Genomic DNA, 67,618 nt, shown 5'->3' with positions numbered 1-67,618 from the left:
AGGGAACGTTTTCAGCCTCCGTTAAATAGTGAAATCAAACACAGTCGTGCGCCTTAATGACCACATGCCGATTGCAGTGCACTTTACATCTGCCGTGTCCTGACGGGTCCCCTGGTGCTCTCTGTCACAGGTCCTATGAGTATTGTGTGAAGTGGAAAAGATCCATGTATCGCCGACGCTCCTCCAGACTGCCGAAGGCCTCCAAGCAGAGCCCCCAGAGGAGTGTCCTGCCAAATGAAGAGGTCACCCGGCGTAAAGGGAAAGGTCAGAGGCCGACGGCATCGCTGAGGAGGGCCGAACCCGGTGACGCGGATCAGGGGGAGCAGCGCGACATCCTCGACATCATCAACAGCGCTCATGAAGCTGAGCGTGGCGCCCAGAAGGACCACGGGGAGTCTGTGCGGGTGCCTGATAGCGCACTGGACGAGTCGGACGACGACGGCGGCGGCTCACTCTGCAGCGGCCGAGCTTCTGATTGTGTCCTCCCGCATGATGTCACCCCCCAGAAACAGAGGCCTGCCCAGGACCTGTGCCCGTCCTGTCGGAGGCTCTATCAGAGGGCAAAGAGGATAAAAGCACCAATCAAAAACAGACTGCTGGACAATGGTGAGTGAACTCCTTCTTTGTACGAGCAGCACGAATAATAATGTTTTGTCTGGCAGGAGAAATGGGGTCACTGCTGCAGCGAGAAAAGATGAATGTTTTCATTGTAATTCTTCAGTTATTCTCCTTTAATGAGCGCTGCTCTGATTGTTTCAGCACTGAGAGTCATGAATAACACACATTCCTGAAGTTATCCTCATTTTGTGTGAACCATCCTATCAAGCAGCTGCATCCAAATAAAATGGGAAAATCTGTCAACATGTTTTTTTGGACATCCTAAATCTACTGTAGAAAATTATATTTTCAGCTGGTTTTTGCTGGCAGGATTATATTTCATGGTATGAACAAGAACCAATCTTCTAACTTCTAGGTTTCACACCACTGTATGTCTACTCAGCAATAGGCGGATCCACGTTGTTGTTGTTGTTTTTGCTGTTATTGACATGACGTCACCATAAAACTCTGATTAGCGTCATAACCTTATTGAGTGGATGCAGCCCCCAAAAAAATATAAGACCGGATCTGTTGTTGTCACAATCTTATTTTCAAGATAGAATATATAAAATAAAACAAGGACAGAATCATAAAAAGATTGTTTGCAGTGATCATATCTACAGAGGAAGTGTTCAGATATTTGTGCATAACACTAATGTGTGTGTTTGTTTTTTCACAACTTTTACAAGAAATAAGACGTGAGACAGTAGAAACGTTCCCAAGTTGAAGTATAGCCACGTGAAAAGCACTACATTCACTCCAACTCCCTGTAACAACTTGTGTTCCTCAGATCCCAAGTCCCTGACATGTGACCAGTGGGCCCTCGTCAAGAAGTGGACACCGGGACGGCGGCCCAAAGCAAGCAGGTGCGAATCGCGTTTGTGGCTTCAACACTGTTATTCCAGTCCACTTGCTCTCTCAGCTGACTACAGCTGCGCATGCTCTTGTTTCGTCAGGAAGATGTTGAGCCGCGTACGGTTCGAGCCGTGTGCAGCGGCGGGGGGATCGTCAGCCTGCGCGAGGCCGCACGCTTTCCTCCAGAGGTAAATGCGATTGCGCGCGCGACGCGCAGTTCGGATCGGTGCGCCCGTTTTTCATGTAAAATGACTCGTGCTCGTTTTTGCGTCAGGAACCTGCGGCGACGCGTCGGAGCGCCGGCGAAAACGGAGAGGAAGAAGAACAGGAGGAAGAGAACGGGAGGAGATTCTCGGGGCTCCCGTGTTGCCAAGCAACAGCATCTCCACACCGACAGCCACCACATCAGCTGCACGGACGATGACACGCTCAGCTTTCACAGCGGCCAGCACAGCTTCGAGGCCGGCGGTGATCAAGACGGCGAAGATCAAGCGGACACGGATCTGAAAACTGAGTTGGTTCCCTCCTCGGTAACCCTGGAAACCACCAAGCAAAGAGAGGCCCCGCCCCGGCCGAGGGCGTCGAGGAAGACGATGGGATTCAGAGACTTGCTCGCCCAGCTGAGGGGCAACAGCAGCGTGGTCGTCAGAGAAACACGTTAGCAGGGTGACTCTTAAATTCTCTTTAAACTAACCGCTCCAGCTTGAGGCTTCAGTCAGTGAAGCAGCTTTTACTCGTGATGTTTCGTTGGTCTTCAGTGTTGTTCGGCCCGGCTGCTCTTCTGTTATTTCCTCGAGTTTAGTCACCGGGTTCAGTTGCTGTCGCACGCTGTCATTTTTTTGTTGTTATTAAATTTTAAAATAGTGTTTAAAGTTTCACACAACAGGAAAACTGAATAAATGTGTTTTGTTATTTACATTGAATTTACTCTTTGCCTTTTGATAATTGCAGCACAATCAGATTATCACTCTGTAGCTGCGCCCCAGCTCCATAACACACCTCAGTCGAAGCAGCTTATGAGTATAAAATATCTTCACACTCAAATAAAGAACACTAAAAATGTAGACTGTTGTCCCACAATGCAGTGCAACCAGGAAATGGAGAGCGTTCTCCCAGCAGAAAACAAACACCCTTTCTGTGTCCAAAATCACTCCCTATTTACTCAAATTTGTAGTTTTCTATTTTAGTGCCCGAGTGTATAAATGTAACCAATGTGTAGTCTACCGTGACACTAAAGCAGCGTGTACTCTACTGTGCTGCCATTCAGAAATGCAACGGTGTCGGTCGCATGTCTCGGCAGCTTTCGATGAGGACTCATGATGTAGGGTCTGAAATCTCAGTTTACTGCTCACGACAGAGCGAAGTGTCCGTTGTGTCGGGAGGAGTGAATGAGGAGGGATTTCAGACAACCTCCGTGTTTGAGTGGGCCGTCGATGAACACCTTTTTTTTTTTTTTTTAATTTTAAAGTGCACAGAGAAAGGATGCTCATAAATAGATCTGGGAAAGTTTCAGAAAACGACTGGATGTCTATGTCTTCCACATGATCTACAAAAAGGCAAAAACAGAATACTATATACTATCAGTATAAAAACAGTTTACTCTATACTATATACTATCAGTATAAAAACAGTATACTATATACTATCAGTATAAAAACAGTTTACTCTATACTATATACTATCAGTATAAAAACAGTATACTATATACTATCAGTATAAAAACAGTTTACTCTATACTATATACTATCAGTATAAAAACAGTATACTATATACTATCAGTATAAAAACGGTTTACTCTATACTATATACTATCAGTATAAAAACAGTATACTATATACTATCAGTATAAAAACAGTTTACTCTATACTATATACTATCAGTATAAAAACAGTATACTATATACTATCAGTATAAAAACGGTTTACTCTATACTATATACTATCAGTATAAAAACAGTATACTATATACTATCAGTATAAAAACAGTTTACTATATACTATCAGTATAAAAACAGTATACTCTATACTATATACTATCAGTATAAAAACAGTTTACTATATACTATCAGTATAAAAACAGTTTACTATATACTATCAGTATAAAAACAGTATACTCTATACTATATACTATCAGTATAAAAACAGTATACTCTATACTATATACTATCAGTATAAAAACAGCTTACTCTGTACTATATACTATCAGTATAAAAACAGTATACTCTGTACTATATACTATCAGTATAAAAACAGTATACTATATACTATCAGTATAAAAACAGTTTACTATATACTATATACTATCAGTATAAAAACAGTACAATCTATACTATATACTATCAGTATAAAAACAGTTTACTCTATACTATATACTATCAGTATAAAAACAGTATACTCTATACTATATACTATCAGTATAAAAACAGTATACTATATATGGTGTGTGTCTGCTGATGGCAGGTCCTGGCCAGGAGCCACTCTCTGAAAACATGGTAGAGATATTAGCTTATTTTTTTAACTCTTCCTGAAAGTTGTAGTACTGCTTACAGGTTGTGGGCTGTGTTTTTCTAAAAGCCCACATGGTGGTGCTACTTGTTTTCATAATGGGAGCATACAAAAATACTCTGTAGCTCAGAGCGGTGTTACAATGTGAAGACCTCGGGTACAAAGAGCACACATATATATATATATATATATATATAGTTCATAGGGAGTGCTCATGTAAGGGTTGTATGGGTAATGCAGTGACATACATAGATACATATAGGTCATGCACGCAAGCAATTATATTTCCTACAGCATATTTCGTACACATGGGCAGTTCAGTGTGCTTCACAGAGGTTAAAGCAAAATAAGTAATATATAAAGATAAGCTACAATGAGGCCCTGTGATGGACTTGGGACCTGTCCAGGGTGAACCCTGCCTTCAACCAGTGAGCTGGGATAGGCTCAACTCTGTTCAGGATAAAGCGGGTATAGATAATGGATGGATGGATGGAAGATACAATGACTATGATTAAGACAACAAAGCACAGTAGATAAAATAGGAATTAAGAAGGAAGTCATTAAGAGATAGGAATACAAAGTGCATACAACGGATTAAAAAGATAATTTTAAGCCTGAGACGTCAGCACCCCACCAGCAGAGACAGGAGGTCTACTTAACTGTAAAGTGCAATGGGGTTAAAAATTGAGAGGGAGCTCAATCACAGGCACATGCAAAGAGTCATGTTTTTAATCTGGATTTAAAAAAAACATGAAGGAGTGAGCTGAGTGATGCAAGCCTGCGTTGTTGTCACTGCAGGTGTAACGATGATGACATGACCAGAGTCCTGCACTTGGTACAGCTGCATGTAAGGCAGGTTTTAATTGATGTAATTACTTACACCTGTGTGGCTCCTAAATGTCTTAAAGCTGCACAGTCTGTGAAAACATTCAGTGCAGGATTACCAAGTGATCAGGAACATGGTGTTGAGCAAAAAGCAGACATGAGTCTTTTCTAAAAACAGCAGTTTTCCACAGCAGTGTTGTTTTTTGGAGATTTTTACGTTGATAGTGCTGAATGCTGAGGAAGGGTGGGGAGAGTGAGACGCAGATAAGCAGGCCGGGGATTCAGTCATGATACTTTTAACTGTTTTTTTTTTTTTCTGAGTTTGTTTGTTTTGGAGTTTGGTTACTGTTTACTTCTTGGATTAGTGTATTGGAGGAGGATGGGGATTTACAGTTTGAGCTGCCACATCAGGAAATGTGTCTGCTGACAGAGTCTGTATCACACAAGGATGAGAGACATGGAGGGAGTTTATTGATTAATTGATCAGTTTACAACTTAATTAGATTTATATCAAACATGTGAAATTCAGGGGGGGGGGAACAAGGCCATTAAACACTTTATTTTTTATTTTTCAGTCTTTAGATGATGAAATATATTTTTAATACTCAGGAAATTATTGACATTTTACTGTCATTTTTTTCAGTTCGTAATGCATTACTGATATTTAACTTTAAATTAATTAACTTTTTTTCAAACTAGTCAATCAATTAACTGAACGTAAAAGTTACTATTAACTCCGCTGGCACACTCCAGGCTCCAGGCTGCGTTCCTGCTCACATCAAGTGTTGTAACAACCCTTTTATTTTTCTCTCAGAAAGGTGACGCACTGATGTTGCAGCCTCGCGCTTCAGCGACAGTGAAAGCTCTTCCAGTAGTGTGTTGAACAGAAGTGATCAGAGGAGGGCTGATAACCATCATCTCACATTCATTTGCAGAATCTCTCCCTCCTGTTCTCCAATACGTCTCTGTGTCTCCTTCTCACGCGGGTATGCATCACATAAGACAGTGACGTAAATCAGACGAGTGTGTTCACACTGCGGTGGCAGCTGTTACTCCTGCTGTTGTCCTGATTTAACTGAGCATGGAGTTTGGAGACACACACACACACATTATTTATTGTCTGATTGTCATCTTTCCTATTGCCAATAGGTCCTGATTATCACAAACCAGAGGTCTCAGGGCTAAAACAATTCAAACACACACACAGAGCACCACAGCATCCTGTGATAGATCCACTATCAGCACCTGACACCTCGAAAACAGGAAAAACGTTTCAGCACAGATGTGTCGGAGTGTTTTCGGGGAGGAGCATGAACACAACTATAAAACCCCTGCAGACAGAAATCTCCGCTCCACTCTGCTGAGAAAGGAGAGCGTCTGTCTCCGTCATGTCGTACTATGAGGTAAGAACTGTCTGGAACTTTTATCTGACTTCATAAAGCTGTCAAATCCTTTTCCTTCATCATCCTGTCATCTGTCTCCAGCACATCTTCTTGGACTACGACGTCAATTACACAGGATCCGGGTCTGGTTCTGGAGAACTGGGAGTGGACCTGGAGGAGCCGTGCAATGTGGAGCACGTGATGACGGCTGAGCTGCAGCAGGTCTTCTTGCCTGTGGTGTACGCCTTCATCTTCACCCTGGGCATCACCGGAAACGGCCTGGTCGTGGTGGTGCTGGGCTGCCAGCGCAGGTGAGCGGACGCGAGGAGGTGGAGGAGTTAAAGCTTGAATTGAAAGGAAGGGTGAGAAAAGGAATTGAAATTGGATGTTCACTTTGTCTACAGGTCCAAATGCAGCCTCACAGACCGGTACCGCCTCCATCTCTCGGCTGCTGACCTCCTCTTCGTCCTGGCGCTGCCCTTCTGGGCCGTGGACGCAGCTCTGACCGACTGGCGCTTCGGAGCAGCCACCTGCATCGGCGTGCACGTCATCTACACGGTCAACCTGTACGGCAGCGTGCTCATCCTGGCATTCATCAGCCTGGACCGCTACCTGGCGGTGGTCCGAGCCACAGACACCAACACCGGCGGGCTGAGGCAGCTGCTGGCTCACAGACTGGTGTATATAGGTGAGTATCGAAGATTGCTCGGGCCTCTGCTGATGTTTCTGTCTCCTATTCCAGTCCCTCACTTATTTATATCTTCTTTTCTCTGCAGGTGCCTGGTTGCCCGCTGGCCTCCTGGCAGTCCCAGACTTGATCTTCGCCCGAACTCAGGAGGGAGGAGAAGGCTCCACTCTGTGCCAGCGGTTCTACCCAGCAGACAGTGCTCCTCTCTGGGTCGCAGTCTTCCACCTCCAGCTGGTCCTGGTGGGTCTGCTTATCCCCGGCCTGGTTCTCCTGGTGTGCTACTGCATCATTGTCACCCGGCTGACCCGAGGTCCACTGGGCGGCCAGAGGCAGAAGCGGCGGGCGGTGCGGACCACCATCGCCTTGGTGCTCTGCTTCTTCGTGTGCTGGCTCCCCTACGGAGTGGGCATCTCTGTGGACACTTTGCTGCGCCTGGAGGTCCTGCCCCGCAGCTGCAGGCTGGAGGCTGCATTAGGTGTCTGGCTGTCCGTGGCCGAGCCCATGGCGTTCGCTCACTGCTGCCTGAACCCGCTGCTGTACGCCTTCCTGGGGGCCGGGTTCAAGAGTTCGGCCCGCAGAGCCCTCAATCTGAGCCGGGCCTCCAGTTTGAAGATTTTACCTCGAAGACGCCCGGGGGCCTCCACGACCACCGAGTCCGAGTCCTCCAGTTTACATTCCAGCTAGTGTTTGCTTGTGCTGGGGGTGTGTGTATACTGTATATAATGGATATATATGCATATATATATATATATATATATATATATGCATATATATGTGTGTGGGGGTGTGTGAGGAAGTTCAAACAAAGTGTCTGATAAAGTAAGGAGCAGTCTGCTGGCCCATGACTGGTCTTCTTGTAAATAAGGTTGTTCTGTTGCTGTGTTGATGTTTTGTTGGCCTACATGTTTGTAATAAAATATGCAAAATACTCCTATTTGTGAACGTGGCTTTTTTTTAAATTTATTTAAAAAAAAAAATTTGTTTCCTGACTGAAACAGTCCCTCAACCACATCTAACGCCTCACTAAACAGCTCTCATTCTCAGGTAGATATTAAAATCCCCAACTACACAAATACAAAGATAAATAATGACATGGGAGATGAAGGTATTTGTTTATCATAAAAGACACCTTAAAAAGAGACAGGAACGATTGAATAGAGAGAACAACAAGCCTGAAATGTATTTGGTCTTAATTGTTGGTCAATAGTTGAATTCCTGATTGGAAATACTCTACGTTAAGTTTGGTGTTTTGGGAGCAGAGCTGCTGATTCCCAGTATGTGACGGGATGTGTGCTTCTAATCGCATTAATCATCAGCTCGTCTCGCTTCATTCTGATTCCTTATCATTCATCTGTGTGACAGCTGAACTCACTGATCCACGGTATGAACACGGTACAGTTCCTTTCCAATAGCCAGGTGTATCAGAGTCCGTGTGTGTGTGTGTGTGTGTGTGTGTGTGTGTGTGTGTGTGTGTGTGTGTGTGTGTGTGTGTGTGTGTGTGTGTGTGTGTGTGTGTTTGTTTGTTTTGGGGTTGCAGGTTAGATTTATGGTGATGATATAAACAGTTTGACTCTTCTACGTGAGAAACAAGGAAGCATGTAGGAGTCAGGAGGTCCACTTTTTTCCAGTACTTTAATGCACACACACACACACACACACACACACACATACACAGATATAAGTGCTTCCCACGTGCTTTACTTCCACTTGGAAGTGAGAGAAACAGAAGCTGGAAGTTTACTGTGTCCTGTTTCCTGGAGTGAGGATGAGAAGGATGAAAAGGATGAGGAAGAGAGGTTATGAGAGAGACACAGAAGAAAAATACAGTACAGTAAGTCAGCCAGCACCACAGTGAAGGTTTGACTCTGTGACAGTGAGTCACTCAAGTCGAACAGCACTTCCTGATGTGGCTCGTACAGGCCGATGTATAGAAATGTTTGTAGAGAAATATACAGAAAACACTTACCTGGTACCTTTTCATACAAGTCACACACACACACACACACACACACACACACACACACACACACACACACACACACACACACACACACCATCCAACACATATACACACACACACAAACATACACACACATACACACACACACACACACACACACACACACACACACACACACACACACACACACACACACACACACACACACACACACACACATCTCCATCCAACACATATACACACCAACGCACACAAACATACTCACACATACACAACATGCACTTCTATTCATAGTGTATTCAAAACAGGAAGGACTTCCTGCAGCTCATTTTAGGAAAAACAAGGAGTTAAAACAATCAAAGAGGCGAGCAGCTCTGCACTCGGCGACTCAGAGAGCTGTTACAAAGAGAATCAGTCACACTGAAGGTTTCAGAGAGCTGATCCTCATTCACAAATAAACAGAGGCATGTTGTTAGCTCTTATGAAGGAAACAAATGACTTCAGTATAGATTTGTTTAACTTTTGAGTCTCAGTCATCTGTTTTAGCACATCTACAGTCCTTAGTCTTGTTCTTACTAATAAAAGTACTAAAACAAAGAATAAAAATGGTTTGAAAAGATGCAGGAAAAACAGACCAAATATAGTATTATTCATAAAATTGCTTTAATTTTTGTGGCATGTCTTTAGCATTACAACATGTTTGGGTTTATCCATCATTGTTGTACAGACTGAAATACTGCAGCTGTGAATTGCTATGAAATTTTGACATTCATGACCTCTGAATCCTGGATGAATGACATGATCTCACACCGTGTCCCCTGGTGTTTCGGTCCAAGTACAATAACTTCCGTTTTGTCTGAATTTAGAAGCAAGAAGTTTTTGGTCATCCAGGCCTTTATGTCTTTTAGACAGGCTTCAAGTTTTACTAACTGATTTAGTTTCATTTGGTTTTATAGAAAGATATAGCTGAGTGTCATCTGCATAACAATGGAAGTTGATGCAGTGCTTCCTGATGACATCTCCTAATGGAAGCATGTACAAAGTAAAAAAGTATTGGGCCTAACACTGAGCCTTGTGGAACTCCATAACTAACTCTTGTTTGTCTGGAAGACTCATTGTTGACATGGACAAACTGGAATCTATCTGATAAGTAGGATTTGAACCAGTCTAATGCAATTCCTTTAATCCTCGTAACATCTTCTAATCTCTGTAATAAGATTGTATGATCAATCGTATCAAAAGCAGCACTGAGGTCCAGAAGAACAAGTACAGAGACGAGTCCATTATCTGAGGCTAATAAAAGGTCGTTAGTAACTTTCACCAGAGCTGTTTCTGTGCTAGGATGAACTCTAAAGCCTGACTGAAAATCTTCAAACAGATCATTCCTTTGTAAATGATCAAAAAGTTGATTTGAAACAACTTTTTCAAGGATTTTAGAAATAAACATCAGGTTGTAAATTGGTCTGTAGTTTCCTAAAACAGCTGGATCAAGAGTCAGCTTTTTAAGTAAAGGTTTAATTACAGCCACTTTAAAAGCGTACATAGCCGGTTACAATAGATAGGTTGATCTGATCTAATATGGACGTATTAATTAAAGGGAAGACTTCCTTAAAAAGTTTAGTTGGGATGGGTTCTATCAGACAGCTCAGGATCCAGATGAAGAAATAACTCTAGTTAACTCAGAGAGCTCAACAGGAGAGACATTTTCCAAGTATACATCTGGTCCTACAGTTGCTTTCATGGCTGCTGTGCTTAACGTGATGTCAGTGACAGTGGCAGGAAAGGTCGGCCCGATTCTCTCCCTAATAGTAAGAATTTTATTGATAAAGAAGTTGATGAAGTCATTACTGCTGAGAGCTGAAGGAATAGAGGGCTCAACAGAACTGTGACTCTTTGTCAGCCTGCTACAGTGCTGAAAAGAAACCTGGGGTTGTTCTTGCAGTCCTCTATTAATGATGAATAATATCAAGTCCTGGCCTTACGAAGAGCTTTCTTATATAATATTAGACTATCCTTTCAGGCCAGGTGAAATTCTTCTAAATTAGTGGAACGCCATTTCCTTTCCAGCTTTCTAAATTCAAGGTATTTGTACTTTACTTGACCATTTTCACTTGATGCAACTTTATACTTCCACTTCACATTTCAGGGGCAAATATTGTACTTTCTACTTTCTACATTTTTCTGCCAGCTTTATTACTTTTCACATCTTTTTCTGTCCAGCGAAAACCATGTATCTCCACATTTGGTGATTTTGAATTTGAAATCTTTAGATGAGCTGATGGATGAAATGGTCCTTTACTGTTTAAAATCCAACCTGGATTTGCTTGAAAATGTCAAAAGGATGAAAGTGAGGGGATTCATTTTTTGTTTTTGTTTTTTGTTTTGCATAGTTGTCAAGCCTTTTCATTCAAATTGAATGACAAATATGAGCTTTAAGTGCTATCTTTCAGGTTGTACTTGGGTGTAATTCAACCCATATTAGTTAATTTTTTTCCCCATAAATTGTTCCAGTTCTTTGCCAGAAGAGACTCTTCATCCTCCCTGTTGATGCTTGACATTGCCTGCAACGCTACCATTTAACTTATTTTTTAGTGCCCAGCTGAAATCAACTTACTGACTCTGTCTGTCATGAAGAAACTGATGTTTGGCCTGAAAATACTTCTTGGTTGTCAGAATAGTCTTTACGTGAAACACAAGTGTCTTGTGTCCTAAAACTGAGGGATTGTGTATACGAAGGGCTGGGAGTCCTATTCTGTTCACCCAGTATGAATGTGAACACTGTGTAAATCACCAAAACAATGAAAACGTGTCATCATCTGACTACAAATGAACCAGGAAAAAACACATTTTCAATCATTTTTTCCCCTCTTCAATTCATATCCTGCTTCTTTTGCAGCTTTGTTTTACCGCTGTATTGTTTTTCACAATCGTTACCACAAACCTAACACCATCAAAGTTTTCATTTCTCTGCACACTGTTGACTGTGTTTCTTGGTTGCTTGTATATTATATGTATATTATATATATAGATATATACTGTACTGTATGTATATATATATGTTGACTGTGTTTATTGGTTTGTTGTATATAATATATATATTTAATGTACTGTATATATATACTGTATGTACTGTGCATTTTATATTTTATATTTATATTTTTTATTTTATTGCTTTTCTATTATATTATTCTATTCTATTATTATTTTATTCTATTGTTTCTATTATTGCTCCTGTATGTATGCTGCTGTGGCGAAAAAATTTCCCCTCGGGGATTAATAAAGTATATACCTACCTACCTACCTACCTACAAGCAGGTGCTTCATGATTCTACCACAATACATGCAAGAGTGTTACTACAGGCTGTGTATAATGTGTACCTACAGTATCGCCTGTGTGTGCCTGTTATTATTAGTAGCTGTATTATTCAATTGGTGGAATATCCACTTAACCCTCCTGTTGTCCTTGGGTCAAAATGACCCGCAGCTGTGTTCAACCAAGTTCTATTATATTTCTATATTTTTATATTTTTTGGGATCATTGGTCATCATTCTTTAAAGAAACCCTCACAGCCTCCTTGTCACCAATGATCCCAAAAAATATGAAAACAAAATAGAACTTGGTTGAACACAGCTGCGGGTCATTTTGACCCGAGGACAACGTTAATGTTTAGGGTACTTTTATGTTCTTTATATTTCTACAAAATTCAATTACATGTTCAAATAATATATAAAAACCTTCTCACCAACCGCCCATGGCACTGATCTTGTGGTGTGTATGGGTGAGCGTGTGCGTGATAGCTTTGTGTGTTTGCTTACAGATGGTCAAGCTGCTTCATATTCAGACAGCCCGAGTTTCCTGCTGTGAACAATTGTGGGAAAACCAGAGGTCAAGACAAAAAGGAGAAATAAAGAGGCAACGAGAGACGGAGTTGCGTCCAAATGGCCTACAATAACTTCCTGCTTTGTTCCTGGTGGATTAATACAATGTGACAGGTGAAACCAATAGCCTGCCAGGGTGTTTGTATTGACCTCAGCAGGTGGAGACGTGAGAATGATGTGGGAACAGAAATAGAAATTAATGGAATAATAGAAGCAGAGATCAGTGTTTGCCGTCACAGATTGTCCAGGGACTACAAAGGATGACTGCAGGCTTTTTGAGTGGAGTTTGGTTCTTTTGCTTTATGTTCTGCATCTGGTTTTGCCATTGTCTACTCCTACAAGAGGCATACGTGTTAGAAATTCTCCTGTCATTGCCCTTGAGCAAAGCACTGGTCCTAAAACTATTTTAGGCTTCATTGGGGCTCTCAACTGACCCAATACAATTAAGATTAATTTCTAAACATTCTAGATGTTTATTCATAACCAATGTATGAATACATGTTCCATGACAACACAATATTATGTAATTATACGCTGATATAAGGGCATTTGAAGTGTCTATCAACGTGTAATTAGTGATTGTACCTGATAAATATCTTGAATAATGAATAACCAATAGAAAATAATGTATCCATTGGTTACAGGCACTTTGGTTCTGCTTTCCTTGGTTGTTCAATTTCTTTGCTGTGATTAACCAAACAGCCCCCTCTAGTGGCCATTCAAAGCAACTCCAGTGCATGCTCAATGATTATTGGGCTAAAAGTTATGTTATGCGGCATATTACCCGGAAAATTCTGTAGACTGTCATGACATTTCCTAAAACTCCTGCACTGTGCACTGCATTACAGCAACTAATCCAGATAATGAATGCCTTTCCAAATATTGGTCTGCCTTCATTCACATACTCAGTGACTGGAGATAGTGGTCATATTAGAAAAACACAGGGGTTTTTGTTATGTTATTGTGTCTCCTCTGAAAATCTAAATAAGAATAATGAGACACGAGTGTTCGCTGCCTTCCAGTGGCCACAGTGGGGAACTGCAACTGTAAATTTAATTTGTGTCTTAGACGTGTGGTTTCTAACATTTCTGACTTGTGAGACTGACAAATAAACTTGCAGAGTGTAGCTGGATGTAGATCTATATTAGTTGTTATCGGTTCTTCCAAAAAAAGATTGTCTCTTTTGACCTTTCAGATGATTTCATTTAATAAACTATTTGGCACCCAAAGATGGAAAAATATTTCTTATTCTATTAATATAAACAGATGATTGTGAGGAAAAAGTCATGTAATTTTCTGCAGTGGAAATCTTTTTTGTTTGTTTGTTTTCTTTTCTTTTCTGCCATTGACCTAGAGCAGTGGTCTTCAACAGGGGGTCCGCGGAGGTACTGCAGGGGGTCCGTGAAATATTTGGTTGATTAGACAATTTTTCATATTTATTTTTTATTACTATTAATTTTTCCCCACAATTTTTTTCCCCACAAATTTAAACGTTTTTAAATGCACATTAACATGAATCCAACATATTGTAGAGAATGGATAAATGGAGGCAGAAGATGTTATCTTTCAGTCAGAAATGCACATTCAGCGACACACAGGAGCTCTCACGCTGGACACCGGTTCACTCAGAGTTAGACTAGCCTGGACCTGTCCCTCAAAGCCTCCTGCACTCCTCCAGTTTAATATAAAACACAGTTTTATACAATATATATATAGTAGGGGGTCCCTGCTCCATCTCTCTATCAGTTTGGGGGTCCTTGGCCTGAAAAACGTTGAAGACCCCTGACCTAGTGAATAATCCCCAGATTTATGTAGTGACAATTGCAGGGCCCCGATCCCCAGGTTGGGAACCACTGGATTCAACTAACTATCTGAGTGTAAGTAAGTGTAAAGTAAAAATAGCTTCACCACAACGTGGTACACCAGTAAAATGCTGTTTACACATGCATCAATAACAGTCTAAAAGTGTATTTATTTAGTCAAAGTACTTTGAGTTTTAATACTTTAAGTACATTTTTGCTGGCGATGTTAAAGCACTTTTACTTAAGTTAAATTTCAAATGCTGCTTGTAATGGAGTATTTTTGATACTTTTCTTAAGTTAAGGATAAATACTCGTGTTGCGGAAATCATGGTGATGCATTTATTATTACGTAAATAACGTAAATCAGTTAAGTACGTGTTGACTATACTGTGACGATGTCACTGCATTCATGAGCTTTTTCAGATCTGAAAACGGTCACATTATTTTGAGGCTCGGACTCTGTCTTTATTTTGTAACGTTCATATAATGCACGTGTACTTCCAAGGCAAAGTAAGAGTACGTTATTTTATTTTTTTTAACTCGTCTTGACCATTTTTTCCTTTGAACTTTATTTGTTTGAAGCCGGAAGCGAACCGCGGGAAAAGACAGACGGACTCCGCGTCACTTTACGTTCTCATTCCTAATTGGCTACACGTCCGGGGATGTTTACACGACACTACCAATTGGTCGAGAGCGGCGCGCCAAACGTCACGTGGGCTCTCTTTTCGCGCGAAACTGGGCTTCGTCGTCAGGACCTGAGCGTGCTGTGTGTGTCGGTGCTGAGAGGAGCAGTGTGGACCGAATTATTCACAACTTTTCCGAACTTTTTTATCGTAGTCTAGCAGAGTTGCAGCATGGACGTGGCTACTGCAACCGCGGAGAATGCCGGGGCGATGGTGAAAGACGAGTTGGCGGAAAAATGCCAGAAGTTATTCCAGGCTTTCTTAGAGGAGTAAGTCAGCCAGCAGCAGGCTTCAGTGTATTGTTGTCGACCGAAACACGCTGTGAACCAGTTGATCTCATGATACTTCCCGTATTACTAACTATGACGGTCCAGATCTGTGTTGATCGTCTTTTCGTGTATTTGAACGTGTTTCTTTATTTTTCCTGCTGTCTGTGCCTTTGTGCAGGTTTCAGAGCGATGAAGGGGAGGTGAAGTATGTCCGGGAGGCCGAGGAGCTGATCAGGCCTGAGAGGAACACCCTGCTGGTGAGCTTTGTAGACCTGGAGGGCTTCAACCAGGAGCTGGCCACCACCATCCAGGAGGAGTACTACAGGTGAGACAACTCAACTCATCTCAGTGCTGAAGTGAGAAGCTGCTCAGATTTAGTCTGAAAAGTACGACAGGCACTTTTTGATCTCGGCGCTGCTGCTGCCTCTCTTAGTGAACACATATGATCTGCTGAATAAAGAGCCTGCAGGAGCATTAACAGCCACGGGGATGTCAGCTGTGGATGAACCAGGAGTGCTCTCTGTATTTCAGGGTGTACCCCTTCCTGTGTCGGGCAGTGCGCAACTTTGCTCGGGATCACGGGAATGTTCCTCTAAACAAAGAGTTCTACGTTGCCATCGAGGAACTGCCCACCAGACACAAGTAGGACACGCAAACAAATCGGCTTAAAACACTGTACACATCTGTTTAGTGTTCAAACACGGAGGGGAATGTGAAATGTAATTGTTTTAATGTGCACCGTACAGGATCCGTGAGCTGTCTTCCATGCGTATTGGCACCCTGGTGAGGATCAGCGGTCAGGTGGTGAGGACACACCCCGTCCATCCTGAACTGGTAAGATCCTCCGCACCACAAACGGATCAGTGAACATGACGCGTGAATATTGCTTTGTGACGTTACTCATGATAACACGATGGCTGCTTTGTGGTGGCAGGTGAGCGGTACCTTCCTGTGCATGGACTGCCAGGCGGTGATCAAAGACGTCCCTCAGCAGTTCAAATACTCCCCGCCGACCATCTGCAGAAACCCCGTCTGCAACAACCGCGCCCGCTTCCACCTCGACACGCACAAGTCCAAGTTCATCGACTTCCAGAAGGTAGCGATGAGACAGGAAGTGTTGTTCGTCTGACGGCAGCGTGAGCCCCGAGGTTTCTGATTGTTGTCTGATCTCTGCGTTCAGGTGCGTATCCAGGAGACGCAGGCGGAGCTGCCCCGCGGCTCCATCCCACGCTCCCTGGAGATCGTCCTGAGGGCCGAGGCTGTGGAGACGGCTCAGGCCGGAGACCGCTGTGACTTTACCGGGACTCTCATCGTGGTGCCGGACGTCTCTCAGCTCACCACGCCTGGTACGGTTTTAACCTCAGCCTACTTAAAGCAATCCCGTTAGCAGTTTCGAGGCCTCATGACCGTCTGCGTGGATGTCGTCTCTCCAGGTGTGCGGTCAGAGACCGGTACCCGTGTGGCCGGAGGGCCTCAGGGCTTCGAGTCCGAAGGTCTGAGAGGGCTGAAAGCTCTGGGAGTCAGAGAGCTGTCGTACAGACTGGCCTTCCTGGCCTGCAACGTGGCCCCGACCAACCCCCGGGTAACAAACACGCCGACAGCTAAACATCAAGCACAGATCCAAACAAAGGTCGGACGTTTAATCGCGAATCTTCTTTATCGTAGTTCGGCGGTAAGGAGCTGCGGGAGGAGGAGCAAACCGCCGAAAGCATCAAGAGCCAGATGACGGAGAAGGAGTGGGAGAAGGTGTTCGAGATGAGCCAGGACAAGAACTTGTACCACAACCTGTGCACCAGCCTCTTCCCCACCATCCACGGTCAGTGATCGCACGTCTGCCGAGCCGCTTCTCTGACCACAGTACGCTTCGGTAAAGTGTGTTAAAGCTGTGACTCCTCCGTTAACGCGATGGCTGCGATCCTGCAGGCAACGACGAGGTGAAGCGCGGCGTCCTGCTGATGCTGTTCGGAGGCGTTCCCAAGACGACCATGGAGGGAACCTCGCTGAGAGGAGACATCAACGTCTGCGTCGTCGGAGACCCGAGTACCGCAAAGAGCCAGTTCCTCAAGTGTGTAACACAGATTCTCCCAACGAAAGCACTGAATGAATATTTATCGTAGATAACGTGCGTCCTGATTGGTTGGACGGCTGTTTTGCTACGTAGACAAATTCCCTTCACTCTGACTTTGTAATGCTTCCTAAGCAGGAGGGAATGTTTTGACTGTTGCACAGATCTTAGTTTTGAATAGTGATATCTGTGTACAGGCACGTGGAGGAATTCAGTCCCAGAGCTGTGTACACCAGCGGGAAGGCCAGCACCGCCGCAGGTCTCACAGCGGCCGTGGTCCGAGACGAGGAGTCCCACGAGTTTGTGATCGAGGCCGGAGCTCTGATGCTCGCCGACAACGTGAGTGTTTATGAGTCCTAAACGGCACCGAAGGAGATATTTGTGTAAATTCGGTGCTGTTATTAATGAGCGTGTTTGCTTTCAGGGTGTGTGTTGCATCGATGAGTTTGATAAGATGGACCTCAAGGACCAGGTGGCCATCCATGAAGCTATGGAGCAGCAGACCATCAGCATCACCAAGGCTGGAGTCAAGGTGACAAACGGCAGCCTCAGCCAGCACAACATAATGGATATACACTTAAAGACTCTCATACAAAAAGGCCTCCTTATGGTCTTCAGAAAATAGGACATCACCTCATGTTGGCCAAGAGAAGCCCTCCTGATGCCTTATACAGAGAAGATGATATATGGTTATTAAGTCAAATTCCTGTTACCCAGAAGGCCTTTCTGCCGTCTTCGCTGTAGACTAATCAGACTCCTCCTCCTCCGTCTCCTTCCAGGCCACCCTGAACGCTCGCACGTCCATCCTAGCGGCCGCCAACCCCGTCAGCGGGCGCTACGACCGCAGCAAGAGTCTGAAGCAGAACGTCAACCTGACCGCGCCCATCATGAGCCGCTTCGACCTCTTCTTCATCCTGGTGGACGACTGCAACGAGGTGTGCAGCACCAGTCCGTCCATTTGTTCTAATACTGATGATCAAATTACATTTGAAATCTGTTCTCGGATGTTTTAAAGTCGCCATTCTGTTTATTTCTTTCATTTCATACATCTTATTTAATGCCGTTACCCATCTTCCGACCAAGTCTTATAATGTGTGTCAATCTGTGTTTCCTAGGTGACGGACTACGCCATCGCCAGGCGCATTGTGGACCTGCACTCCCGTGTGGAGGAGTCAGTGGACCGGCTGTACTCTCTGGATGAGATCCGCAGATACCTGCTCTTCGCCAGGCAGTTCAAACCTAAGGTGTGTGTCTGCGTGTATCTGTCTCCGTCTCCGTCTCTGTGTGTGTCTGTCTCTGTCTCTGTTTGCTGACATGGTCAATTCAAGTTTTACCGTTTGCATACTTTTTGTTTTTGTTCTATATTAACACATATGCACACCGTATGTCTGTAGATCTCCAGTGACTCCGAGGATTTCATCGTGGAGCAGTACAAGCGTCTCCGGCAGCGTGACTGCTCTGGAGGCGTGTCCAAGTCTGCGTGGAGGATCACGGTGCGGCAGCTGGAGAGCATGATCCGCCTCTCGGAGGGCATGGCCCGTATGCACTGCTGCGATGAGGTACGCAAAGGAAAACAAAAATTGATGTCGGCCAGACAAAAGGCTGACTTAGTTCTTCTTTTAAAATAAAAGGCGCTGACAAAGAAAATTATGATAAACGTGATAACTCACAAGCAGATCTGTCACAGCTATGAAACTTGATGATTTGTCACACTAATAATTGAGATGAATGAACACCCATCGATCCTCAGACGGTGGAAAACAACGAGGAAATAGTGATGGAATTATGAGATTTCTGACATCAGTATAAAAACAGCTGGATGATTGGAAACAATTCTAACAATTTAGCAAAATAATTGCAATCAGCTCAAATGATTGCCATTAGTTAATTATGTAATAGTTGTGAGAGGTATTGCACAAACACTGACCTTCGTCATTTCACTTCCTGTCTGCAGGTGCAGCCCAAACACGTGAAGGAAGCCTTCCGTCTCCTGAACAAGTCCATCATCAGAGTGGAGACGCCGGACATCAACCTGGAGCAGGAGGATGAACTGGAAGCGGAGGAGGAGGAGGAGCAGCAGGAGGAAGGTACCGTCTGTCACACACAAGCACACGCGCATCTAAATGTATGATACACTTGACCGATAGTTTGGTTTCATTTCATGTAAACTTGTCTTTGTAGTTAACAACGTCCCGAATGGAGTGAACGGTGATGTGAATGGAATTAATGGTCACGTCGACGGTGTGAATGGCCACGCCGAGCCCGGCGGTCAGCCCAAACCATCCCTCCGCCTGTCGTTCACCGAGTACAGACGCATCTCCAACCTGCTGGTGCTGCATCTACGTAGAGCAGAGGACGGTAAGAGCTGTTCGCTCTCCTGTCCGGCGCCCTTTGTGCCTCTGTTTCCCAACTTTAATCTGCTCCGTGACTCACATTTTCATCGCCGTCTGTCTCGCAGCTGAGGAAGAGGAGGAGCTGAAGAAAAGCGCGGTGGTGAACTGGTATCTGAAGGAGATCGAGTCCGAGATCGACTCCGAGGAGGAGCTCGTCAATAAGAAGGGTCTGATAGAGAAGGTCATCCACAGGCTGGTGCACTACGTGAGTCCACTTTTTGCCATATTACAATAAAAGAAGGAACCCCCAAATGTAGTCGTGTGCACTTACACCAAGTCCTGCGTGTCTCCGTGTCCCCAGGATCACATCCTCATCCAGCTCTCTCAGGCGGGGCTGAAGGGATCGGAGCCTGCGAGCACAGAGCAGGAAGCCGTGCTGGTCGTCAACCCCAACTACAACCTGGAAGATTGAGCTCCTCCCTCCATCCTTCACTGTTGTTGATCTCCACTCTCTCACAGCTGATGACAATACAATGTTCATCGTGTTTTATTTCATGCTCATATCCAACACAAGCATAAAAGAAGCATTGGAGATGCTGTTAGACTTGTTTGAGTTTATTAACTCTGCTGTAAAAAGGATTAAGATGTAAATATGCTGCTCTTTCCTCGAGCTGTTTGCTGGCTTTGATGGGACCTCCCTGAATTGTGTAAAATTGCTGTTTGTTTTCCATAACTGTAAATTAGACACTTAAACTAAGGCCTTCTACATGTTTTCAAGTTATATTGTGTTTTTACATGATGATGACGTAAGGAGAAAAAAAGTTGGTTCAATAAATATAATGTTGAAAAAAAATGTCTGCTTAGCTTCATACTTTTGCACTTTTTACAATTATTTCCGGCATCATCTCATAAAAGCGCCGTGAAGAAACTGTCCACCAGGTGGCAGCAGTCTCCGTTGGCATTATATTTCCACTGCGCATGCCCGGTTGTGATTATTCAACAAACATGGCGGCATCCTGTTTGGTCGCCGTCAGGACAGCACTGAAAGGTAAAATACTACTTCAACCCGCCGTGAAGAAATTTATGGAATTAACATCTTTATCAATAACATTGGCTGTAGCACGTGTTGTAACAGTTTGGGTCAGCGCAGGTGAATTTCCAATGTTTTTGTGACCGAAGCCTCCCCAATTAAAAGTCCAGTTTGTCCCCCAGGTGTGCGCCTTGTTCCCGGCCGGTGGCTCCTCCCGCAGACCAGTCAAACCCCGGCGGTGTGTCGGTGTTTGCGACTACACGTCTCCGCTTCAGCCTCCCTGTCCAGCTCCAGGACGGAGCCTCAGAGGAGCTCCCAGACACGGAGCCCCGCGGGAGGCCGAGCCGAGGGGGACGCTGGCCCGGAGGGGGACGCTGACCCGGAGGGTCCCGAGTACATCCCCAGTCAAAAGGCCAAGAACCCCATGAAGGTGGTTGGCTACGCCTGGTGAGTCTGCACGTCTGTCTTTTGACACCTTCACCGGTCAACACAAGTCCACCAGTGAAAACATACCTGAGGGAGTCTGTCATGTTCCCATCATCACCAGTCAGATGTCGAGACACACACAAGTTCCCAGCTGTCATGAAACCATAAGACACCTGATACAGCTGAAATATTACATATTTATCAAAAGATAAACACGTCATATTCGATATGATATTAAAAAAAAGAGGATTTTGTCTTCTGTCTCGAGCATCACAAATCAAATCTGCAGCAAGGTTTACTTCTTCATAAATTATCAACCGCACTAATCAGATTGGAAATTGTCCTTATTAAGTCCTTGTATAATGTGCAATAAAACATTCATGGACTTTATTGCCCCATAATCACGTAAGCAAAACAGTTTCTGTGAAACCATTAAACCAGCTTGTTTCTATAGTTAATGTCTCTGAATGCGACGGTGCACACAAACAGAGAAATCCCACTCTAGTTTTGGGATGCACCGATTTAATGCGTCACATCATTTCTGCTACAAATATTACACAATTGTTGTTGCGTTTTACTGCTGTAGCAGCATTAATTCAATTAATTGTACTGAAATAACGCTTTGAATAACATGCAAATATGTTGCTTGCCTCAGATATTTGAAAATATGGTTCAGTTAAAAAGAAGTTCATTTTTTATCACTTTATTTTTCTCATTGGTAAAACATCTGCTCACTAATACTCATGACGGTCTGTATTTTCAATCTCCTGAATTGTACAATCTTACCATCTTGGTTAAATTAGTTGGCCTACTGTGTCTGTGTTGATGGCTGATAAGTAGAAACTGACAGCTAATATTGTGGTCGACAGAAAAATGATGCAGTTGTTTATATTATTCACTTGAAGATACAGTAGTTGAGTTGGATGATCTCGCAAAACTATACCCTGAATTGGCAGTTTATTGTAAACTCCCAACTTAAACAAATTCTCTGTGATGGATTTAACAGCAGGATTTTAAGGGGGACAGTGTGTCTAAACCAGCATTGCGAGGTCACGTCTCTTCATCATCATTATATTTGCTGTCCAACCGTCACACTGATCGTTTTTGTCACTTTGCCGCCTCCATGCTACATGTTGAGTTTTGGTACAGTCATGGATGCGTGTTGCTTGCTAAGCAAAACATCTGTCCGTCCCTCTCCTCCCCGTCCAGGATGATCGGCCTCCCTGCAGGTATAATCAGCTTCCTCTTGGCCAAGAGACAAGTGGACAAAAACCGACTGAAGCAGCTGAAAGTCCGACAGAGGATGAAAAGATCAAACGAAGGAGAATATGAGGGGAGTCGCTACCACCACCGTGCAGAGGATGTTAAACTGGACCAATGACGCACAGCTATGATTGGCTCCATATCCTGAATGTCACAATCAGTGACTCCTGAACTGCTGCTTAAAGACTGATGTGAAGGTTATAACAAATTGAAATGTACATTTAAATAAGAATCATCACTGGAACAACTGCGCAGCAAAACTCACAAAGAATAGTCTTTATTTGACATGAAAAGGCAAACCGGTTCTGTTCAGCATTGATTCGTGTATTTACAAGCCCTTTCCCCACACTGACCATCTGCACTGTACATTGATACGCTTGACCTTCCTTGTTTTGATTAAAGAGGTGTATATAACTTTGGTTTGGGTTTACATTTAGGATTCGTGGAGTGTGGAGGACCAGCAGGGTGGGAACTTTTGGACTTTAGGCTGGAACACTTTTATTTTCAGGAATGTTCCGACATTGTAACATCGTGGCACACAATGTGGAAAACACCCGCCCTGCTGGGACTCGCCGTCTGACCCAGATCTGACTGGAACTGAGCAGAAACAGGCATGTATGTAACAAGACTAGAAAAGATGATCGATTACAACCCCAATCTTGAAGTAAAAAAAACGTCTCCGAAACATCATCAGGTTGAAGGCACTCTTACATAGTTCTTAAATAGGTAAAATATTAATAAAAAGTCATTGGCAAAGTGTAACGTGAACCCACGACAGCAGATCTGAGTGCTGCTGTTGTTTGAGGGGTGGACGTATTAATCCCCAAAGTATCAACTCTGATACGCAAGTTAATGAGGATCAAATGTCGTGCTGTTACCCACCTCTACTGTACCTTAGAGCTAACAGCGAGGGCACCTCTGTGTGGATGAGTTTTCTCAAGTTACACAAACGGGAAACAGTTTGTGGTCGTACATGCAGAGGAACATGTTAGGACACTTTCTGCTTTAACTTGTCCAGTAAAAAGGGAATAAATGTTACAACTGGCATTCCAGTGTCTTTAGATATTTATATTATAGTATTAATAGTATTTGTTCACCACTGGTAAGTTGCTTGAAGCAGATATAGACAAATATAGACAGAAAAAGTGCATTTGTTGTGCATAGGTTAAACCTACACTAACAAAATCTCAAATTCAGCCCATGTACGTTTTCCCAGCAGTGATTTTTCCAGAAAAATCGAAAGGCTTTGAAAAGGTATGGAATGGTTTTACTGCTCGATGTTTCTCCACATTCAGCTGACACAAGTTGTAGCCGTTTAGTTATTTCCTGGTGGCACCTCCGATTATTTGCAGCAGAAAGAGGAAGATCTGGATGATATCGACGTAGAGGGAGAGTGCGCCGAACACGTACTCCTCAGGACTAATGGAGTGCTTCCTGTTCCCTATTAGCAGCTGCGTGTGGTACGCCAAGAACTACGAGACACAGAGGTAGCATCAAAGATGAGCGAGAGTAAGAATACTTCAAGTAATACCACAAGTATAATATCACAATTAAAAGTAAAGTTGTGAAACACTCACCATAGTGAAGGCTATCGCTCCTAAAGCCGCATAAAGCATGTGAAGCCACAGCATCTGCAACAGAAAACGGTCAATAAGAAATCTGTTAACCTAAAAAAAAAAAAGGTGTCGAGCAACAGTGTTTAGTTGTTCAAATCAGCTTCAACTCACATATTTGAAGGACAGCACAATGGTTGTGATGATGCCGGTCACAAACATAACGATACCAAGGACACAGAAAAGGCCTTTGCACTTGGTGAAGTCAACCTAGAAGGAGAAACATCAAACGGGCGTGTTTAAACTGAACAAATACACAGTGCTCATTGAAAACGGCTTAGCAGTCAGTCTCACACACCTACACACACACACACACACACACACACACACACACACCTACACATACTCACCTTTGTCTGGAAGCAGAAGACGGTGACGGCGATGCAAACGACGGCCGTGATGACCAGAGCGAGAAACACTGCTTTTGTGTCGTAGAAACTAAAACCAAAAGAGCAACACACAATAAATACTGAGGAAACTAACTGGATGTTTACATCATGGTAGGAAGACTATACAGCTTTTCTTACCTGGATATTGATCCAGTCATGTAGGACAGAGCCAGAGTCTGTAAAAACAAAAACATAGATAAATTGAAGGTGTTATAGCTGAAAATGGCAATATTTTAATTATGGAACCAAAAGTACATCTGTAATTACAGAAAACCTATAACCAACATAAACATCTCTGTTTAGAACACATTGTTGTGGGCAGAAAATAAGGTAAAACGGAGCATAAATATTTACCAGCGGTGTAATCCAGTGCTAAAGACATACGAGGGTGGATCAGTAAGTTCAGACTGCTCCTGTCTCAGTCTCAGAACTTCATTCTCGTGATAATGTGATTTTAAAAACTACAACTTTCACCAGGTGAAGTGGACTGAAAATGTTAAAAGGGAAAACAATTGCAGCGGAGCTGGGCTGCAGCTTTCAGGGCGAATTGTAACATGGAATTAAAACTGCAAGCAGTGATGTACGGGCCCTCGCACTCCCGCGTGCCGCCGCACTCCCGTGTGCCGCCTCCCTGAAGCTGTCTCTTACATTAATAAAAAGTCATTGGCAAAGTGCAGGGCGCGAGGGACCGCGTACCCCCGCTTAAAGTTGCTATTTTCGTCTCGTTTCCTGTCTCCAGCAGGGGGCGCTGGTGAGCCGTTTGGCAAAACACATATCAGATATATCGTCTCACCACGCCGGATGTATGTCACACGTTTCATGAGGTTTCAAGCATCCTTTGACCTTAAACATCAACTTCCTGTGTCACTGCGAGACATCCAACTTTGCCGCATCGTCATGGCGACGCCCATTGACAAAGTCCAACGAATGTCTCAATATGTCATCAACTACATGTTTAGGTTATTGTGACCCGACTTTAGGTTCATGTGATCAACCAGCTCGACGGAGAATGTGAAAGTATGAAAAGTGTCATTTCCAGTGGCCAACAGGGGGCGCTATGACTATGAGCTAATATTACCCCACAGGTGTCTTCAGGGCGGGGCTGTTATCATACCTGTGATGTTTGAACAAGGTCGGTCCATGTACATCAGATTTAAAGCAACTCGTAGTTTCATGGCGAGACGCTCAAAATGGCCGCCTCTTTACGGGCACACGTACCGATGAAAACTGATTATTTTGAGAAGATTTAATCCCAAACATGTTTTCTATCCATAGAAACTAAATTCAAGTCTGTCGGACAAAAGAATAGATTTGGTCCAAGTCCAGTTAGTAATTATCTGCCTCTATTTCCTCCGTTGTCTGACTTACAAAGATGAGCAGCAGGATGACGTTCCAGGGAAACTTCCTCCTACAAAATAAAATACATTTCAACACAACGTTGTTTTGCAAGTATTCTTTGTACAAACACTGTTTTTAAAGCGGCCCGACTCACCGGGGTCCCGTACAGCAGACCAGCACAAGGTGGGTGACGATATAGACGGCACTAAATGGAAAAATATAGACATCAATCAACGAAGTGATATTTGCAAAGTTTGAAATTGTTATTGCGATTTGAAGTCCGTCAGGTTGAAGGAACCGATGTCACACAGTGAGACTTACTATGATGCCCAGTACACCGCTTGGTTCCGCTGTACGAAGTCTCTGACGGGATCGCTGTGACGCATCGAAGCACCGTTAAACGCGAGCGGACACACACACAAACACGCGGCTGCACAAATACAATCACTCAGTCTACTCACACGAAGGTGAATACGGCCACGATGGCCGTGGTGACGAGGAGCTGAGCCGCCAGGATCAGATAAACCTGGAAAAACATGCAAATATCGTTTCCACAGAAGCCACCAAACATCTCGCACCAAAAATGGGAAAACATTTTCTACACAAGGGCAACAAAAAAGGAAGTGAACTCTTTAGACTTACCTGCATCCATGTATAATATGTCTTACATGATGGTTAGAGCTTCATGTAAGTTATAATTATGAATAAACAGTCTATTTTTACTAGTCACATGTAACTTATTGTTTTGTTATCTATACTGAATACATCATTTCAACTTCAGGAAGGCGTTCAGATTTCTTTTTGTAATTGTGAAGTCCACAGAATCCATTTCGGTCCAGCTGGCGAGACGGCTCTTAGAGGATACGTGTGCTTTGCTCTTTGACTTCAGTGTAATGATCGTTCTCTACCTTTCTGATGAAGGCATGTCGAATGCTCAGACTGTCCCAACCGCTGCCGCTTGCTGCAAACTCATCACCTGCATCACCAAAAGAGCACGAAGAGCCACAAGCAATATCTCACCATTACATTTCATTTAGCTGACGCTTTTCTCCAAAGCGACTCACAACACACCGATGGGACGCCATCGGGAGCAACTTAGGGTTCACCGTCTTGCTCAAGGACACTTAGGCATGTGGACAGGAGGAGCCGGGGATCGAACCACCAACCTTCTAGATTAGTGTGCAACCCACTCCACCGTCTGAGCCACAGCCTCCCATGAAACATAATAAAGCCAACTTCCATTAACATTACGAGATTAAAGGCATTTTTGGATGTTCTGGTAAATGCACATATTCACTTTCGTGCTGCAACAGACTTGACAGACTTCTGCTGTCAGACTTTATGCTATTTGTAGCTTCACGTTCATTCATTCAGCAGATATGAGAGTGATATTAATTGACTTATCTAACCTTCAGAGAGAAAGTGAATAAGCATATTTCCTCAAGTATATTCATTCTTTCCATCTAATTATGGGATCAAAATTTGGCCAGTCACGTTAAGTACTGCCGGTTGGTTGTAGCTTGTTTTTAAAAGATGTGGACATGGTAACAAAACGCTTCGTACTTCCATGTTTCATTTTAAATACCTATGCATAGCAGCGGCTGTCTTACCAGAGCTCAGGACGTCTGATGGTATGGTAGGAGGCATGATAGGGGGCATGGGAGGCGGGGCGGGATAGCCTGCTCCCGGGTGCCCACCGTGGTAAGGCTGTCCTGGGTGGGGGCCCGGAGCATAGCCTCCAGGCTGTCCTGGGTAAGGGCCTGGAGCATAGCCTCCAGGCTGTCCTGGGTGGGGGCCCGGAGCATAGCCTCCAGGCTGTCCTGGGTAAGGGCCCGGAGCATAGCCTCCAGGCTGTCCTGGGAACGAAGGGGCGTTTGGACCGGTGGGGTAAGGAGCAAAGGGCTGGGCTGGCTGGGGACCACCGTAGGAGGGGAAGCCATATCCAGGGTGCGGTGGCTGGTTCCCTCCCTGAGGTGGATACAGCGGGTTACGGGAGCCATCGTACCCTGGTGGGTAGTCTGACCTGGACATGACGCCTGTGAGGAGAGGAGCCGGAAAAGATACAGTTCACGTCTGTTTCACATTGTTTACTGAACCCACAGAGAACGATCACATTTTATTGTCTGTCAGATCCCCGTCTTGTTTTTACGCCCTGCACCTTTAAGGTTTTGGGTCAATCTCACTGCTATAAAGAGTGTTATTTGCAGCCACAGCAGTAAAAAAAAAAAAAAAAAAAAAAAAGCTCTCATGTACACTACCTGCCCAGCAACATGCACCAGTCACTCAGGAGCTGAACAAAGTGGAGCATTTAGCAGGAAAAGAGTCAAATCTCCCGTCAGTTTAGGGAGGATTAAGACAAACTTCAATGAGACGTGCTGTATTTTGTGCTTCTATTTACGAGGCTTCCAGAAACACAACTCCGAACACATGACAACACTGCTCAGTATCTTCTGCATGTGTAAAAAGGGAACTGCCTGCTAACATGTTAGTCATATTAATTATCAGAGTTTATCTTTAAACCATCCAAATTCTTTCATGTCCAACTTTCTTGTTTACGTTGTGTGTAAAATTGAAAACTCGTGTGCAGGAAATCTAATCCAGCCCTGAAGCAGTTCAGTTTATAGATTTTAAACACAAACAACGACCCTAAAAGGATGTTGCCTCGGTACTACATTTTTAGTAATAAAAAACAATCATCTTTTCATGGTATATATTGTCATATGGCCCAAACCTCTCGTATAACACCCCAAACATAAAGAAATAAACAAACGCATAATCCTGCCCTCAGTGACTATATGACGACGCACAGATTGGTTTGCGTCCTGTGTATTGAGCTGCTGTTTGAACCACATTCATGTCAACACTGAAAAATAAAGGACTTTTAACTGGGTAATAATCGTACTCGAGCTCGCTCTTCAACCGCTCCAGCCTGAGGAGCCACAATTTTCCAGAGTCATTATGTCGCAACCCAAAGTTTTGACATTACTGAGCCACAAAACAATAGTGCAGTAAGACACGATGCCTCCATGCCCTGTTAGAAACGTGAAATAAAACTAAAGTGCAACAAAAGTGCAACTATACTCAATGAAGTTAAACGACAGATTGAACTACAGATAAATGTTTTTCAAATGCTTAAATTGGTGATGTTCATCTAAATTAAATGGTATGAAATATTAACTAAAAGGGAGAATAATATTGAATTTTTTTTTTTTAAAAAAGAGACTTTTCTTCAACTAAATTAAAAGTCAAATTTATCTAATCTTTACCCTGTTCATGTGCTAAGGGGTCAGCTTACTTCCCATCATTTTGGAGCGACAGCAAGATCCCAAATTGTTAGGTATTGATCCGGTATCAATGCTGCCGTTTATGATCGGTATAAACTCGGCCCCTGATGAAACACAAGCATACGTAATAAATGGTAAAACAAAGGGTTTTTTTTTTCCAAATGTTTCTCAATAAACCAATTCCGTGTGAAAAAGTTGACAGCTCTCAAAAGTCCAAGTGCCATACCACTAGGAAACGGTACGTACCGCTTTCCACAAAGTGACACGCCACCTACCAATTTGGGATCTTGGCCCTACTGTCACTTTGACAGCACTGGTAGAAAATGGCCACTGTATGGGAAATGCTTTCTTTCAAAATAAAAGCGCAGCAGCAGAAATTCTAGACTTCAAAATAAAGGTTTGGCTTGTTTTCCCTCAACGTTTTTTTTTTTTTTTTTTTCCCACAACCACTCAAAATGGCTCTGCGGTCCACCTTCGGGTTTGCAACCCACCAGTTGAGAGCAGCTCTATTGTATAGATTTGGAGTTGTATCAGGTTAAAACGAACATAAGAATTTGCTCAGCAGCGTGGTTCACAAAAAAACATCATTGGCTCAGAAACCACCACACTGACCTCTGAAGGAAATTTCCAATAATACCCCCCCCCCTCCCTGAGAGAAGTGATGCTTTTACTTATTTGAACTGCTTAACAAGCAAAATTAACCCAGTTTTACAGTGTGAATCATTTATAGGCGTTCCTCAAACACCTCTCCAAAAAGGGATTTGTACTCCATGTTTTGTAGATTTACTGCTTACGGTACTGCAACACATACCAGGCAACCACTTGAATAAGACAGACTTGTGTTTCTTTGCCTGCTCCTGTTTGCTCAGTTATTTTAAAAGTGTTCAAATGCAGCAGAGCTTCCTTCTCAATGGGACCTTTAGGGGAATACACAGTGAAGGAATTCAAGAGCTGGCTCCACCTCTTGCTGCCATTACATCACACTCTAAGCACCAAGCAACAAAACAGAGTGTAATCAGTGGAAAAAAGTGCTTCAGAGTGTCTTAGTCAAACCGAATGAGTAACACAGCTGATCACTGCTTGGCCACCGAGACACAGTTTGAAAACAAGAGGACTTAATGTTCATGTGCGTTTGAACAGGAGGGTGTAACTCTGCTCCCGGAGCGTTTACCTTTGGAAAATGTCCCAGTGGCTGGTAGACAAGAAACTCAAGAGGATTTCCCTCGTCTGATTACTGATTAATATGCGGACCTCATCGTCACCACTAAGTCAAAGTCATCATGTGGTTTCTGAGTCAGAGTTGTAACTAAGACTGCATAGTTACAACTGTAACGAGTCCGTTTACCTGCATGTAGCCTAAACTATACTGCCTTTCCTCAAATACCTGCTCACTCATGCCTGGCAGCGAGGCCTCGCACCTGAGATACTCACTGGCTCCGTCAACTGTAAAGTCACATTCATTTTTGCTGTATTGTAAGTTTTCTTTTGACTGAACGTAGAGTCGTCTGCCTTTACTTGGAGAAAAAGAGGAGGATCTTATTTTGTTATCCTAAATTTATACTTTATTTCAGCCTTTTTTTATTATTATTATTTTAGTTTGTAATTTTTTGAAGCAACAAAGCAAAAGAGAAATTAAGTTCCCAGGTTCCTAAATGTGCTTCTTCTTGCCTTTAAACAGCAGTAAATAACTTTCTGGATATTGGCCGGACAAAACGAAACATACAAAGACTTCTGCTTTGATTCTGAGATACTATGATGGAGATTTTTCACTGCTTTCACATGTTTATTATAGTTAATGGAGAACATAACCTGCTGATCAATGGATAATAAAAATAAATACGCAGTTTCTGCAAAGAGAAACTTAAGGATCAGCCTGCCAACTAACAAGATTATTTCTGCAGTCCCTTTCTAAAGACCAGACACTTCAGCAGTAGTATTTGAATCCTCATCAGGGATTTCACCACCATTATAACATTTATGTGCCGCACCCAAGTACTTATTCACAGCACCTGAGCCAATTGAAAACAAAACAAAAAAACGATTTTAAGTGCTGACTATGGGAGGATGAGAAAACTGCACTAAACTCCTCTTTGTACTGATATTTAGTGATTATTAGATTTTTTTTTTTTTTTTACGGCACACAGTGTGTTTTTAAAAATAAATTCTATAATGATAATATTAAAAAATGATGTGAAAATGGATCGTTTTTAAGTACCCGCCAATCCACCTCACTGTGACCACTGAGCACGTCAGGCATCCAGAAAACAAAAGGAAAACCCTATAAATTATTCTCCTTTGATAAACTATACAAACGTAAGTGTGTGTGTGTGTGTGTGTGTGTGTGTGTGTGTGTGTGTGTGTGTGTGTGTGTGTGTGTGTGTGTGTAGAGGCTGGCTGCGAGCTGAGTGGATGAACCTAGAGGAATTTTCCTATCACTGAACAACAGGTGTATTTAATTAGAGGCCATCATTGATACCTGCAGCACTCCCTTTAGGCGTTTCTGATCCAGATGTGATCCAGATATGATCCAGATGTGATCCAGATATGATCCCAGCTGGCTGACTGGGACACATTATTGGAGTGAAGCCGTCATTAACGTTATTACCAACACCTGTGACTTTCCTGGTCTGACAAGCCAAAATGTCTTTCATAAACACAGATGTATTCCGGGTTGAAGTTTACTCGCACACAATATCAAAAGCAGACATGGATGAAAAATAAAATAAGCAGACAAAATGATGTGCAACACAAAATGTGTATTATCCCAGTTCTCCTTTTCATATACCGACAGAAGATCATAGACAGCAGTCAGCATGTTGAGCAGCTTAACCACAGCGAAATTAAACCTGCACCGCTAAAAGGTTTTACTTAAAAAGAAAGAAAGAAAGTTGACTGCGTAATGTAGTGAATCCTTCAGAGCTCTGCACCCGCTCCACCCTGCTCACCAAACAGCGAGCAGCAACAAAAAGCCTTTTGAGGCGTCCGAGTGCCGCCTGTAAACGTAAAACACCACACAAACAGCAACAGACTCAGTCAACCCCACGACTCAAATATGTCTCCACGCCGAATAGGCAAAAACATGACATCTGAAAATCAGCTCGACTTACCAAATTGAGAGACGTCCACCTGGTCGTGTTTATTTCCGGTTATGAAACGAGCTAAAACCCTCCGCTGTCAGCTGGAGGTTACTTTGTACACGGTTTGTTGTTACCGTGTTGTCTCTGTTTGGGTGTGCTCGCAGGCGCTGTCTCGGTCTTAATCTGGACAGCGGATGTGAAACAGCAGTGAAGAGACTTTTTTTTTTTTTTCCGGGAACGGTGGAGAGCAGGGTGGAGCAGAGGGATGTGTGTCTCTCTCTCACACACACACACACACACACACACACACACACACACACACACACACACACACACACACACACACACACACACACACACACACACAAAGAGAGAGGGCGCAACCAGGGCGGGTCGGCGCGCTGGTCGTCGCTGACTCATCCTCTACAGGCGCGTCACCTAATAAAGGCGCATTACAACCACACCAGCGCTTCACTTGTTGCCTGTCTCTGTTGTTCTGAGTCTGAAAGCAGTTTTTTCTTCAGCGGGTTAATAATTATTTTGCAGCTAAAATTTTATATTGAAACTGAGCTCGACAAATTCCTAAATGTTTTGGATTTCTAACATTAATCTGCCCGTCATGATGATAAAGTCGATATTTGCCTAGCTTTGACATAAAATATATATTTTTGTAATAATTTTGTTTTGTAAATGTAATTTTGCACATTTTTTCTTATTATGTGACGTGTTAAATAATTTAAGTTAATTTAGTGTGTTTTACTCTTAATATTTGCACTTTATTTAAATTCAATATTTTAAAATAGTATTTTAAAGTGGTGCTGGTTTTACTTTAAGATTTGGATTCTAAAATTATTGGAGTTTTATAAATGATATTAATTTATCATTAAATCACACCATCTTGAAAGAGCATAATCTTGAGAACTAATATGTACACTATAAAGTATGACTGATCACATGGTTTTCCCTACCACTATAACACTATGAGCAGGACCCAATTCTTTTTTCAAAGCACCTAAGCCACTATAGTTTCAGTTAAAGTTTGTTTTGCTAATGTTTGGTGATCATTATTTTGCATGTAGTACATTTTCAGATAAATATTGTAATGATAATAATTCAAAATTACAAGAAAATGTATAGTTTTTAGTCAGATAACTGCCCACGACCTCCCGCTCATACTACATACTAATCTGTAATCAGTTGGAAGTAAATGGAAGGTTTGTGGACAGGTGACAACATGAATTTCCTGCTTAATTACAACCGCTTTGTTTTGGTCTGGAATAAAGTGACAGAAAAAAAACTATTAAAATAGTGTTTTCTTGTTTTTTTATTTAGAGAAAATGGTACAAGAATAACGGAAAACATTCTGGAATACAATTTTATAATGACTGTGATTCTTTTTTTTCTCATTCAACCATTTGTACTAGAGACAATATCACACACGGTACAAATTCAAACTCTCAAGTTTCACTCAGACCCAGGTGAGTTCACATATTTGAGGACGAGCTTCTTGGTGAGGGTGTATTTGGGCTCAGGCATTTGTTTGTAGTACAAAAATGTTCCCTTGCTGATCTCCCCGTTCACACGAGTCAGGACAGTGAGGATGTCATCAATCGCCGAGCTGCAAAGAAAACATCGGAAATGTATTACAAATGATAATATCTTTAATTGACAATGTCCTGCTGTGTGACATCTGCAAACACCACAAGCAGACCAACAGGTAGGTACAGCGATAGAATTAATTTTACTCATGTTCACAAATCTGGCAGAAGGAAATCCTTCTTTGTTCTTTGTCTTGGAACAAGGGACGACTTTTCTGTTATAACGGTGTGCTCAGAGCTTATCGTTAACATGACAAGTCAATATTGATGGTTTATTTATTATCCCTGATAAATATATCCCTGAAAACGGTCATAAATAGAAAGATTGAATAAGATTCATTGAGAATACTTGGGGTGTATTCAAATTTCATTCCCGAGAACTGTGACGTTGCAGTAAAACATTTTGTAATTCATAGTACGTTGACATGTTTTATCATTTATTTCTATCAACGATGCAAAACAACTGAATAAGCAGTGGATTACATCGAGCCATATTCTTGTAGTTGTATACAGATTCTATTTGAAAAATCTATCTTTACAGGAAACTATTTGATTATGAGTAAGTGAGTGATCATCCTTTATGATAGAAGCTGGGATTAAGTCAGGGTCAAGCGTGGTTTTAAAGCTCAGCCTAAAAGCACATCATCATCCCAAATTCTTCCCGAAGGCGTCCCTCACTTTTCTGCTGATTTGACCAGCTGCCTGCACAGCTCCTGGATGTAGACGGAGCCGGTGGTGGTGTTTCGAAATGACTTGCAGTTTGGCACGGTGGACATGCCCAGCAGGAAGTCTGCGTCTGAGGGCACCGTCTCGTCTTGGAGGGGACCCGCGTCTGCCTCCAGGTGGCTCGGTTGTTCCTTCACCTCCTGCATCGCGGAGCACGGCATGGATCCTGTCTGGTAGTCGTTGCCCTGGCACGCCTGGATGAAGAAAAGTTTGGGTTTCCCTGCCAGAGTGCGGGCTCTATCACTTTTGAAGGGTATTGTCAGTTCTCGCAGGTACACCTTCTGCCCATCAGTACCAAAGACACATCCATTTTCTCCGTGGGAGAGCACGCACACCACCTGAGTTCAGAGGCACACACATATTTTAATGTGAATTATGTCTCAACTTTTTTTTTGTTGAGATAATACCCTCTAACCCTGTAAACAATCCCAATCTATCACAGAAACCTGCAGGTTAACCCTTCTAAAATACGCTAAGAGCTAGATAAGAAGATTGATACCACTCTGTACAGTAAATATGAAGCAGCAGCTGGTTTATTAACATTTGTACAAAAATTGACAATGTGTGATCAAAAAGTTCAGAGACTGTTACTAATGTGCACAAATGGAGTGAAGCATCTTAATGTGCACAGAATAAGTTTAGGTTAGGTTAGGTTAGGTAGTTACTTTATTAATCCCCGAGGGGACATTTTTTCACTACAGCAGCATACAGGAAGCAATAAGATAATAATAGAAAAGCAATAAAATAGCAGTAAAAAATATTAAATATAAAACATAAAATGCACAAGTAATAGCAAGTAATTACGCCAAAGTCAAGCTGTTTGATCAACATCAAAATCTGTTACATGTGTTTTACAGGCAGTTTTGTGATTTCACTGTGGACTAAATGCAAATCAAATTATGTCTCAAGCTCTGGAAATCGGCCACAGAGATCTTTAAAATGCTTCAGAAAGCCTGCGTTCAAGGTATTTCGAGTGACATTTAAAGAGGGGCGGAACGTCATTGTCCAAGACCGAAGAAAGTGCATCAGTTTCAGGAGCGCATCCAAAAGCAGGCTGGTAGTTGTCTTTGACTTTTCGTGGGGTTGTGCACCGTGAATTCAACCCCAAGGGTCAGACTGTCAACACAGGGCTCTACTGTAGAGTTCTGCTGCACCTGAGAGGAAACATTTGGTGCAAACGACCAGAACTGTGGTTTGATGGCACTTTGGTTCTTCTTTCTGTTCCTCAACATGAAATTGGAGGCCGATGTCCGCTCACCTCTGAGCCTGGTTCTATGGGAGGTTCTTCCTCCTATTAAAGGGCAGTTTTTTCCTCCCAGCTGTCGCTCATGTGGGAATTGTTGGGTATTTTTCTATAATGCTGGACGGTTCTGTTGGAAGGACTTAACTATGTTATGTGCCTTGAAAGAACTTGTGCTGTGATTTGGCGCTATATAAATAACATTTTATCAATTTGAATTAAATTGAAATTAAACCAAGTTTTGGATCTGTGGAGGAGATCCAGCGAAAATCGAAGATGGTGCTTGACGTCCTTAAAGAACAGGACTTTCAGGGAGCGTTCAAAGGCGCGCTGAGGGTGGTGTATCGCTGCACATCGGGACCTCATTGAAGGAGCTGGAGGCCAGATTTACATTACCTACAATTTTTGGTAATTATAAGTGCAGTCTCTGAACCGTTTGATTGCACCATGTACAGTGGACTCTTTCTTGACCTGTCTTCAGGCTGTTTATAACAGATATATGAGCGTAGCATCGATCTTCTCCTCTAACTCTTAGCAATTACGCAAAAAGGCTATTCCTAAAATGTCGATCCAAGTGTAACTAATACTGTAACATAAAATGATCACTGAAGATAAAGGTATGGAGGTGTGTGACATTACTCACCAACACGTCATCATTTATAAAGTTTTTTTTCCGAGCTCCTTCAGTGTACATCGCATGTTCTCTGCAGTCAGGTTGTCGTGAATCACCACCGTAAAGCCAAAGCGGGTAAACACTTTGTTCAGAGAATCTGTGGAAGCATATCAGTGGAGAACATCATTATATCACATGATATTCACATTACCTGCGAGCATCCTGATTGGCTCAAGGCTTCAGATAAAACAGTCTTGCAAGCATAAATCGGATCATGTGGCAGTTTGAAGGCGAGAGAACATACCTGCATCCATCTGAGTTCCTCCACGAGGGTTCAACGGTCTCTCAAACAACTCATTGTTGATGATCACACACGAACCACGAGGTTTATGAGTCAGAGTGTAGTAATCTTTCTACGGGGCACAAGAACAGCACCAGAGACAAATCACTCATGTCAATGTTCTGATATAAGAATGAATGACTGAATGAATGAGATTTGTATTTCTATGAGAAGGTTACCTCATCAGAAAGATAGGGTTCTATGGTTGGTTGTGAATCAGAGTAAATACTCTGTTCTATACCGGAAGAACACAAACAACATTAACTCACATGTGTAGTTGGAGTATGATGAAAATAAAAAGCAGAAGAGTGAAAGGAGCGACTTACTGCTGGGCTGAGTCTCAGACATGGACAGAACATGTTGTTGTGGTTGTTGTTGTGGTTGAGGGTTGTTGGTGACCACCTGTGAGAAGAAACCAGTCACAGAGGTCAGAAATGTTACTCATTGCAGGATCAACTGTTCAGAAACACACACACACACACACACACACACACACACACACACACACACACACACACACACACACACACACACACACACACACACACACACACACACACACACACACACACACACCTGGTAATCCATGATGGCATCAGGAGGTACTGTGTGTTGATGCTGCTGGTTCAGGCCTGCAAAGAGCCCAATCATTTGATCCATCCTCCAGAAACACAGTATGTAAATGTGCCTCTGAATGAAAGTGTGTCTCATACATTGCCTGTACTCCTCCACAGTCGATGCCATTTGTTGATCCAACTCCAGCAGTGCTGCATGCAATTCATTGACATTTGTTTTTGACATTAAACCTTGTTTTTCCATTTCAGAAAACACCTCCAGCACAGTCTGTAATTAGAACAGAGGAGTATTGTTGTTATTAAAAACTTTGCAGTTACATTGCAAATCTAGTACTGCAGGCTACTAGCACAGGCTGGAGAGGTCTACTGACACTGAGGCCATCTACAAGAAGGGCTTGAGCCGGCTTTACTTCCTGAGAAGGCTCAGGTTCCTCACTGTCTTCAAAATGCTCCAAATGTTGAATTAGTCTGCTGTTGCAAGCACCATTTTCTTTGCTGTGGTGTGCAGGCATCAAAACAAAAGACGCCAACAGACTGAACAAAGTCATAAGAAAGGCTGAGTCTGTTGTCGGATCGACGCACATCACGCTGGAGGAGGTTGTCATGTTGGACAATGCCTCCCATCTGCTTCACAACAAACTGGACAAACTAAAGGGAACGTTCAGCAACAGACTCATTCAACCTCATTGTTTAAAGGAGCGATACAGGAAGCCATTCTTCTTTCTTTCTTTCTTTCTATCTATCTATCTATCTATCTATCTATCTATCTATCTATCTATCTATCTATCTATCTATCTATCTATCTATCTATCTATCTATCTATCTATCTATCTATCTATCTATCTATCTATCTATCTATCTATCTGTCTATCTGTGCTGGTCACGCTGAGAGAGTTTAACTGTTAACTGTGAATTCAGAGCTTTCTCATTATGTCTTATATAACTGTGGGTGCCACAAGTTGATTTTCAAAGTGCTGGCAAGGTGTGTGGGTGTTCTCACATCGCTCTTCTCCATTTGTCTTCTGCCCAGCTTGTCGGTCAACAGAAACTTCATCTTGTCAAGATTCACCTCAACCATGTCCTCGTGTATTTTGTACAGCATCACCCTGACAAAACAGAAGAAGAAGAGAGAAAGACAAGGGAACAAAAGAGAAATTTTAAAAATATTTTAAAGTATAAATATTTCAGTATTATTTCTGTATTACTATTACTTTATGTATCCTGTACTGTTTAAGTGTTTTTACCTGTAGTCTGACAGGACAGGATAAGCATCTGTTTCCTCTCGTTGTCTGCTGTCTGTCTCCAGGAGTTTGAGCAGATCAGGTCGACAGATTGTGTTGAGCAGCTGGGAAAGAAAAGCATCGTTCTCCAGGAGACCTTTTTCCTCCAGTTTCAAGAACAGGTCTTTTGCATCCTTGATCTTTCGGAAAACAACCAAGAAATACACAAACACAATGGCTCACTGTGAGGACAGAAACTTTAGAAAGTCTATCTATGAATTTGAATGTATAAGGTGTCTATAGGTAGCACACTGTCACACATTGAGACAAGTGTAAAGGCAGCAGTATATATTTGTGGGACTCACCCCCTCGAGGCGTTTCCTGTTGACAACATCTAGACACAAGAAGCAAAGCGCTGCCACCTCAGAGGAGTCCAGCTCATCGTCTATGCGGGACAGCTTCAGTCGATCCATCACAGACCCGCTCCCAGCAGAACGGGCCTGCTGCTCGGGTCAAAGCAGGTTAGTGCTGCTGTCAGAGAAGAAGAATCAAAGGAGACCGAGAAACAGAAACAACCACAGAGAAAAAGTTTAGCTGTGAATGTTTTGGAGGAGCCACAATGAGAGTTTTTGAAACAGTCGTGGCAAAAACTTGATGAAGTAAAACGATACAAATCAGACACCACACAGTACAAGGAGGACTAACTGATGCACTGCTGAATATCACCTCTATACTTGTTTTAACATGATTAATATAGAAATCTACACCATAGCTGATAAACATATGAGGAAGGTAATTGCTGACCTGTTTTAAAGCACCTATCACTTTTTAAAACACATCACCGCCCGGCCATATTACATCACTGAGTCACTCTCTTTTACAACTTACATATCTGCAGTCTCACATCCTCAGACACGAAACCATTGCCTTGGTTTAAAACTAAAATGAGAGCTTTTGATGTGGTCACCTCTGCTTTGTAGTTTAAGTTGCTTTTTAAAGTCAGCTTTTATCAAAAGCAACATTTTACTTGTTTAGTTTTTGCTAATTAATTGGATTTATTATTGTTCACTTTTTATTAGTTTTTTTGAAAACATATCTTCTACCGCTATCACGAAAAGACCTTTACTCTTACTGCTAAATTGTGAGTGTTTTGGACTTCCGGTGTTGACATTTACAGGAATACGCTGCTGTGACGTCACTGTAAAAAAAATAAGCCGCGGTTTATTTTGTGAAACTGTAAATTCAAAAGTTTGAACTCAAGTTTGGGCGTCACTGTAAATGATTGTCCCGTTGATTCGGTTTGACGATGGTATTACATTACGGTCAAAATGATAACTTTTGTGTTTCATAATATAACGTTAAAATAGGGGTACATCACAGTAAATTCAGTGAACGTTACAGTCTACATCACGTGAGATAAAACTTACCACTGATGACGCAACCGTCGATGTCAGCTGACGGCCCAAAAGAGAAAAGATGAGTCTTCTGTTATTCGGTAAAATTACTTCTTGTCAGCGGAAAAACTCTCAACTGAGGTCGTAACACCTTCACTTCTTCAGAGCTTCTCCACGCGTTTCACTTTCACAGGAAATAAGCGCCTGTTTTCAGAGTAGTCACTTCCGCTTCGAGTCAAAAGTAAAAGCCATTTCTATTCACAAGTAGAGGGATTTAAATAAGCATTGCGTGTCATTTTAAGTTTACGTGTACGTGACGCAGGTGAAGACCAGTCTGCGTGACTTCACAACTTCTCAGCCACAGCCCAAGGCGTTAACGTATTTCAGATATTTTTGTTTCAGGGTGCATACTTTTATTTTGAAAACACACCAGCTTCTTTCCGTTTTAAGAAGTTCAATTCTGTTTTCGACTTTTTCTAGTGGACAAATTTGAATACCGTTGCTCTGGCCAAACAGGTCTGACATAACACTTAAAAGAGGCCAAACTACAAACACCGTGTTTAAAACAAACCACTTTATTCCCTAACGTTTTTTGTAAAGGTCACACAGTCTCAGGTGTAAAAGTTACCGTTCCTCTCCACCGTGTTTCCTTTTATACTACTAGTCATCTATCACTCACAAGACTGATGCAATCTCAAAACTTCAGAGTAAATTTAAGTGATAAATGAACAGGAAGTTATAAAAAAAAAAAAGACTGAGTTGTGAGTCATATGAGTGTGCTTTCAGAGGGACGGGTCTGTCAGGTTTGGTTCTGGTGGACGGCGAGAAGCAAAAGGGAGGAAGTATTCTCTGGCAAACTGGAAGACATCATCTGGTTTCCTCAGCAACAAGAACTGCAGGAAGTCCGATATGAGGGCTCGGATGTCTGGATGCTGTCTCAGGTAAGAGGCGTGGTCCGCCTTCAGCTCCTCCTGACACAACCACACATAAACACACATTTATACTTTGTTCAACAAGATAAGATGTGTGGAAGAAAACACACGTGTTTTACAAAAACAGTTTTGTATCGTTTAAGAGCATCACGTGTCACCTTTCTGTCCAGGAACTTAGAACACATCTGGATGTCTTCCTCCCACACCAGGGGGATCTTCTCTAAACCTGATATTCACACACACACAAACATCAGTGACTGCGTTTCATTAGATGAATGTCTGTTCTCTGTGTGTGTGTGTGTGTGTGTGTGTGTGTGTGTGTGTGTGTGTGTGTGTGTGTGTGTGTGTGTGTGTGTGTGTGTGTGTGTGTGTGTGTGTGTGTGTGTGTGTGTGTGTGTGTGTGTGTGTGTGTGAGACCTTTTTCTATCTGTGATGGCAGCTGCAGAAGCCTCATGGTGACCGGTGATCCCACCTGAGCTCTGCTGGCCAAGTGTCTGATCAGAGAAAACAAAATGTTCAACAATTCAAGTCTCAAGTGATGGATTTTTCAAAAAGTGACATAAACAGTATGAACGCAATGAACTCATCAAGTCAAGTCTCATTTCTATATTACAAATGTTCCGTGAGGGCCGTTGGATCTGTACAGCCTCTGTGATGACATTATGTCGTGAAAAACAACTAATACACACGCACAGAAACAAAATGACCTTCAAGGAGTTTTCTCTATGTTGTACTTCCTCATATACAAACTCAAATACCCCAAACAGTGATCTGCCATCACATTAAAACCACTGAAGGGTGACGCATTAGGTATAACACAACAGTCTAGCATTTAATCCTCTTTTCATAAGATTTTACTTTCCCTTTGTTTTATTTATTTATTTATTTTTTTATTTTTATACACTTTATTAATCCCCGAGGGGAAATTTCTTCACTACAGCAGGGGGGCTCTCAGGGGGGAGATGCTGCAGCAGGCTGCCACTAGCGCGGCGCCAGGTAACCTGACCTGAGGTGCATGTTTTTGGATGATGGGAGGAAGCCGGAGAACCCGGAGAGAACCCACGCAAGCACAGGGAGAACATGCAAACTCCGCACAGAAAGGCCCAGGACCAGATTCGAACCCGGAACCTTTTTGCTGTGAGGCGACAATGCTAACCATTATTTGTATTTTCCTGGTCATGTTGGAGACTGTAATTTGCGGTGCTGTTGAACTGAACTGGGTTATACTGAGAGGTGTTTCTAATATTTTGTACCTCCCATTTGAACTAATGAGGTTAATAAAAACTGAACATTATAATCCTTTGAAGTGAAGATTTCTTGTTCGGCTGTTGGATTATACTTGATGCTTATCCTGTCAGTGGTTTTGTGTCTCTTATCAGGATAAAAGGTACAAACAATTTCCCACACTTTTTTGGACACTTTACACTTTTTCATTTTGTAAATATTATGTAAAAGCACCAATAATCATCCCTACAATGTTGTCATAATATTGATATAGAGGTTTTTGGGCAAAAATATTGTGACATTAGATTTTTGCGGATATCAACCAGCCCTAATTAAAACTCAAGTCAAGTATTCAGGCCTTCAGTGAGCTGCAAAGACTAAAAGAATCATAAAAAAGTACAATCAACAGTTGTACTCTGCTTTATAGTGGTATACAGTGAGACTGTCCAACAGGTTTAACATCCTGAAGAGTTATCGTCATTGAGTTTACCCATCATCCAGGAAGTAGCACTGCCAGGTGGTGGGGCCGTCCTCCACAGAGTCAACAATCTTCTCCACCCCAAAAACCTCCAGGACCTCATCCCCAACCTCCAGCTGCTTCAGACCCAGCTCACTCTGACCACACAGACAAATAATCAGAGTTCAACTCTCAAGTACGCCACTGAAGGACCAAGAAGCCTTCCGCAGGTGTAACTTCTCACAAAGGTGGTGTGGATGATGTGTGATCGTCGGTCGAAGGAGACAAAGGTCATGTGCTCTGGCACTTTCTTCCTCAGAGCGATCAGGCGCATCAGCAGTAAGCAGGAGCCTTCAGTTACCAGCCCTCTCAGGACAGACATGGGATAAGAAACACACTCCGTTGTCACCTCCTGTACGCACAATCACACACACAAGAAGGGTTACAACTTACGGTCATTTCATCACAGCAGGTTTGACGACATCTGCAAGCACGACTTTGATAAATAGTGGTTTAACAGTGAGCTAATTATAGTCAAACTGGAGCAACATGATGATGAGGAGGAGAAGTAGCAGCGAAATGGGGCTGAAGCCCAGTTTTGTCAGTATTTCATCCAGCTGACTCTCACTGTATTTCTTCTCTTACCTCTCCCACAGTGGAAGCTCTATCGATCACCATCTGCCCATCACGCTGCACCATGTGACACCTCTTGTCCAAACTGTGGCCTTCCAGCTAAAGAAAAGATTCAGGTGTGTTTATGGGGAAAAAAAAAATGCAAAATCAAAACAAAAAGATGTGCCATAAATATGGAAGGCCGGCGAGGGCACAATGGTTTCATTAGCTGGTCCATGCCAGTTAAAATGAGACAGCCGGGGAGGGTTGCAGGGACTCACCTGGACATACTCGTGGTAATCTTCCTCCAGCACCTCCAGGTCAGAGGTTAGGTAGGCTTAAATGGTGAAACGAGGCAGAGCAGAATAGATGAAGAGGAGCAAACTGATGTGAAACAGTGGGGGTGAACTTGACAGCACCTTCTGCGTCCCGTCACCTGTCACTGTTGTTCCACAGGGGGACTCATCATCAATGGCTCCGTGGCTCTGAGCATGCAGCAGCATGCAGGGCTGCTGCACTCTGCGAGCAAACTCCACCGTCACGCTGAACCTGCCCAGGTCTCCGCCGCCCTCCGACGCGGTCAGCAGGCTGTCTGGAAACACGCACTTCTGCAGCTCTGCAGGCTCTGACAGAAGTTCAGTTGGGCAATTGTTAGGTTGGATATCAGCCACAATGCACAGTTTTCAATATTTCTGAAGCACTTTCTGTTTTCTGTCAGCTGCTCAGGTGAAGTGAGCTCCTGTCCTGTTCTTGTTTTTTTTTTTTTTTGGACTGGAGCAGCTCAAGATGCCAAAAGCAGCTGGTGCCAAACTCAAGTGCGCGCAGCTCTGGTCTCCTACCGATCCTCTAAATCATACTGAACCAAATACTGTCAACTCACCGATGCTGGACAAGAATCCGACAGCTTCATCAGAGGCTCGCAGCTCCTGCTCGACTCCGACAGCTTCATCAGAGGCTCGCAGCTCCTGCTCGACTCCGACAGCTTCATCAGAGGCTCGCAGCTCCTGCTCGGCTCCGACAGCTTCATCAGAGGCTCGCAGCTCCTGCTCGACTCCGACAGGACTCACGTCCTCCAGCGGCGCTTCCATCGTCAACGCTGTCTTTATTTACGGCAGAAACTCCCGCTACTAAAACAAGTCCCTGCGCAGTTATAAGTGATTCACAAGACACAATTTTGTCGCGACAGGAAGGTTGTTTTTTGTCATTTCGTTGTTGTTGTTGTTGTTGTTGTGGAAAGCGGTCTTATTCCGTACTTCTCTGTTCAGCTTCTTTTCGGATACGGAAAAAGAATACGAACGAATCCAAGTTGTCATGGCAACGACGCTGCGGTACCGTAAAGAACGTTGTATGAGCGCAGTGAAGATGCGCAGCCGCATCTGGATAAAAAACATTATTTGTCCATCCATCCATTATCTATACCCGCTTTACCCCGGACAGGGTCACGAGGGGGGCTGGAGACTATACATTATTTATGATAAAGTTATTAATCATTGTTACTTTTGTAACTTAAAATGTCAAACTTTCAAATACTAAATATGGACTTACTAAATTGTTTACACAAATCTATTTTGATATTTAAAACTATCAATTTGAGGTTGAAAAGTCAACGTTTTGTCTCAAAGCAGCAAGTTAATCATTAAGTCAATGTATGAGATAAAAAAAATATTTTTTTAACAGAAATAAAAAAGCTCATCCATCTATATATATCCACACAACTGTACAGAAAAAGGACTGAAATACATATTAATCTGTAATTCAGATTGTTTACAACTTTTAGCTGTTACTATTGGTGTCTTAGATCTTTATTGTTAGGATTCTTCTTCCAGTTTATTTGTATTATTTTATTTGCCTTGGTTCTGAAATGTATTAATCCCGGTTTCTAAAGTATTTTGTAACTTTGATTTAAAAGGCTGTCTACATAAAGTTTATTACTATAATTGTTATACGTTGTATAACTTTTCCTCCATTTGAATGTATTACAGCTCTTTTGGTTTCAGTTGACTAATAATACAAATTTGAAAATCTGAGTTTCTATTGACAACTTATTTGCCACACTTATAAATGTTACCACAATGCTGAATTTAGAGCTTTTGCTTGTAAAAAGTTCTAGTGAAGAAAATCTCTATAGCCTAAATAACTCCTGTTAAAACTTGGACCCAGCAACGACAGATCATCATACTTTAAACTTTATTCTCTGGTACAAATCAGTGGCTGTATAAAAACCAGGGGCTCAATGTAAAACTAAGATTTAAAACAATAAAACATTTTTAGAAAGATAAAAAAAGCTTTAAGAAACAATTCCCCTGAGCTTATTGTACATGTCATTAAGAGGCAAAGTATGATGTGTTTGCGGTGATTAAGTTTCACTCGTGATGTGGTGACAGCACGAGTCTCTTCCTCAGGGTGAACCTCACTTCAGGTATCTGCTTTTCTGCACCACGTTGTCTGGAGGCCTCTCTCTCACCTACACCATAGTTCACGTGGTGGAGGATGGTGGTGACGTCCTCTCCCCTAAAGTAACGAGTACAGCGTACAAAAACGTGTTACAATAACTCTCAGTGCACAAATTATAATTAGGTAACATGTAGAATATACATGATCATGGGAGACGATCATGTGATCAGATCTAAAACAAAAAAGCTCAAATATATTGTGGATGTTGTTGATTTCAGGATTTACCTGGGACACCTCTCCTTCAGCTGCTCACAAACGGTCTGGACAAACCAGCTCCCTTCTACTTTGTGTCTGAATGCTGCATGATCTTCAACAGTGGCTACAGCAACCAGAACATCTGCGTCCTCGGGGATGAATGATGAGAGAGGCTCATCAGCCTCCAGATCGTGCACGAACACGCCGTGCTGTTTCTGGCTCCCTTGGCAGGCCTGGATCAGGAACACTTTGGGCTTCCCGCTGAGCGCTGACTGCTCGGTCGCCTTGAACATTGTCGTAATTTGCTTAATGGGGAGGGGCTTCAGGTCGGTCCCCAAAACCACACCCTTTTGTCCGTGAGTCAGAACACAGCAGATGAAGGCGTCTCCGTGCTTCACGTCCTGCTGAGGATCTGTGAATCTGCTGCCAGACCACTCCTGAACTCCGAACTCCTGCAGCTGAGCGAGGTCACTCAGAGAAGCAAAGCAAGCCAGTACCCGGTCCATCTGGTCCTTGGTTTGGTCTTTAACCATCAGCACTCTGAACCCCAGCCAGCTGAACACCTCTGCCAAACTTTCTGCAGGACACAAAGAAAAAAAATGACATAGTTCAGCTTCAACCACCAACAATGCTGTCAAAAAGTGAATAGTCTATAACATACGAGCGTCTTTGTCGGTTCCACTTCTTAATGTGCCGTCCATGAAACTCTCGTTGTTTATGATCACACAGAGGCCGACAGGCTTGCTGTTCAAATGATAAAGATCATCCTGAAAACAGAGGAAACAAATGGACACAAACACTTCCATTTAAAAGCTAAAATAATAGTGTTCAGTAGCTTATATATTAATTCTGTGTTAATACCAGCTAATACGAATGTGTCCACAGGCTTTGAGATGTAACTATTTCTTTTCTTATATCGGACTATTTCAGCATCAACACCTCACCATCTTTCGCCTCTTGCTCTCTTGTGGCAGAAGATCTGAGGAAAGAGGGAAGCAGAGTTACACATTAAACATGAAACTCTGACAATATTTTTATGCAGTTTCATGTGACAGACAGCACACGTCTATACCAGTGTTATGTGTTCACGTACCACTGTGAACTGAAGAGACTTGGACAGGTGTAGGTAGAAGCATGGTGTCGTTCACGTGGATGTTCCTCAACTCAGGGTAAGTTGCTTGAACCTCCTTGTCAGTTTGCAGGAGGTCCAGGAAGGCTTCGCAGGTGTCTTCTCCTTTATTCATGATCTTATCCACAAGCTCAACAACGTGTCCTTCCAGGTCTTCTTTGTTGATGCTCTTGAGGTTGTTGTACTCCCGTGTGGTTATCAGGTTATTCTCTTGAACTTTGTTGAGGATCAGCCGGTAGTCTCCAGACAAAGCCGTCTGAATGGCTGTTTTGTTGCGCTTCACTGTGTCTCTGGCCGGCATGCTGAGTCTGCTTTAGAGAAAGACACAAACAAATTGTTTAAAGCATATCCCCGCTTAAAGTTGCAATTTTTGTCTCGTATTATTACGAATTATTTTAACATCTTTTAATCCCAAACATTAAGAGTGCGCAGAAAAAAATTCAAGTCGATCCGACAAAATCTCTAAGGAGGAATTCGTTAAAGTACATAATTTGCGAATCGCCAAAAATGGGGACTAAATTCAAAAAGGTGAAAGTAAAAGGTAAAAGGTGCATGTAGGTAAATGTACCCGCACCTCTCTAGGGGGCGCTAGCGAGCCAGTCGTCGTGAGCGGGAGAGCTATGTTTATCACCTTTCATGAGTTTTTGAATATGAGAAAGCCTTCAAAAATGCATTTCTTCCTGGAGAATAATAATCATCATCATCATCTTTTAAATAACAAAAGGGCTTTGGCATCATTCGGTGTTCGGGCCCTAAAAACATTTTTTATAATGTTGAAAGAAAAAGAAACCCAGATTAACTACAGCACGTTGAACTATGTAACGCATGCAGCACAATGCAGTATTTAGTACTTACAGTCAGACAGTCCTGCTTTCCAGATACTAAAGGTGGTGTGTCAGGAAGAAACGTAGGAAGCTACTTTCGTTTTCAAAACTCAGCTTCCAGAGAAAAACCGTGTCGCTGTCAGGACGCTGGTCTTTGTGCAAGAGCTCATTGTGAGACTCAGCACGCCTCGGATGTCGTGACAGACACCCGAGTGTTCACGCCCATAGTGGCGGAGAAAGTACTACCGGGTGGGAAACAGCCACGGCAGCTGCCAAAAATGAAAAAACAAAAAAAACATTGATATCTGTAGTTTTTAGTCTCCAGACAAACAGATAAATCCTTTTTCTTACTATCGCCACCTCAGGCAGCAATGAGCCGTTACCTCCTCACTTAGCGCACCACAGTGAAGCGAAGACAGGACAGCCGATAACTGACCGGGCAAACTGCGAGCAAGGATGCACGTTACTTTATTATGCGTAAAATAGAATGACAGTGTGGAGTGATAGAAAATGTATTCTAATTTCTTTGATCACGCATCGCAGTTGTCCCTGGTGGTCTAGTGGTTAGGATTCGGCGCTCTCACCGCCGCGGCCCGGGTTCGATTCCCGGTCAGGGAACACGCTTTTTGATATCTTGAATTAAAGAAGCCAACGATTGCCAAATGCCCCTCAGGCAGCAACCATCCTGTTATTTATAGCAACTGTTCTTGACCTTTCCCTCACTGATTGGGTAAATCATGTAAATCATGTAAATCATCACATGCGGGACATTCCACCGGTGAATAATTTGCCAACTGCTAAGCTGAAGTGAAACCCATGAGTGCTCCTGTCTTGGCTCTATGGCATGCCACCCCTTCCTCAAGCTATCAAACCACGAAACACCCAAAACCAGGATGCCCTTTGAACTATGAAGATCAGATTTTACACACCAGAAGATTTAGACCAGAAAACTAAAAGAAAATCTGTGAAGTTTACTTTAAATTTAAATATTTTTTTAATTCAGCTAACATCCAAATACTTTTCAAAGCCTTCATTATGATGCATGAAATAAAAATTCAGCTGAGAAAATGTCGTCCTTTTCATTGCTGCCTGTAAGTAAGCAAATTGAAACATAACATGTAAAAAAACAAAAAACAAATCGGCTTTATTAAGTTATTGATTCTGTAACATTTTCAAAAGTTTCCAAGCATATACAAAATATATTGATTCTGTCTTTCATCAGTATTGATGATCAAAACATTACTTGTGTAGAAACTCATAAAGATAGGATGATTAAAAAAAATAAAAATCTATGAATCAAGCATAAAGAAAGAGAAAGAAAGCCTTGGTTTCCTGGAGGTCTGTACAGTAGGTGACGTCACTGCTCAATCTTTCCCCAGAAATGTGTCACTGTCGTCTGGCAGAGAGCGCTGAGAACAATAGTCAGCGGCAGAGTGGCGGCACAGCAGGAGGTAACGGCTTCTTATTAATGCTGTTTACAATATTGTTATTATAATATAACTGGCAGGAGTCTTCTGTGTAAGCTTTTTTTTCTAGAGAGCTTTAATCCTGAATTGACAATTGCGATTATGTCCATTTATCATTGTTTGAAGGAGAGTAGCTGAGTGTGTAAACAAAGCAAAAACTTTTTGTTGTTGAAACTCACCAACCTAAAGAGAATTTACCTCAAGAAAAAAGTTTCTTTGGGTTTGATTATGTGCTTAATCGTCTAAACGTCTTACTGGCACTCAGCTTTGGCATGTAAGCACTTAAAAAGGGGAAGTATGAAAAAACAGAAAATTGCCAAGTGTAGTGTGATACAACACTCCACACTTACACCCTGCTAACTGTATGTTCATTGTTTCTCTGTCTTTGTGTGTGTTTGTATGCTTGTTTTTATATCCTGGTGTGGACTTAAACCTGGACGCACACCAACCCATCGGGACATGTGTCACTTAGGGGACAAAAATTGACATTCCCCTGGGAAGAGTCAGATTTAACACTTGGCAGGGTCCAGGTTAAGATTCGGTTTTGGTTTGGATTTTTTTTTATATAGTCTGTGGGGTGGGACTGTGTGTGTGTGTGTGTGTGTGTGTGTGTGTGTGTGTGTGTGTGTGTGTGTGTGTGTGTGTGTGTGTGTGTGTGTGTGTGTGTGTGTGTGTGTGTGTAAAACCCCCATAGGTTGGCTATGAAGCTGTTTCCAGTTCATCAAATACTGTGGTCCAGTTTGCTGCTTCTGTGGGTCTCACAAAGTGGTGGGTGACCTCCGACATTACTCGTGCACATACACTATTAATACAAGACATGCATGGTGATCAAAGGTTATCAAAACATGGCTATTAAAACATGGCTATCAAAACATGGCTATTAAAACATGCCACACAATTTTCCTGCGGTAAACAAGGTTTTCTTTATGAAAGCTTGTTTTAATCAGGGTGGGGTCGCACGTCATCTTTGATCTTTCTCTGTAGAAAATGTTCAAGGAAAAAAACTTCTTCTTTTTAGAAGAATAATAATAATTATTATTATTTTTAGAGGGAGTGAATTTCGTGAATGACATCACAAAAATGTATTGACTTTTTATTTTATAAGAGAAATGAATGCTTTTTGAATTGGAGCCAGAGATATTTTGAAGCCAGCCCCTGGTGGCTGTCATTGGTATTACACTTTAAAGCATTTCTGCATCTCTTCACTTTTCAGCCCCGTAGACTACGTTCACTTTTACATACAATATCTGCGCACTGCCAAGGAGAATGTGCTGCATGTTTTAATGTTGATGGACCATGTTGATGTCCACACTGGGCTGCACATTGTTATGTGCATGTTTTCATATTTAGAACTTTTATGACTACCATCAATTATATTTGTGTTTTCTCTCATGCGAAAACTACATGTATGTTTTCTATTAACAGAGACTGAGGGCAACGATTCAGATGTCTGTCAGATGGACATGGATAACGTGGTAATGAAAATAATATTTTAACTTGCCAACTGGCCTCACAGATGCAGTAAATCTAATTAATTTCTTTGTTTTATTTTCTATTCTTTATGTTCTTTATGTTTGTGAAACTCTTCCAGCTTGTTGTTCAGAATTCTACAGGGCTGGATACCATTGTAGATAAGACTGATGTGAAAGAAACCTTTACCTGCCTCCTTCACTCCACAAATGTGCTGAACTGCTCCTGGTCCTTCCACATTTTAGAGAAGGACATGCAGCTCTCTGTTTATGTCAGGTATTCTAATTTTTTTGTAATCATACATTACCCATATTTATATCTAGGTATGTTCTGTATATAATGTATAATAGATAATAATACCTCTCAAAGAATAGGATGTTTCACCACCGAATAAGACATGAGGTGGCTTTTTTTCTTTGTGACAATAAACATGAATAATTGACTAATACCAAACTGGGTTAGCGTAACCACTTTTCAAGCAGACAGAGTACAGTTCACCTTTAAGAGATCAGAACATATTTATAGTGTTGGAACATTGTTTTGAGTGTTTATCTCTTTCTCTGTCTCCTCGCTCAGTGTTTGTGATGACGACGAAGCTGTTCAGTTTCTAAACCGTACGTCTGTGGAAAGAGTCGGATCGATGTCTATGATTCTCAGCCAGCATGAGGTGTCAAATGTAGTCCTCCACTTTAACATGTCCCTGAACGACAAGTGGACGACTTACACCCATATGTACGAAATGGACATCCTCGGTAATACTCACACACAAACACTGTCACTTTTGTTGAGTAGTTACAAATGCTAGTACTCCAGATAAGGTTTTAAATAGGATCTCAGTGGATCTTTAACATCTGTTTTTGGGAAGTATTTTTAAAACAGTAAACATGTTTTATCAGATGACTTATTAAGGTGCAACACAGTCTGTATCGACAAAGTTAACTGTGAAAAAGTTTCTGTGACAGGTCACATGGTGGAAACAAATAGGCGTTAGTTTGAAAATTGTTTCACGACAATTAGTGTGCACGGATTATTAAACTGCCAAGAGTATAGCATGCATTTGGAGGAAAGGAGCTCACAAAACGCCTGAGGAGAAATTTAAAAGATCACAAAACAATGATGGTCCATCTTCTGGGAACCACAAATCTATCTACAATGTTTTGGTGCCGTCCATCTAACAGCTGTTGAAATATTTCAGTCTGGACCTAAGTGATGGATCAAAGAACTGACAGAGAGTCAACTTTTCAAATTGGAAAAAAGACACGAATGGTTTTATTATCATATATTTATAACTAACTCACTTTCTTTCTCTGCAATTTTGTTCCCTTATTATTGGATCATTTTTCTTCAAACTAAAACTTTATTCTTATAATAGTTCAGCTGTAGTCTGTGAATGTAACCCGCTCTGAAACCGTGTGGCCATTTTTCTGCATCAGTGGTTTCAATTATTTGATTATTTGACGGTAAGGGGGCTGTGATTCACATTTAGTTGGAGTTCGGTTTAGGCATATACAAGATACATTTATGAATTAGTTTGTTAAGTTAAAGTTTCAGGTTCAGCTGAGATTGTATTTCAGAGTCCACAGCAGATCTTAAAGTTTTTTTTTCATCAATCATCAATTATGTTACTAATGATGTGTTTGTGTGTGTTACAGAGGTGCTGTCTCCACCCCAAAACATCTCTGCATCGGTCACCCGTGGAGACCTGAATGTAGTGTGGGATCTGCCCCACACTCGATCCAACTTCAACCCTCGATGTTTTGAATGCCAGCTGGACATGGATGACCAGGTGTAGTATGTCTGAGTGTGTCGATCACTACGTGTGCTGATTATTCCAAATATAGTACATGCCATTTATTTTATTATTTTCTGTATTCCAACAACACAAATAAAAAAGACAAACTTGATTTAATGGAAACAAGTCCACAAAGTCTGAACTGTCTAATCTTTAAAACAGGAAAGTCTCAAAAACTTGACTGGCCAGCGTTCTTATACAGAACTGAATGCAGATCCCACAAAAACCTACAGAATGAGAATGAGGACCAGAATAGCGAAAAAATGCTACGGACTTTCTCAGTGGAGTGACTGGAGTCACACTGTCAGTGAGTGCGGTTTGTTAAAGTGCTTTTAACTGACGGCTGGTGGCCTGTCACTCATATTTTCACACTATATTTTATAAAAGCAACAACCTCAGTATGATTAGCGTCTTTGTGTGTATCTGTGTGTGTGTGTTCGTAGCGGTGGAACAGTCTGTTAGTGCTGTCAACCCTCTGGTGATCATCTCCATCTCACTCGGAATACCCATGATCCTCCTGGCTGTCCTGCTGTTTCTGCGCCATCAGAGGTACAGTTAGTTTCTAACTGAACCGCCGACCAACCTGTCGACTGATGTGTGACTCGCACACATTCACACGCCCCCACATCCCCTCACAGCCCCTCACAGACATCATACCTCTTATCATACCATTCACACCTACTTTTTTTTTTAACCACCTCATTGAGCTGTTTCACATCTGATACATCTGTCCTTTCTTGTAAGTGTGAAAAGGACCTGTGTCAGAAAAAAGACAAATTTGTCCTCCATTATCAGCAGCAGCACAGAGGCTATGTTCAAAAACAGAGGGCACAAAGGAGAAGTAAGAGGACAATGGTAGTGTTTTTTATTTGTGAAAGCCACAACCCATCATCAACACTGAAGTTGACCTTAAGTGTTCAGACGAGTTCTTTGTTCAAATCTGTCAATCAAAATGATTATTTTCTTTACTGCAGCTGAATTAAAATTGACAATCTTGCTGCAGGCTCATTTGTGTGTGTGTGTGTGTGTGTGTGTGTGTGTGTGTGTGTGTGTGTGTGTGTGTGTGTGTGTGTGTGTGTGTGTGTGTGTGTGTGTGTGTGAGTGCGTGCGTGCGTGTGTGTGTGTGTGTGTGTCTCAGGTTGTCTCAGGCTCTGTGTCCTCCGATTCCTTGCCCGCCGCCAAAGTACAAGTACTTCCTGGAAAAAAATGATGCACTGAATGTAAGCCACACACACACACACACACACACACACACACACACACACACACACACACACACACACACACACACACACACACACACACACACACACACACACACACACACACACACACACACACACACACACACATTAGACACTTAACCACAAACATTTGTACTCAAATGGTTGAACAGTTTTGGTTCTTGTGTTGTATTGTCAGTTCTTCCATTCTGCGCCGCCCACAATGCCTGAGGAGGAGATCACAGTGGTGGAATACGCAGAGCAAAACCCTGGAAACAGATCTTAAAAGCAATCCAAGATGAACAAAACAGAAAAATGACTCTAAATGTGTCAATATCTGCACTTTCAAGCTTTCTAATATAATATTTCCATTAAGGAATTTGCATATATGTGTCAAATGCATTCAGTGTGTGTTGATGTGTTTTTGTGGAAAACATGGTTAAATATTTTCATAAATATTTTTATTCCATCCAGTTGGGTCCAGAAAGTTGGTCAATGTTTTGTGACTATTAAATATACCATATATGACAGCAACATACTTTTATTAATTTTATTAGGGAGAATTTAGTTCTAGCATGCTATGATTTATTATGTAACTCAAGTGAGCTAATTGTGTTTCATTATAAACTCACGAAAGAGGGACATGAGCCGAACAAGTCAGTTCACTCATTCTCAAATGTTTCTCCAGAAATTGTGTAAGTTTTTATGTGTGAAATAAAGTCAGGTGTGATATTGTCATCTGATCTTTTAAAATTCATTCACTTACTCAATTTTATTCACCTTAATCCCTGTTCATAGATTTTGGTCCAGTGAGAGCGGTTTACACTCTTAAGCATTGCAGTCCTGTATGTACAGGACAATAACAGTAAAAGCAAAAATCTCACAGACATTAAAGCCCTCAAAAACTGAACTCAACCAGCATTACATAAAATATGAGGCGACTTTACCTTGAAGTAGCTTAAGATCCAAATTTGGGGAAGTGCACTTATACCCTTCTTACAAAGAGTTAACTGTTACGTGCTATGGCTCAGAAATATGGCATAAATTGTTGTTTTTGTAGAGATTAAAAAACAAGAGACATACCACATTATTCACTGCGGTTTAGAGGTGCTGGTAGCTAGATTTTGTTACCTTTGGACAGACGCAGGCTCACTGTTATCACCTGTTTCCAGTCTTTGTGCTTAGCAAAGCTAACTGGCTGCATTTGATTTAATAATTTCTATCTTCTCATCTACCCCTCCACAAGAAAGCAAATAAACACATTTCCCAAATGAATGTACTCAGTCACAGTTCTTTAATTATGAAGAAATCTCCTACAGGAATCTCAGAGAGCTCCAAGAAAAACTAGGAACATCGCCTTACAGTTGTAGTTTACATTCACATCCAGACTGATACAGTATGTATTTAAGACTTTTAATGAAATAAAATGGCAAAAATGACATTATTACAATATTGACATCCATGATTCCCGTGAATAATTGTTTGTGATGAACAAACTGTCTACACTTAAAGACTATTCATACACAGAGGTACCGAGGACAGTGGAAAACCTTATTACATGGTGCAGCGACAAACATCTGCAGCTCAGTAAGCAATAATCTTGTGGTGCGACTAACAGAGAGGAACAGGAGGTTCCCTGTCCTGGTAGTCATGCAGGGAGAGGATGTGAAGAGGGTAGAAGGCATAATTAGCATGTGAATTATTTCTTTATGTCACCAACCCTGTTTGGTGAGGACGCATCAACCTTGACCTTTGACCAGTTCATCCTTGAGTCGTAGTGGACATTTGTGCTAGGTGTTTCATATATTGTTATCAAGAGAACAGGACAGATGTGAAGTTACACTGATGTTGACTTTTAACCTCTGACCCCCACATTCAATCAGTTTATCCTTTAGTCTGAGTGAATGTTTGTGCCAAATATGAAGACTTCCCTCAGTTCCTGAGATATGTACAGACGAGCTGACAATGTGATGCCTCAGGCAGCAGCTGTCTCTGTCAGTGTGGAGGCCAACAGACTGCCTTTCCTGCATTACTACATTTCCTATGTTGTTACAGTCAGTGAGGCCATTCAGCTTCATGGCTTGAGACAAAGACAGAGATAAACAAAAAGGATAAACCAAGTGCTACTTGGGGAAGTAACACAAGTTACATGTGTTACTTCCCCCAACATGATAGAAAACACACACAAAACATCAACCATGATCAACCAAATATGGTAAAATATCATTTTCTATATGACACAAAATATCTGAATACAAACATAAAGCCAGATTACTGAGTCGATTAGATTGGAAACCTCCGGTGTATTGACAGACAAACGCACTTCTTCTCACGTACAAATAGATACAATGACGGACCACATTATTATTTTATGGTCGGCTGAAAATGAAAACCACATCAACGACGATAGAGTGTGCGAAATTTAAACTGTGCTTAAAATTAAATACATTTGAATGAATTTCAAGGATTCTTCAGTACTTGAAATATATCTTTTTCAAACTAAACTAAAGGGAAACTTGTACTGATTAAAAAAAAAAATATCCAAAAAAATCCCACAAAAAGCGATGGACAGATCTGTGAGGTGCTACGTGCCTCTGTCATCTTCATCGGCTCCTGACGTGGCCTCGGTGCTGCTCATTTCCATATAGACAAACTCTGATTTGGAGACCATTGAAACTGTGTTAGAGTTCAGTGAGTCAGGAACCGCTACAGACAGCTCATAGATGAAAAAGAACAAAACATAATGTGTGGCTTTCTGTTTGTGTGTGTCTGTGTCTGGACCAGATTTAAGTGTACGACTAGTTGGAGGACATTTTTAACTGCGGCACATAAAGTAGCACAAGTGTGTGTGCATTTGTGTGTGTGTGTGTGTGTGTGTGTGTGTGTGTGTGTGTGTGTGTGTGTGTGTGTGTGTGTGTGTGTGTGTGTGTGTGTGTGTGTGTGTGTGTTGTACCTTGTCCAACGATGTGTGGTAGTTGTGTTTTGTCCAGTGGATCTGTGAGCGGAGCGACGCCTCCAACGGAGACTGTGACCCTTCTGTAGTTCTCTATCAGGGTTTCCAGAGTCCTGAATCTCTGCGGTCTCGTTCTTGAATCCTGCTCAGCTCACACACACACACACACACACACACACACACACACACACACACACACACACACACACACACACACACACACACACACACACACACACACACACACACACACACACACACACACACACACACACACACACACACATAAATAATCTCCTCGGTTACGTGTGTGTGTGATTTGCATACAGACGTCCACCCACCTGTAGACACCAGCCGTCAGTGGAGTGCATGAGCCTGTAGGTGTGCACGAACGGCGCTCTCCTGTGACACCAAAGTTCAGAGTATTTAATCATTTTCTGTGAAACGTGTAAACATTTAACAGCACATGTTGGGAAGTGATGATTAAAACTGAGAGACGTGATGTATGAAGCAGGGGCGCAAGGATGACTCAGTTTGTTCAGCACACTCAAGTGAAACCAGCCACTGCACACAATATGTTGCTGCATGTAAAATCTCAATCTGAGAAGAAATTTGTCAAAATGATCAAATATTTCTCCCTGCAATGTAGGAATAATTTCCCTGTCTGCTTTAAGAAACTGGACGTAATGAAAATCTGGATTTATTTCTGTCTCCATTTTTTTTTTGGGGGGGGGGTAATTGTGCTGCTGTAAATTGAGTTCAACTGCAGTAAAGTTTTCGTTGGTCTTTGACACCTTTGCAAACATTTTCAGAAAAAAAAAATCTATCACAAATGTTTTGTTTCAGTTCAGCAGATTAATATGAAAATGTCCAACCATGCGTTTCCTCTCTCTTTTTATTAAAAGTGTAGACAGAGTATTTTAATCTGTAGCTGAAATTATGTAATGGATGGCCGCTGGATGTCTGTGGGTTCTTTAACAACCAAAAGTGTATTTCTGTTAAATAAACCAATGTGAAGACTCAATACGGCTAACTGATAATAACTAAAAGAAAACTAAAGCTCTTGTACTATACATTTATTCAAAGGGAAATGTGTATTACTTCACTACATTTATTTCACACAGTTTTGCACCTTAAGCATATAAATTGATTGTCAGAAAATCAACTACTTGGATGATCATGAAAATGATTTATCCTGAAAGAATACTTCAGATTTCATGACTGCAGCTACTACAATGTGAGAATTCATTGCCTTTGGGTTAGGTTAGGTTAGGTTAGGTTAGGTTAGGTTAGGTTAGGTTAGGTTAGGTTTACTTTATTAATCCCTGAGGGGATTTTTTTTTTTTTGCCCCCTTTAAATCATTTTAATGAATTTAATTTATAATCCTTGAAGTGTGGACTGCTGGTTTAACAAAGTAAAGCATGGTGAAGGTGTCACTTTGTGCTCTGTGGTGACATTTACTACCATTGTTAGAGCTTTCTGAAACAAACCGTCATTAGTTGCACTTCTGCAAAAACATGAGCTCCTCCTCAGCCGACTGTAACAGTAAAATGCTGCTTTATTTATAAAGCTGCATCAGCAACATCAGTCAGATAATACATCAAATAATAGTACATTACTTACAGAGGTCATTTTTCAGCATGAGTGTGTACACTTTTAATTTTTGATTTAATGCTTTCATGTTTTCATGCAGGACCTTTACTTGGAATGGAGTATTTGTACAGGATGGTAGTTGTACTTTTACTCAAGTGAAGGGTCTGAATGCTTCCTCCACTGTTCTCAAGTATTACAGTTTTAAGATTGTTGTAGAGATAATGATATGCTGTTTAACTAGTTTATGTACTGTATCTACTCAGAGGAACACTCAGGCTAACTCATGGTTAACAGTTACACGTACCGTATCAAAATGTTTTCAGTATTATTTCTTGAATGAACTCTCTCAATTTTTGTTGACTTTCTGAGTCTCCTTTGTGATATTAGTGACATTCTTTTTCTTTCAAGACAAACTCAGCTGTGAGTTTATAAATGTTCAATTCAACATATAAGTATAAAGGTGCCAGGGACCCAAAATACTATAAATTTACATGTAAAGTGATTTTCAGTGAAAGTCTACTTATTTAAATTAAAACATGACTTCTTCTACAATCTGCAATTTATGCTTAACCTAGATATTAAATAAATTAGAGGTTAATCAAATTACACATGTAATCTAGAAAGGTAAATAACAACATTGTTTAACTTTTGGTGCTGTTATTTTAATGAGTACAGCGCTGCTATAAAACAAACAAGGGAGGGAGAGAGAAGAGGGAAGAGATCATTAAGCAACAGAAACTGCAGGAGTCAGAGAAGGAAGAAAAAGCAGCAAGTTTTAGATAATTCGTGGAGGGATTGTGTTCACGCTCAGTTTATGTCGCTGGATTCCTTTTTTTGGTTGATTTGAAGGAGGATGTGGCCGAGTTCGTTTTCTTTAGTTACAGTAAGTTTTTGGTGTTAGCACACTTGAGACCTTGGAGTGGAGTTGAGTTGGGGAAATCCCTTTTGATGAACACCTCTGCAGATCGACCCACACTTTACCTTTAAGGACAAAGGTTCACACATCCCAGCTGCGGTAGGACAACATCTTACTCACCAGAGGAATTCACTTGGACTTTTGAGCAACCTAACTCAAGGACTGATTATATACTGAGGTGGAGAATTTATATATATATATATATATATATATATATATATAAATTAAGTCAATTTCAGAGATAGGAGGAACTAAACTAAAAATTTAAAGGAACCTGTAGTTTGAGGAAAACAATTGTTTAACTCAAATAGGGTGAAACAAACTTTAGAAAACAAGCAAACGGAAGTGAACCAGACAAAAGGTAAATTGTCACTGGGTTAAAACGTTATTTTCATTTGCTTTAAAGAAATTTGTATTTACATTTCATGTGTGTTTTATGGGAGTTTTGGTACCAACTTTTGTATGTAGTTTCTATCTTTTTACATAAATAAGCTGCCAAGTTTATATTATCTGTGGTATTTTACTTTAAAGTTTCTGGTTATGAACTGCTGCTCTGAAACTAGTCTGTGGTCAGAACTATCTACTATTAGCGGCAGGTGTTACACAGGCAAAAAAGGAGATAAACACTACACGCACACAAGCGTATTTCCTCATGAACAGACACATTAAATAAATAATAATGCAGAAACATAACTGAAACTGCACGAGTCTGCATGGAAAATGTCCTATTCGTGCAGCTCACCTTACACACAGACAGAAGGCCCCGTGCACTGTCTCGCTGTCCCTCAGCAGAAAACTGCCGTCACGTCCGAACCTCTCCAGCAGCCTCTCTGTGGCCTCGCTTCCAATCCTCCCGTAGTAAATAGACTGGACCAGCATCCCCTCCGTCTCCATGTTGCCTCAGAGCCAGGCACTCATTTGTGCCGTGTTGCTGAAGGTTATAGCAGACTGTAGCAGCAGTTGAGTGTGTGAGAGGTTGAGGCAGGAAAAGCTTTTCTGGTTTTCACACTTTTCTGCAGCTGCACCTCACGGGCAATGCACTTATAAAAAAAAAAAAAAAAAAAGTAATAATAGCTTTTATCTGTTGGAAAGCGAAAGCAAACTGTTGGCTTTGTTGTTTTAGTTACTCCACAAAACATGAAAAAAGAAAATTGCGCTCCACTATTTTTATTAGGGTTTCTCTTGCTGTGTTAAGAAATTTAAATCAGTTTAACAGCAGTTAACATGTTGCATGAGAAATTGTTTAACTGCAAGCTCATGTACACACACAATCCTAAAGCCTATATTAGGACTCCATCAGATGGATTGACAAAACAAATAGGAGTAGTTTTAAACAGACAGATATGTGCACAAACATGTAAACCACCACCGACATGCACAGAATAAAAACATGAGTCACAGCTGCGGTTTGTGTTTGTGCTGTCAAGAGTGTTTTCATGTTGTAAAAAAAAGAGTGAAAAGACTAGAAGAAAGATGGCAGCTCAGTCTTTATCCAGTTAACTGGTTTTATATAATTCACATGGCAAAGAGCCAAACTACTGTATATACTGGCTGGCTTTAGAACAACTAGACACATTCATGATAAATACAGTAAATATACAACGTAAAGAGTTTTAACATTGATATTTTCCCAAAGGATAATGTAAATCTTATAATTGGTTGCAATATCACTAGTTGACTGTCTAGGAGGCTGCACTCCGCTACATCAGTGACGACAAGGAATACGGAGAAAGACTTACATCCAGTGATTTGATTTCTTCAAGTACTGTATTGGTACAATTTCGAGGTACTTTACTTGAGCGTTTCAATTTGATGCAATTTTTTCAGAAGGAAATCATTTTCTAATCCACTTTATCTATCTGACAGCTTTAGTTACCTTTCAAAAGATTTGATACAATGGATAATATTACTCATATTTAACATACAATACATTGTTAAAGATTAAACCAGTTGTTTTCAATGTTTTTTTGGGTTCAGACGTCTTACAAAAAGCAGTAGTCATTTCAAACGTCTAAGAGTGTTTAGAAGCTCCACCAAATCATGTTTTTCCCTCTAAACTTCTCACATTATTTAAAATAATCCAACATTTCAGCAAAAATCAAAGATTAGAGAAAAAGTCCAAAAACCTGAAAACATATCAGAATTTATTTTTTTTCTTCTTTCCCCTCACAGTAATAATCTGACCACCCCTCAGATTTATCTGCTGGCCCTGGTTATAAAACTGAATATGAAGTAGTTCAAACTAGCTCTGCCTGCAGCAGCTACAACAGTAACATGCTGCGTACACACTGATGCTTCACTATTGATAATGTAATGATGCCATGTATAGTCATATATCAGAGGTCAGAGGGACCAAACCAGTACGTTAACAACATTTTGATGCTAAAACTGACTTGAGAGGGATTTTTCAGGAGGACTTTAACTTGCAACAGAACATTTTTTGTATTGGTAGTTTTACTTAAGTAAAAGAGCTAAATAACCTGCTTCTTCCACGAGTGCATAAATGAACTTTTGTGTTGTTTTGAGGATAATAGAGTGTGATTCAAAACTTTAAATGTTTCCAATGTGTACCCCGTTTGCTTCAAGAAAACTAAGAAATAAATGATTTCTTTGTGTAATCTGTGGCTGCTATAGTGTTTTATGTTGTGTTGTGTTCTTATCATTGTGTGGCATTTTGATCTTGCCTTTACCTGCTTTTTGTGGCCGAGGAACACGGACTGTATGACGGACTGACAAAGGAGCAGAGACCCCCTGAGGACAACCAGTTTAATCCCAGGTAAGCACTGAGTACATATATAATGTGCTAAACTGTATTCATATGTTTAGGGGGCAAATGTATTTACTCCACATTCAGGTTATTTAAAAGCTGTAGTTAAAAGTTAAAGATTAAGCATATTAACGGTAATTATAATGAACAAATAGTAGTGTTTGGTTCCCTTTGCCAAATCTCTACTTTTATAGCAACAACCCAACAAAAAAATGACTAACAACTCAAATTATATTGTTTGCAGAGAGAAAATAAATGTGGTTATTATAGAGTTCATTTCTGGCAAAATCGAACAAAAAACAAAACATGTTTTCCAAATACCCCATGACTTACTAAAAACACAATTTTGTTTACAAATACAAAACACCCCTCTCAAACAAATACTCAGTATATTTCTGATACATCAGGCATAGATAGATAGATAGATAGATAGATAGATAGATAGATAGATAGATAGATAGATAGATAGATAGATAGATAGATAGATAGATGGATAGATCCCACAAAGACCACACAATATCACGTCTCATTTTTGTATTTGAGAAGGGTAAGCATAACGAGGTACAACCTACACCTATTTGGCCACTCTCGTAAATTATTTTTGACAATGATTAATTTGGCTATTTAAACTCATGGGTACATTCTTTCAGTTTTTAATTTAGATTTAAGTTTAGATTAAAAAAAATTGCAAAAATCTGGAAGAACAATGAATTTGGTCAATATTTTAAATTTACATATTTATAATAGCACTAACATACATTGTCACAAATCTCTTTTCCTTCAACTTAAATTCTGACCTTGACCTATTTTTAATAATAATGGAAAGATATAGTGTACAGTCACCTCCTCCCCTAGTCCTCATTACTAGTCTCTGGCCTGCAGTGAGTTGATGGCTTGAAGCTCTGTAGCAAACCTCTCGCTCAGGTCGTTGTTGGCCTGCAGGAAGCCACCCAGACTCCTCAACTGCTCAGTGTGCTGAGGACGAGACAGAAAGTAGAGGTCATAGAACATATTTTGTTTTATGTGCTATGTATACGTGCATATGGAAAACTGTATTTGTTCTTCCCACCTGTGTCTTTGCATCATCATCATCATCATCATCAGCAACATGCAGAAACTCCTGCAACATCTCTTGTAGCAGCTCAGCTTCCCATTGGGTGACTAAGTCAGCATTGGTCTCCCATTGGCTGAAAGAATCAGACTCTACTCCATCCATGTGGTCCAAACCAGAGACATGTATTGACAAATCAGCGGTCAGAATCTGGACAAAAAAACCCACGAGCACACAAACTGTGTCAGAAAACAACACAGCAGAGTTCTTCTCATCACAGGACACGTTTCAGCTGCAGCGGTGCACAAACATGCTCACCTCGTCTATCTGTTGTTCCGCTGTGGCCATCTCAGGAACATGGTCGAACTGCTTCACCAACTGTTTCAGGCTGGTCTCATAGCGTCTCATCCAATTGTCCTTCATACGAAGCTCACAAGAATGCATCAACTCATTCCTGTATCGGATCACCTGCAAGAACACACACTGCACTCGATTTCTGCGATAGATGGTTTTTCAGTCTGGGTTTGAATCTCATCACAGCACCGAGTCTGCCCTTCTCATTAAACTTGAACTCATTGCCGAAGCTGGTGATCCTGCTGTCCTTTTATTACTTGATGTCACTGCAGCATTTGATCTGTGTACCATGAGATTCGTATCTCCTATCCTGAGGAGTGTGTTGGAAACTGTGTCTCTGCTCTAAACTAAAGGAACTACTATGTGACTGATTATTCTGCTAACATGAGTGACTACGTTTCTCAGTCAATCTTTAGGTTAACATATTTATTTCTACTGGCATTTCCATATTAGGCCCAATCTTAAATTCTATTTTTCCCAATATTATTTCCTGCTCATTGTTTTTGTTCTTAATATTATTTTGTATTTCTTTTCATTTTGTTTTATTGCTTAATTGTTTTTGTTTCAAGTCTGGTTTGTTTTAATTCTGTTAATCTGACAGATAAATAAACTGATTTGACTTGACACACAAACTATTTGCCAAATTACAGAATATCACTTAAAACACTGTTCAAATAAGGCTCCTTTTTGTAGAAAAAAAAAATCCACTTTCATTAATTTTGAATGAATTAGAATGAATTAATATCAATCATATCAACCTCTAGCAATGATGCCATTCTTTTCTGGAGCACTGTTACACCTAGAGGAGCAATTAGCTGACAGTGAGGTGAAAATATTCACACCACTCATGTCTGTGTTCATTATGAGGCCTGCAGGCCATTAGCATAAAGACTGAAAACAGGTTAAACAATAGGCTCTGTATTAACATAACAAAATCCATTTACGAGCACCTCTAAAACTCAAAAAGTCTTTACACTAATCTAAAATAACCATCTCCAGCAGACAGACATTATTTACCAATATGAACTTTTACCTCTCTCACTGGTTTTAGATCCACAGACTGGAAACATTCACAGTAGTTGATCAGGTTGAGCAGAGCAGAGGCGTCACACTGATTTGCCGCCTTCGCTTTCGCCAGACCTCGTGGCATGTAGGCCTGAAGAGAGACAGAGAGACAGAGATGTCCATCAGACTCACACACTCAGGAGATCCTGTTGATTTCTAAATAACTTACTGAGAATCAACATCACACCCATTTCTAATCCTGTTAGTGTATATTTTCATCTCAAACACAATATGGATCCTGTTATACTTTTTTTTAAATCTTTTCCACTAGTTTCAAGTGAATATTTAATTTATATATTTCCTTATAATTTGACACTTTCCTTTCCAGCCGTTTCATAAAAAAAAAAAATAATTGTCCCAATAACACAGTACTACAATAGCAGGTTTATCATCATGGATCCTGTTAATTAACAGTTTCTTCCAAGAAAGAGCATCTTGTTTGGCAGCTTAGACCAACACCAGTCAAAGTTTCTTACTTTAGATGGCAGTCCAAACAAAATCTCACCTGAATCTTTACAAATCTCGAGCTTTAATATTGTACTTATTTATTTGATTATACAGTTCCTGACCAGAAGTGTTTCTGATTATCCCCAAATGCAATGCACAGAAGTTATAGATGTCAGTTAAATCTTAATACACAAAGACGACCTACTGCAATGTCAAAGCAACATCGTCTCTTTGTTAAAATGTATTATTTATTTAAATGTATTATTTATTTATTTTCAGGTCTACAAGAACATGTGGAAGATATTTCATGGTGATCTCCGACTGGCAGACTCAGTACCACTATCAAAACTGGACTACATTTCCCATAAGCCTCGAGTGCACTTAGGTGTGTTAAAACTGGAGCAACAGCATATTTTACTGCTGTGTTTGTTTTCCTGTAAAGCGCGGTGGCCCTTTGTAAAGAAATCCAGGCCAGCAGCTCCTTTATTTCACGACAGTTTATGAGAAATGTTAATCCCAGCAGGGTTAAAGTTGAGTGTGTGTGTGTGTGTGCAGGCTGCAGGACCTTGGCCAGTTCCCAGTGGTCTGTCCTCCAGAGAGGAGGGACGCAGTTGTCCCAGTTGACCGTGGTATCGGGTTGTCTGCGGTTGTTCAGGATCACCTTCTTCCACTCTGTACACACCCTGCATGACGAGGACAGCTGCACACGCACACATCTACAGGTTACTGTGACAAGTCGGAAACATGTTGATTTAAAACAGCCTTTAATTTAAGTACACAAACTTCGACTGAGTCACGGCCGTTTCATAAGCTGCAGGTGATTCACAGGTGTTTCATGCATTAAATGATGACTCCTGCTCTTACACATACAGTCTAAACTACCTTGTTTCCTCTGGAGCTACAGGAAGACGTCTCGCAGACGTCTCGCAGCGTAGGGTGTCGGTTGAGCAGGTCTCCGTGGAAAGCTTTCATGTGTCGGTCGGTGAACGGGTGGAGGCCCTTCTTCAGTACGACCAGACACTTGCCTGCTTTCAGCCAGTTTTTATACTCCTTGTTGTTGAGACGGGCCTTCAGCTCCTCGAGGACCATCTCGACCTCACTTCCTAGTGTCAAAACAAAACAAAGAAGCGGAGCAAGTTCAGACCAAGTCCTCCTGTTTGGCTCCACCCACCCAGTGCAAACAATGGAGAGGCCACAAGATGGCGCCCTTTACTTTCTTACTACTTCTGCTGCTGCTGGCTCAGCTGTCCCAAAGCAGACAGTTGTGTTGCATCACCTGGCTGCTTCAGGGTATCTTTGGGTGGCAGTTGCTTCCTGACCTACACCTGCTTGTCCGGGGGTGGTGTCAGGGCTTTCCCATGGTCTTTAAACAACTAAGTAACCATAGAACTCCACCTTTTTACTGAGGAAGCTGCAAAAGCTTATTCATGCATGTTTTTTTCCCCCTACAATTACTCCCGGTTGTTGGTGGAGGAAACCTTTCCATTGCACAAACATGGCGCTCCTCAGATCCTGAATCAGATGCTTTCTCAGTTAAGACTCTGTCATTAAAATGTATTGTTGCTGTATCATCCTGTTTGAGTCTAGTTTGTCCTGTTTTGCGTCATGTCTTATTATTAAGTACGAGCACTGATTTTTTTTTAAAAAGGGTGACTGTTAAAGCTGCTAAGACTAAAGGCTGACTCCTCAGCTGCAGCTGAAGCCTCATGACAGAGTCAAGATTAATCCTTATGGCCCACAGAGACGTTAATGGCAACACTAGAAACCACGAACTCAAGTGATAGACGGTTTGATTGATCAAACAATGCAGAGAAGGAAACAATTTTTAATGCAAAAAGACAATAAAATGTTTGGCTTTTCAGGGACAATTCATTGGCAATACCAATAAATAATAAATGAAACAACCATACAATATTTGCCCAAGTGTTGGAATGATGATGATGATGATGATGATGATGATGATGATGATGATGATGATAATGCTGCAGGTAATTGAACATTTGTATTCAAATTTAGTTTCACTGTCTGCACTATCACAGCTTTCATAGGAACTAATCACTGGGTAGTTCCAATAAATGGTGGACACAGGTTTGTGTTTTTTTATTTATTTTCAGTTGGGTGAAAAGAGCTGCATTAACTGATCTTTGTCTTTGTCCCAAGAGAGGCTGTAAAAACAACTGTAGACACAAGTTGATATGATGAATGTGTTGGCAAACACTGGCCTCGTCATATATTCAGTTGTAGCAGCATTAGTGTTCAATGGAAGTCGCCTTTGTGGCCATGTGATCAATAAACGTCCAATATTCACTCTCATATGAGCTTTGTTTTCGTATCTACTCCAGACAGGAATATCTATCTGGAGTCTTTTTACTGACTGTTTCTGAGTTTTACTGAAAGCAGCTGCCTGCTGCATCCGGAAAACAATGCTGATGAGAGCGGCGAGAGACAACTGCAACAATAAAGTTCCATGAGAGAAAAAACAATGAGAAACTAAGCCCCTGCAGACCTTATAGGAAACCTGCAGGATTTATTGATAATTACCTTCACTAAGGAGGTTATGTTTTTGGTGTGGTTTGTTTGTTAGTTCGCAGAATAACAGAAAAATCTGCCTACCCGAGTTTCTGTGAAAGGCTGTAGCATGCATCAAGGAAGAAGCATTTAAATTATGGAGCAGATCTGAAACAGAGGGGCAAATCCATAAATTATGGAAGATAGGACGTTTAGC

The 67,618-nt window shown here is 41.6% G+C and overlaps 10 protein-coding genes and 1 non-coding gene across 13 annotated transcripts in view; 6 read left to right on the top strand and 5 right to left on the bottom strand.

Annotated features, from left to right (window-relative positions):
• LOC138636994 (uncharacterized) overlaps positions 1-2,375 on the top strand; it is a 3,166-nt gene extending 791 nt beyond the window's left edge. For all 3 annotated transcript variants that reach the window (XM_069725405.1, XM_069725403.1, XM_069725404.1), the window contains exons 3-6: positions 131-606; positions 1,388-1,463; positions 1,554-1,640; positions 1,727-2,375. In XM_069725405.1, coding sequence (XP_069581506.1) covers positions 165-606; positions 1,388-1,463; positions 1,554-1,640; positions 1,727-2,114 — 993 coding nt within the window. In that variant the 5' untranslated portion in view covers positions 131-164 and the 3' untranslated portion in view covers positions 2,115-2,375. The remainder of the gene's footprint in view (positions 1-130; positions 607-1,387; positions 1,464-1,553; positions 1,641-1,726) is intronic.
• Positions 2,376-4,538: 2,163 nt separating this feature from the next.
• On the top strand, positions 4,539-7,770 carry LOC138637006 (C-X-C chemokine receptor type 4-like). Its single transcript, XM_069725424.1, has 4 exons — positions 4,539-6,184; positions 6,266-6,474; positions 6,568-6,851; positions 6,940-7,770. The coding sequence occupies exons 1-4, from the start codon at positions 6,170-6,172 to the stop codon at positions 7,533-7,535; spliced, it is 1,104 nt and encodes a 367-aa protein (XP_069581525.1). The 5' UTR covers positions 4,539-6,169; the 3' UTR covers positions 7,536-7,770.
• A 7,476-nt stretch (positions 7,771-15,246) lies between these two features.
• On the top strand, positions 15,247-20,669 carry mcm6 (minichromosome maintenance complex component 6). Its single transcript, XM_069725399.1, has 18 exons — positions 15,247-15,444; positions 15,623-15,769; positions 15,976-16,086; positions 16,191-16,278; positions 16,379-16,540; positions 16,625-16,790; positions 16,878-17,026; positions 17,110-17,260; positions 17,368-17,509; positions 17,707-17,848; positions 17,934-18,041; positions 18,289-18,444; positions 18,625-18,753; positions 18,904-19,068; positions 19,464-19,596; positions 19,691-19,867; positions 19,968-20,107; positions 20,204-20,669. Exons 1-18 carry the CDS (start codon positions 15,347-15,349, stop codon positions 20,312-20,314), a joined length of 2,475 nt encoding a protein of 824 aa, XP_069581500.1. The 5' UTR covers positions 15,247-15,346; the 3' UTR covers positions 20,315-20,669.
• A 156-nt stretch (positions 20,670-20,825) lies between these two features.
• On the top strand, positions 20,826-22,975 carry LOC138636991 (uncharacterized). Its single transcript, XM_069725401.1, has 3 exons — positions 20,826-20,890; positions 21,055-21,319; positions 22,508-22,975. Exons 1-3 carry the CDS (start codon positions 20,848-20,850, stop codon positions 22,677-22,679), a joined length of 480 nt encoding a protein of 159 aa, XP_069581502.1. The 5' UTR covers positions 20,826-20,847; the 3' UTR covers positions 22,680-22,975.
• Positions 22,823-32,608, bottom strand: LOC138636990 (protein lifeguard 3-like). The gene is made up of 12 exons (XM_069725400.1): positions 32,293-32,608; positions 27,512-27,937; positions 26,810-26,877; positions 26,363-26,427; positions 26,223-26,276; positions 26,056-26,106; positions 25,932-25,971; positions 24,702-24,739; positions 24,525-24,612; positions 24,289-24,384; positions 24,139-24,192; positions 22,823-24,033 (listed from the first exon to the last, which is right to left on the bottom strand). Exons 2-12 carry the CDS (start codon positions 27,930-27,932, stop codon positions 23,881-23,883), a joined length of 1,128 nt encoding a protein of 375 aa, XP_069581501.1. The 5' UTR covers positions 27,933-27,937; positions 32,293-32,608; the 3' UTR covers positions 22,823-23,880.
• A 960-nt stretch (positions 32,609-33,568) lies between these two features.
• casp8 (caspase 8, apoptosis-related cysteine peptidase) lies at positions 33,569-48,126 on the bottom strand. Its single transcript, XM_069725425.1, is given in 19 exon segments — positions 33,569-33,880; positions 34,539-34,924; positions 36,470-36,498; positions 36,501-36,596; positions 36,744-36,852; positions 36,959-37,014; positions 37,106-37,181; positions 37,356-37,411; positions 37,493-37,622; positions 38,355-38,460; positions 38,599-38,774; positions 38,940-39,088; positions 40,002-40,028; positions 45,559-45,704; positions 45,873-46,419; positions 46,504-46,609; positions 46,787-46,821; positions 46,936-47,282; positions 47,827-48,126. Coding segments are annotated over 18 exon segments (2,721 nt in total). The 5' UTR covers positions 47,273-47,282; positions 47,827-48,126; the 3' UTR covers positions 33,569-33,726.
• On the bottom strand, positions 40,204-44,487 carry catip (ciliogenesis associated TTC17 interacting protein). The gene is made up of 9 exons (XM_069725415.1): positions 44,074-44,487; positions 43,630-43,818; positions 43,475-43,530; positions 43,227-43,313; positions 42,826-42,993; positions 42,615-42,739; positions 41,318-41,394; positions 41,059-41,126; positions 40,204-40,939 (listed from the first exon to the last, which is right to left on the bottom strand). Exons 1-9 carry the CDS (start codon positions 44,279-44,281, stop codon positions 40,751-40,753), a joined length of 1,167 nt encoding a protein of 388 aa, XP_069581516.1. The 5' UTR covers positions 44,282-44,487; the 3' UTR covers positions 40,204-40,750.
• A 215-nt stretch (positions 48,127-48,341) lies between the features above and the next one.
• On the top strand, positions 48,342-48,413 carry trnae-cuc (transfer RNA glutamic acid (anticodon CUC)). Its single transcript has one exon. It is a non-coding gene; the product is annotated as a tRNA-Glu (tRNA).
• Positions 48,414-49,188: 775 nt separating this feature from the next.
• On the top strand, positions 49,189-54,489 carry LOC138636999 (interleukin-5 receptor subunit alpha-like). Its single transcript, XM_069725416.1, has 10 exons — positions 49,189-49,246; positions 49,734-50,029; positions 50,687-50,736; positions 50,853-51,007; positions 51,308-51,483; positions 52,384-52,517; positions 52,686-52,830; positions 52,967-53,072; positions 53,662-53,743; positions 53,946-54,489. Exons 2-10 carry the CDS (start codon positions 49,963-49,965, stop codon positions 54,030-54,032), a joined length of 1,002 nt encoding a protein of 333 aa, XP_069581517.1. The 5' UTR covers positions 49,189-49,246; positions 49,734-49,962; the 3' UTR covers positions 54,033-54,489.
• A 945-nt stretch (positions 54,490-55,434) lies between these two features.
• LOC138637002 (SH2 domain-containing protein 1A-like) lies at positions 55,435-61,863 on the bottom strand. The gene is made up of 4 exons (XM_069725418.1): positions 59,952-61,863; positions 57,041-57,101; positions 56,700-56,841; positions 55,435-56,401 (listed from the first exon to the last, which is right to left on the bottom strand). Exons 1-4 carry the CDS (start codon positions 60,101-60,103, stop codon positions 56,331-56,333), a joined length of 426 nt encoding a protein of 141 aa, XP_069581519.1. The 5' UTR covers positions 60,104-61,863; the 3' UTR covers positions 55,435-56,330.
• Positions 61,864-61,961: 98 nt separating this feature from the next.
• Positions 61,962-66,051, bottom strand: LOC138637001 (uncharacterized protein CXorf38 homolog). The gene is made up of 6 exons (XM_069725417.1): positions 65,776-66,051; positions 65,459-65,593; positions 64,415-64,537; positions 63,346-63,495; positions 63,046-63,237; positions 61,962-62,951 (listed from the first exon to the last, which is right to left on the bottom strand). The coding sequence occupies exons 1-6, from the start codon at positions 65,980-65,982 to the stop codon at positions 62,841-62,843; spliced, it is 918 nt and encodes a 305-aa protein (XP_069581518.1). The 5' UTR covers positions 65,983-66,051; the 3' UTR covers positions 61,962-62,840.
• Positions 66,052-67,618: the final 1,567 nt, after the last annotated feature.

Source organism: Brachyistius frenatus, unplaced genomic scaffold (genome assembly GCF_029030835.1).
Source record: "Brachyistius frenatus isolate BFR_SWC_R1_liver_20210118 unplaced genomic scaffold, ASM2903083v1 Contig_422, whole genome shotgun sequence".
In the NCBI taxonomy this organism is placed as follows: Eukaryota; Metazoa; Chordata; class Actinopteri; family Embiotocidae; genus Brachyistius; species Brachyistius frenatus.
The sequence above is the reverse complement of the archived record's forward strand: the minus strand, read 5'-3'. Positions and strand labels throughout refer to the sequence as shown.

Excerpts from the sequence above, each read along its gene's own strand:
- LOC138637001 (XM_069725417.1), bottom strand. The coding sequence starts at position 65,982 with ATGGTCCTCGAGGAGCTGAAGGCCCGTCTCAACAACAAGGAGTATAAA. Across the intron at positions 65,594-65,775 it reads GTAGCTCCAGAGGAAACAAG|CTGTCCTCGTCATGCAGGGT; the intron begins GTAGTTTAGACT and ends GTGCGTGTGCAG. Across the intron at positions 62,952-63,045 it reads ATGATGATGCAAAGACACAG|CACACTGAGCAGTTGAGGAG; the intron begins GTGGGAAGAACA and ends TCTCGTCCTCAG.
- LOC138637002 (XM_069725418.1), bottom strand. The coding sequence starts at position 60,103 with ATGGAGACGGAGGGGATGCTGGTCCAGTCTATTTACTACGGGAGGATT. Across the intron at positions 57,102-59,951 it reads GCCTTCTGTCTGTGTGTAAG|GAGAGCGCCGTTCGTGCACA; the intron begins GTGAGCTGCACG and ends TTGGTGTCACAG. Across the intron at positions 56,402-56,699 it reads ACCACACATCGTTGGACAAG|AGTTTGTCTATATGGAAATG; the intron begins GTACAACACACA and ends TCTCCAAATCAG.
- LOC138636999 (XM_069725416.1), top strand. The coding sequence starts at position 49,963 with ATGAAGCTGTTTCCAGTTCATCAAATACTGTGGTCCAGTTTGCTGCTT. Across the intron at positions 51,008-51,307 it reads CAGCTCTCTGTTTATGTCAG|TGTTTGTGATGACGACGAAG; the intron begins GTATTCTAATTT and ends CTCCTCGCTCAG. Across the intron at positions 53,744-53,945 it reads AAAAAAATGATGCACTGAAT|TTCTTCCATTCTGCGCCGCC; the intron begins GTAAGCCACACA and ends TTGTATTGTCAG.
- mcm6 (XM_069725399.1), top strand. The coding sequence starts at position 15,347 with ATGGACGTGGCTACTGCAACCGCGGAGAATGCCGGGGCGATGGTGAAA. Across the intron at positions 16,791-16,877 it reads CTCTCAGCTCACCACGCCTG|GTGTGCGGTCAGAGACCGGT; the intron begins GTACGGTTTTAA and ends TCGTCTCTCCAG. Across the intron at positions 17,510-17,706 it reads GCAAAGAGCCAGTTCCTCAA|GCACGTGGAGGAATTCAGTC; the intron begins GTGTGTAACACA and ends ATCTGTGTACAG.
- LOC138637006 (XM_069725424.1), top strand. Across the intron at positions 6,475-6,567 it reads GTGCTGGGCTGCCAGCGCAG|GTCCAAATGCAGCCTCACAG; the intron begins GTGAGCGGACGC and ends CTTTGTCTACAG. Across the intron at positions 6,852-6,939 it reads TCACAGACTGGTGTATATAG|GTGCCTGGTTGCCCGCTGGC; the intron begins GTGAGTATCGAA and ends TTTTCTCTGCAG.
- LOC138636991 (XM_069725401.1), top strand. The coding sequence starts at position 20,848 with ATGGCGGCATCCTGTTTGGTCGCCGTCAGGACAGCACTGAAAG. Across the intron at positions 20,891-21,054 it reads CGTCAGGACAGCACTGAAAG|GTGTGCGCCTTGTTCCCGGC; the intron begins GTAAAATACTAC and ends TTTGTCCCCCAG. Across the intron at positions 21,320-22,507 it reads AAGGTGGTTGGCTACGCCTG|GATGATCGGCCTCCCTGCAG; the intron begins GTGAGTCTGCAC and ends CTCCCCGTCCAG.
- catip (XM_069725415.1), bottom strand. The coding sequence starts at position 44,281 with ATGGAAGCGCCGCTGGAGGACGTGAGTCCTGTCGGAGTCGAGCAGGAG. Across the intron at positions 43,531-43,629 it reads CTGTGGAACAACAGTGACAG|CCTACCTAACCTCTGACCTG; the intron begins GTGACGGGACGC and ends TCACCATTTAAG. Across the intron at positions 41,127-41,317 it reads GCCATCACAGATAGAAAAAG|GTTTAGAGAAGATCCCCCTG; the intron begins GTCTCACACACA and ends TGTGAATATCAG.
- LOC138636990 (XM_069725400.1), bottom strand. The coding sequence starts at position 27,932 with ATGTCCAGGTCAGACTACCCACCAGGGTACGATGGCTCCCGTAACCCG. Across the intron at positions 26,428-26,809 it reads GACATGCCTTCATCAGAAAG|GTTTATCTGATCCTGGCGGC; the intron begins GTAGAGAACGAT and ends ATGTTTTTCCAG. Across the intron at positions 26,107-26,222 it reads GCGGTGTACTGGGCATCATA|TGCCGTCTATATCGTCACCC; the intron begins GTAAGTCTCACT and ends TTTTCCATTTAG.